Source organism: Medicago truncatula, chromosome 6 (genome assembly GCF_003473485.1).
Source record: "Medicago truncatula cultivar Jemalong A17 chromosome 6, MtrunA17r5.0-ANR, whole genome shotgun sequence".
In the NCBI taxonomy this organism is placed as follows: Eukaryota; Viridiplantae; Streptophyta; class Magnoliopsida; order Fabales; family Fabaceae; genus Medicago; species Medicago truncatula.
The window spans coordinates 39,456,440-39,519,848 of NC_053047.1; the positions used below are offsets into that span (position 1 = coordinate 39,456,440).

A 63,409-nucleotide genomic window follows, 5' to 3' on the forward strand; every position below is an offset into this window, starting at 1 on the left:
TTTGAAGTGATTTTCAACACTTTTTGTACAAAGACCTTAGAGGTTACATTTAATATGGATGGAATTTCATTTCAACCATGCAAAAGGTAATGATAAGAGTTAAACACATTCTTTTAGTTTTTAGCATTTATTTGAGTATCAGAGATCAATTTGATAGTTAAGATAAATAATTCAGAGATTAATTTGATAGTGAGTGACATAATTTAGGGATCATCTTGATTTTTAATGAATAATTTAAGGATCAATTTGACAATGTAACAATTTGTAATGACTTTTCTTTTTTTAAAAAGTACAAAAAAAAAAATCAAAATTTTCAATCATTTTCATTCCTGAATATGTGGCATCTAAGCTGACAATCAACATCAACGTTTAACGTCACATATCATCACAGCTAACGGTGAGACTTAACAGAGGGACTGAATTGATTGAAATTCATTAAATTCAGAGACGTATATGCTATTTCAGAAAATTTGAAAATATGATTGATCGTTGCGTGCAAATAGAAGGACAAGAAAACCTACATACTCGAAAAAGACACACACAAAGACTCTATCACATACTTTTTAAATGCATTTTCCTTTATTAGTTAAAATTTATTTGGGTAGTCCCGTGAGCATAGCTCAGTTGATAGGACAATGCATTATTATATGCAGTGGTCGAGGTTCGAACCCCAGAGATCCCACTTATTCATCTTATAAGGTGAATTCTAACCACTAAACTACTTGAAAAGAAAAAAAAAAGTTATTTGAGTAAGCTTTAAGTAGCTTGAGATAATGGTTATCAGTTGGTCTCTCTTGAGTTAGATTCGATGGTGGCAGTTACTCTAATTAACAAAGGGTGCATGCCTCCTTACCTTTGTGTTTCTACTGTCGCCCTCATAATCACATTAGGATGAGAGAGTGGCAGGTTACAAATTCTATTTACCTACAAGTTCTCATTTTCTTCACCATCCTCTTCATGGTTATGTTAACCTTTTATGCCAGAATATTACCAATATTTACTTTAATTGTCGTGTTTGTATGTAATTCGGTCAAAGGGTCTTTCTCTTAGCAAAATATTTTTTTTTTAGTTAAAATACACTTAAATATCTTTTTGTCCCTTTTTTCAAAGCCCATTTTTATTTTTCATGTTTAGCTTGAACTCGATTGATTTTGGCCATAAGATTTCATATATCTTCGTTTGGATCTTGCTATCTTATGTTTTAAGAGCACATGTTAAAGATTTGAAAATAAAAATTTAGTATTAAAAATAACATTTTTTAAACTTTTAAGAAATTGAGTGCATAACTTTTAAAATCAAATTTCTACTTTTAAATCCTTAACATGTATCCTTAAGATACAAGTTGACATTATCTTTTTATTTTTTATTGAGTTGGAGGCCAACTTAGAATTTTGAGTTTTGAGCTCTAATATCATGTTGCCATTTAGTAAAGAATTAAATTACTAATAGTTAAGCTTAGAGATTAGATAAACTAAAAGATCTAAAGTTTATGTTAAGTTTTATTTTTAGAGGAGTCAAAATTGGTTTTAGAGGCGTATACACGATTTTGATATGTTTGGACATTCTTGAATATAATTGATTTTTTCTCCCGAATTAATTCTAACTAACTCGATGATTGAATTTGTAGATTTTAACTCTAATTTTTACACTCAAATTTACTTTTCAAATCAATATTACATGAATGTATCCAAACGTAAATAACTTGATATTAGTTCAACTTGTTTTTAACTTGTTTAAATCACTTTTTAGATGAATATATCCCAATAAAAATCACTTCACATAAATATGACCGATTTAAAACAAGCACACCTTAAATTCACTTAAAATCGGATTTTCTCACCATAAAACCAAACACTCCCAAATCAATTAACTTATGTTTGATATTACAATTGGTTATACATAATCTTTGTCAAAAAAATTGGTTATACATAATCATGCTGTGGCCGTGATTTTGCTAAACTCGTTGTGATATCTAACAAGCACGTTATTCAACCCCACTTTGCTTATAAGCACTTTATCATTCCCTGTTTTTTATCTTTTGTGAGACTTTCTTAACCAACATGACTAATAATAATAGTATTTTATAATTGCTTATAATTAACCATACATGTTGTTGAATGTAAATTGAAGAGATCTAATAGTTGAAATTGAATTAATTATATTTAGTAGATGATTGTTGAGTTAATTGTTGTGTTAATTCATTAATCATAATCTGAAATGTGTTAATCACGAGTTCAACTTTATCATTTAGTCTTGTTCTATTTACTCCTTTTTAAAAATTTGGAGAAGCAACAATGAATAAGATGATGAGAGGAAGAAGGTTGAACGTTATGAGATGATGAGAAGCAACATGAATGAACATCCACTTTCTTTTTTTTACCAAAATTTAAATTTTGAAGGCTCCAAAATAAAAAATTTAAGAATTATTTTGCAAATTTCTGGCGCCAAATTTTTAGGAGCAAGATGCATGAAACAAGGGTATATATACATATGAAGAACTAAACATATTCGTGTCATGAAACCCCCTCTTAACATAGATTTAAACATCCATTTTAATCCTTGTGATCACGATTAAATAAATCAGTTGCCAGACCTCAATTTGGCTGCTAATGTTAAAGACACTTAACTATCAAGAAATGATTCTAACTTTAAATTACATCATGAAACTCAAAATCATGAAATAGAGGTTGATACTAAAGGACCAAGTCAAATGTCATAGAGTTAGCCCCCTTTTCCTATCTATTTAATGCTTGGAGAATTCAAAGTTTTCAAATGCAACACACTAATTAAAAACTTCACATCTAAAGCCTCCATGAACTTAGTTCCGGAAATAGAAGACTGAATTTATGATTCTTGATTAAGTTTTTGGACTTCGTAATTTTTTAACTCACAAATAGAGTAATCAATTTATGCAAGCTTTGAAGGATTTTTTTTAGGAGAGTTCAATATTTTGATATATATTTAAAATTTTAAAAAGAGTCACACTAATATGTGTCGTAAGAACACATGCTAAGATACTAAAAGTATAACTTTTATATAAAAAATGACCTTAAAACATTTTTTTTAAGGAAACTTAAAACATTATGAGTTAAAAAAATTTGTGCTTTGAAGCCCTAACCCGAGTCCGGGCAAAAAAATCTCTCATTAGATTATAATTAATTTTTTTAGAGGAAAGATCATAATTGAAAAACTTAATAAGAGACTTTATTTATATGCGATAATTAGGTTTTTTTTAAGGTTCGTGCTAAGAATTAGTCAGCCATAATTTTCTAGTGAGAGAAATTCCAAGTTCTCTTTAAACATTCTTTCTCTTTCATTCATCGAGGATAGGTGGTTTTAAGTCATTGTTTGACCTAGAATCATCCTTCTACATCTTTTTCCCTTTTCTTTCAATCTAAATAAGTAGTTTTCACATGTATCAAGTTTTTTTTTCTTCTGTTTTTTTGTGATTTCTTCGTCTAAGTGTGACGTTGTGTTGTTCGTCGTCTTGTGCGGCGTTTGATTTCGCGGCGTTCGTTTATTTCCTATTGAAATATTGGCATTAGTCAGTTACAAAATCAACCAATGATTTGATCGTCAACGTTGAAGATCCGGAAGCATGTGAATATTATTTGTAGGCATTTTGTCATTTTATGCTATTAAATTGGATGTTGTAAGTTTGTTCGCAGATTTACCCTTTACATTTTTAGCGAAGTTTGTATCTGATGTAATATATCAATTTGAATGAATGAATATCGTTTTATTTTTGTCAAAAGAATTTTTTTTTTGTTTTGTTTTAAAGACCACTTAATTGAAAGTAACTCTTAACCTCAAAGAACTCTGTTCAAAATTTTACATAAAAAAGGGAACAATAAGAATTTAAACTCTCCTTAAAAAAAATAAAATTTAAACTCTAATTACACTCGACCTATAACAACGTAACCAAATCCTGAATGAAAAACGTTATTTTAATACTAAAATTTATTTTTGACACAATTTTAATGCTAAAGTACTTTGTCAAACATATGATAAACGTTTCTTAAGGTAAAGCAAAACAAAAAGTTCAACAAAATATTTTGAATACCAACTAACACCACTTCATTCACTACACACAATTTTCTTTTAAGATTTGATTCCGTCCAATCTATAGATACTTTGTTGAATCTTTCAATTCTTCATAAATAACACATCTTTGAAAATAAGTTTAATTTAAAGAAGAATCAAAATCAACTACTTTGGCCAATGTCATAAATCATTGTTGCCTAAATTAGAAAAAGCACTTATTTATTAATTAGTAAAAAAAAAGCACTTATTTAGTTATTTTTACCTACTTTCTTCCATTATCATGCCTCTTCTTTCAAGCAAGAGGCAATTACCTAATCCACGTGTAACTCACAAAACATCTTTATCCAATCTCAACCGTCCATTATATTCTGAATATTCACTAATCAACGGTCTAGATTCTCCTAACAATCACTTAGACGAATATAGAATCACCACATAAATAGCTGGGTCCCACACCTTACGTGTAAATCTAATCCATTTCAAACTAAAAAACCGTAGCTAAATAAAAACACCGTAGCTAAAACTCAAAAACCGTAGCTAAAAACCAATTCATAGAATTTTGGACTAATAAGATTCCTCCACGTGGCTTCCGACATAAACCACCGACTTCGTCCTCGTCAAACATTAATTTTTGTCTGTTATTATTATTAATTCAAACAAAAACAACAGAAAATGTTTTTTTTTTAAACACAAATCTCTTCATAAACCTTCATTTTCACTTTGATTCTGATTCTGGGTATTGAAAATTTTGTTGTTTTTCTGCATATTCTTAGATTTGCTATTGGAAAGTTTTGGTTTTTGAAGAGAAATTTTGAGAAAGAAGGAAGAGAAAAAATAAGCTTATGATGCAACGTTTGGTTGATCATGCCATTGGTGTCTCTAAAGAGTAAGGCTATTTGATTTTTTTTTTCTATATGATGGTAGCTGATGAATGCTTTTGGTTTTTGAGGAAATGGTTATGATGGTGTTTTTGTTGTGTTGGAATTGTTATTGTTTGATCATGTTTTTGTTTTTTGTTGTGAGGTTTATTGTGTGATAAAATTATTATGAAGAGGGTTCTTGATGAAATGATTAATGATAAGAATTAAGAATATGTTTGGTTTTCTGTTGTTGTGCTGGAATGGTTATTGTTAAATCATGTTTTTGTGTTTTTTTTATGAAGTTTTATAGTATATTAATTTGATTACGAATGAGGGTTCTTGAGGAAATTAAATGATTAATTTAATATGTTTGGTCTTTTTGTTGTTTTGGAACATGTTTTCTTTTTTTGAATTTGAACATGTTTTTTTCTTGAGGAAATGATTAATGATAGAACTGTTATGTTTGAATTTGAACTTTTTTTTTTGGATTATAATTCTTGTTGGATTTCATTTGATTGTTGGATAGAGGTAAATTCCCCTTTTGGTTATGTGATGCTTCAATGATATACCACCAATCTTTAACAATGTTTTCCTTTTTCTGGTGTTATTGAATTTGCTAATCTAAAAGATTTGGCGAAAATTCGGATTAATTTTGTTAGTTTGTTGGAAGGATTGAGAAATTTTTTGGGCTTAACTTTGGTTGTTCTCTGTTGGGATCTTAATGGTATATCATATATGAACCTCAAAATAATTCAAGATTTTTGCTGACTAAACTAAGTTTAGGTAATGATTCATTGGAATGAATTGTGATTAATCAAAGTGAATTAGGATTCAAGATGAGATTAATGTGCAAAATATACACGCAGTAGTGATTTGAATTGATTGGGTTCACTTTTGTATCGAATCGAGAAACTACTCGTATAACGTATTTATTTATCGTAAGATAATGATAACCATTGTTTTATTTTATGTGTATTCGAAGTCGCATCATGTATTTATGCATTGATGTTTGAGAGCCGAGGGGTATCCTATTCATATAGTTTTTTAGTGCAGGTCAGTGAAGACTATTACTTGCGAGTCTTTGAACAATATTGTTAGGATAATCAATGGAGTGTCTGCACTTTTGTTGGCATTACTTCCTGGAAATGCTAAAATACTTGAAGGTATTCATGGTTGGGAACTCAGACCAACTTTCCGAGGACCACGGCTTCCACGATGGATGGAGAAGTAAGGCTTTTCATTACGACATCGGTAATTTTTGTGTCAATTTTTCTCTACTTTCTCAACACTTCAATTGAAACTATTGCACAGTAGAATTTGAACAATTAGCGGCATTATAGCTTGTGTAGCGGATTCCAATAACATTCCTCACCTTGATTTTTTCTCTTTTTTCTAGTGGCGCTTCCTCTTTCAACCAATTCATCCATGAACTTTCTGTGGATTCTGATAACTCAAGCGTGGAATACTCATCATCCGGAGAAGAAGATAGTGATAGATATGAATGCCCTCCATCTCCCGCATCTCATAGTTCTAGAGCCTCTGAAGCCGCTTTTGCTAGATACAACAGGCATCAGATGAATTGGATCCAATACATCTTACTTTGGATTTTACTTCCTGTGAAATTATTGCTTAGGATTCCGCTTCGTCTTCTCCAGTTAGCTTATTTTGTCGTGTCAAAAGTCCTATGCATCTCTAGAGAGAAACGCCCTTCTCATTTACATGCATATAAGAGGATGCAAAGTATCAAGGAACAGTTTGTCCATCGTGCTACTGATAGGAGACGTGGCATTGTAGAGGTTCGCAACAACAATTATATATTAATTTTCGTTTTGTTTATTTATGGATATAATTCGTATACATTGTCAGCATAAAGATTTACTGTCAGTGTTGTATTAATATTGAACTCTTTATTTATTCATAGTTCTTAGAAAAATCCATATAAGTGTAACTTTTATATTACTAAGTAAAATTATTTTGTTAAACAGGATCTTCATCTAGGCACAGAGATATGTATAGAAGCTGTCTTCGATGTTGTTCACAAGGCAGCACATCTTGTTCTATCTCCCTCGAAAGCTTTTGGTGCATTATGCGGGTTGTTTTCATCTAATGAAAATGGCATTAAAGAAATTCGCAATCCTGTTGTGGATGCATCCGTTTCTGCAGCCACGCTAGGGGGAGAAGGCCCTGGATCTTCTGAGAGGAAAATCAACTACGAGTCTCTGAACACAGACACACGTACATGTCAGGATGTCATAACAGATCTCGGGTAATGGCTGTCGTGTAGCTGCCTTTATATACATATTCTATTTTGACATCTTGTTTGCCAGCTTCATGATTTCTCATTATACTTGTGACAGGTATCCGTACGAAGCTATTAATGTGATCACTGCTGACGGGTATATTCTTCTTTTGGAAAGAATACCTAGGTAAAATATTCACTTTTTATGGAAGTCAGAAATGGATACTTCACGCACCATGCTAGTTGATGTAGTTTTATTTCTCAACTGTTTTATCATTTTTTTGTTTCACAGGCGAGATGCAAGAAAAGCTCTTTTTCTTCAGCATGGAGTTTTTGATTCATCAATGGGGTGAGTCATGTTATCTCAATTTTTCTTGGTTCTAGCTTGGCATTGTGATATAGTTTACCTACGTAAGTTCAAAACTTTATATGACATGTGTGTGTTTGAAAGCTCATGTTTGGAAGAAAAATGTTTTACTCGAATGTTTTTGTATAGTAGGTTGGGAAATTTTTACGTTGCATAAAGAGTTTTATTTAAGTCAATAGTTGCATAATCTTACTATTAGTAGAATAGAAGACAACAACCAAAGCCTGTTTCCACTTGGTGTGTGGTGGAGTTGGTGTTAGAACAACAACTCCGGTTCAAAATAAAACTAATACAAAAGCGCAAACAAAGAACACAGTAGATTGAATCGGTCATGGTTAATGGGTGCTTAAATTAGGATATTAATTTTCAAAGAGGGATCAAACAAGGGGACCCTTTGACTCCTTTCCTTTTTCTGTTAGTGATGGAAGGGTTGAATGCGGCGATCATAAGTGCAGAAGCACTTAATCTTTACTCAGGGTTCAAGATAGGGGATTCTGGCTTGGCAGTTTCCCTTTCTCAGTATGTCGATGAAACTACGTCCTTAGTGAAGCTACGATGGAGAACATTTGGACTGTTAAGACGATTCTCCGGTGCTTTGAGCTAGCTTTAAGTCTTTGTGTTAACTTTGCCAAGAGCAGTGTGATGGGTGTCAATGTTAGTAGCTCTTTTCTGGTCTTAGTGGAGAGCTTCTTGCACCGTAGAGTGGGATCTCTACTTACCTTGGTCTGCTAGTGGGGGCCCGCAGGAAGTCAACCGGGGAAGCCCTGATTGATCTCTATTGAGATATTGCCTTGATTTAGTTTCCTATTATATAGATATTTTGTTTACATCTTTATGATATTAGTTTTGTTATCCCTATAATTAAGGGATCTTGATTGTGAACTTTTGAATATAAATACACGAGGCTGAGGGTTTAATCTCTCAAGCAATTCCATCATTTCATTCAAGAATCTCGTCTCAGATAGGCTAGGTGTGTAGAGTAATCGGTACGTTGGCCTCATGAAGATGCAGTTAAAGTGTGGAAAAGGATTGTCCGACTACAGAGGCACATCCTTTGGGATGGTTCCAAGCTGCTAGCAAAATCCAATGGGTTAGGTGGTCTGAGGTTTGCAAGCCGAAGAGTAGAGGAGGTCTAGGGGTTAGGGGTGTACCCCTCGTTAATATGGCTCTTTTGGGTAAATGGAAGTGGGGGTTATTAATTTCTAGAGGGAAAGCTCTGTGGCGAGGTATCCTCATTGCTAGGTACGGGATCCGTTCGATCCCGTTTCATCTGGGTGGTCGTTCGGGCGGGTAATAAAATGTCTCTCAGTGGTGGAAAGGTAACTCGTTGCTAGGTTCTGGTTTTTATTCAATCGGCGACTAGTTCCATATGGTGTGGTCAAGGTGTTTCTGAATGGGTGGTCGACCTCTTTTTGGGATGACCACTAGGTGGCAGCGGCACCCTTGATGATCCAATTCCGAAGGCTCTTTCAGGTTTTGGACCGGCAGGGAATTTTGATTGGCGACATGGGCCATGGTTAGGGGGAGAGTGGGTCTAGGACCTTAGGTGGAGGGGACACTTCTTTGTTTGGGAGGAGAGCTTGGTGGCCAATTGGTCTTGGTGCTCAATGAGATCTTGCTCTCCCATGCCTAGGATTGCTGGAGGTGGAAGCATGACAGCAGTGGGTCCTTTTTGGTCAGTTCAGGGTATGCCGTAATCTCTGATTTTTCTCAGGTTGGTCCAAATCTTAAGGTTTGGAAGAGTTAGTTCCCTTCTAAGGTAATTGTCTTCTCTTGCAGTTACTTCGTGATAACGCCAAAATTTGTTCAGACGGAGGGTTATTATTGACCATAGAGGTATCAATTGTGTATTTTGAGGTTTTCTGGTAGAGTCGTCTTGCCATCTGTTTGTGACTTGTGATTTTGTTTTTCATGTGTGGTATAGTCATGCCTCTAGATTCGGCTTTTCAGGCTCTATGGGGAGGGGAAAGGTCTAGGAACCTAAGATAAAACTTTCCCATATTTTTTTACTACAGGACCGTTAGTATTGCTCAAACTTTTGCTATATGAACTGTCTAGTAAATGGAAAAGATTATTTAAAATTATGTTGAATAATCTGTTTGTAGGATTTCAAAATTCTCCTTTTGAAGCTGGAAAAGATTTTTCTTTTCCCAATTTACATAATTTGGTCAAGATAATAACGATATTCAATTTTTCTTTTCGTTCAGTTGGGTATCTAACGGTGTTGTTGGATCTCCAGCTTTTGCAGCCTATGATCAAGGTTTGTTATTTTTGTCAAGTTAATATCTGTGTTCTACCAAACATTTTTGTTGTTGCAATTGTTACATGTAGAGTTTTCTTTTATCTGCAGGGTATGATGTATATCTCGGAAACTTTCGTGGTTTGGTTTCAAGGGAACATGTCAACAAAAACATTTCATCGCGACAGTAAGTTCTCACATCAAATCTTGTAGAAACTGTTAACGAAATTTTTGGAAATTATGGAATGTAAAGAACATAATTTTTTTTATTCATGTAATGCAGATATTGGCAGTACTCAATCAATGAACACGGTACCGAGGATATTCCTGCTATGATAGAGAAAATCCATCAAGTGAAAACTGCTGAATTGAAGCTTAGTAAACCTGATATTGAGGAGGAAACCGATGATGATCAGCTTTACAAGCTTTGTGCAATTTCTCATAGTTTAGGAGGAGCTGCAATGATAATGTATGTTGTTACACGAAGGATAGAAGAGAAGCCACACAGACTTTCAAGATTGATTTTATTATCCCCGGCTGGTTTTCATGACGACTCTAACATAGTTTTTTCCGCGGCAGAGATTCTATTAACTTTTATGGCTCCTGTTATGTCTCATGTTGTGCCTGCATTCTATATACCTACCCGGTTTTTTCGCATGCTTGTCTTTAAGTTAGCTCGGGATCTTCATAACCTACCTGCGGTTGGAGGACTAGTTCAAACTCTAATGAGCTACGTTGTTGGTGGAGACAGCTCGAATTGGGTTGGAGTTTTAGGACTGCCACACTACAACATGAACGACATGCCGGGAGTGTCTTTTCGTGTTGCCCTCCATCTTGCGCAGATTATGCGTGTTGGCAAGTTTAGAATGTTTGATTACGGGAACGCCTCTGCCAATAGAATGGCCTACAATTCACCCGAGCCTTTGGACTTAGGTAAACACTACGGACTCATCGACATTCCTGTTGATCTTGTTGCCGGACATAAAGACAAAGTTATAAGACCTTCAATGGTAAAGAGACACTATAGATTGATGAAAAGTGCCGATGTAAATGTTTCGTATAATCAGTTTGAATATGCACATTTAGACTTCACGTTCTCGCACCGTGAAGAACTCTTGTCGTATGTTATGTCGCGCTTGCTTCTTGTTGATCCGAATTCAAAGCATCAAGTGAATCAAAGAGTTGAAAAATCAGAGCAGAAAGGACAAGATGCAGCTGACAAGTAGTTTGTACAAAAAGTTTATACAGAAGTTGTCGAACTGGAAAGTTAGCCGAGTGGATCAACCAATATTTTTTGGCTTGAACAACAGTTCCTCCCTACTCAGGTACTTTTCGCATTCGTTGCCGGAGCCACTTTGCTTCATCCATTGTTGGATGGAGCACTGTTTGTATGTTTGATTATAGAGCTGTTATGTGTGTACTAGGGGTCATCTTTTTCTACAAACCTTTTTCTTTCTCATTTGTAGGAAAAGTGGACCTTGAAAATATGTTACTTGTTGTAACTTGTAAATAGTGTTCTGATTATCGGAACTGAACAAAGGCCAAGAGTGTAGTTTAATTTTGTATCATGTATTATTATGTATGGTGGTAGTTCACTAGACTCTTATGCATTGATTAGGGGTAATAATACTTCAAATATGTAATTCTATTTTCTCTTAGTTGAGAAAAATGATTCTCTCAAGGTTTGATTATATGACATACTATTATTTGCTTTGTACTGAATTAGATTATCTAGATACCTTGCTGATATAGTCATACATGGTGTCTTTCATTTATGTTCTCAAATACATATTTTTCTCAAAAATATAAGAACTGGTATACATATGTTCTGGTTCATACAAAAAGAATGTTTTTAAACCTAGCAAACAGATATATATTTGCTTTTAGTCCTTGAAACATTAAAGTTGTTGTCACGTGACCGAAAGGTCACATGTTCAAGTCTTGGAAACCTCTTGTGTAAAAAACAGGATAATGCTGTTTACAATACACCAAAATGGTGGGACCCCTTTTTGGATTTTGCGTATGCTAGAGCGTTAGTGCACCAGACTGCCCTTTTTTAGTCCTTGAAAAAAATTTAACGTTGGAATTGGTCTATGTAATAAGTTGTACATTTGATTTTAGTCCTCCGATACTGACAATATAAGGATTAAAATGAATATTTCATACAAATTACAATGTCTAATTCCAAATTTAACAAATTTTACAGAGACTTCAAAAAACAGAACAAAATATTTTATACTTGCAAGGATTAAAAACAAAAAAACTTTTAGAAGACTAATAGTGAAAAGTGCTATATTCACAAGTATCAGATATGCATTTAAATGAAACCAATATTATTTAGATAAATGTCTACGCTTTAGTTTTTAAAATTGATGGAGTTATATAATTGTTTAAAGACCAAATAATTTATAAGAGAAACTAATAAAAAAGACTTAAAGATTAAAATACGATTTATAATATAACATTATGGCGTAATTTGATACATGTAGCCGATCCCACTTAGTGGGATAAAGTTTGGTTACAATGGTAATCAACACAAAAAGCTTTACTTTTCATGAATGCTGCTCAGATATATTTACAATGATAATTAACATGTTCCTAATCAAGTCTTCCTGGAAATATTATAATACACAGAAAACTTCCATCTCCTTGAAGGTATTCATGTGATTAAACCAGCTTCATCACATGAAAAAAGAAGACTTCTATTCTCTGATTATTATGCTTGTTCTATAAATATCGTTCCCTGTCATATATTTATTTAGTTAGATTATAAATATTGAAATAAGTAATGAAAATTTCACACATGTAGCTCAATATTAAAAAAACTATAAGGTTAGAAACTTTAGAATATTATACTCACCCCAGGGAAAACTGTTCCAACAAAGAGTGGTTCCCTTTCAGTTGGAGACAATATTATTGTTTGGAACTGTAGATCTACTTTTGCACACTGCATGAAAACATTTAACATCAGAATAATTCACACATATTCAAATAAAAATGGCAAGAAAAATGCATGTGACTATATCATATAAATCAGTATGTGCATGTATATGGTATGTATATGTATATGTTAACATATCTGTTAGCACATCATTTCTTTAGTAGAATTATTTATATATTTTTAAACTTATAAGAAGACAACTTATTAGTTGAATGTGTAAATTTGATTGTTTATAAAAATTGAACTCCAAGTATATATATGTCTGTGTGACAGTGCTTTTTGTAATATTTAATTCTCACATTATTTCTGGTTTTACAGTGATTGTATAGATCTACATTGCTGTACTTAGCCACATGAAAGAAAAGATAATGTATTGGCTGGGAAAATCTGCAATTGAACATTATTTGAATATGTAAGCAAACATAATAGTGTAATATTAATTTAAATATACATCATTGTGCATAAATAATTAAAAATTACCTCCTGGTATGGAGGAGAGCCTTTTGAGGTAGATAGTTGCTAATCTCCAACCTACCAGGCCAGTCAAGTGTAAGCCTGAAAAATGCAGCAAAAATAAACAATTATCAGTTCAGAAAATAATAATATTCACCTGTGCGCATTATACAAGGATTTTTCGAGGAATCTAGATTACCAAGGTCTGTTTCCCTCGATAATTAGAGAGTTATAACAAAACAAGAAACTGATTCATGCTTGTTTTGCATACTTAGTATGATTGGTAACTATTAATTAAAAAGAGATAAATAAAAAACAATTAGGCATGTTGATTTGAGAAATTTTACACCAAAGTTTTGTTACAAAATTTAGGGTTATACAAAAGAGGATCCACTTACGTTGGTGGCGTACTTGATTTCCTGAAAGCCTGTTACAAGGAAGAAACAAGGAAAATGTTAAGCTATACATTTTGATTTCAAATATTTTCATAAAAGTTGTTAGAATGTTAAAATCTTAAACAAACTAGATGTTTTAGGTCAAGAAAGATTTTATCATACCTTTGCTCTCAGGATGGTTATGCGACTCGACGTAATTTTTCCTGCTAATGTGCCCTGGATGCAACAGAAAAAATATTTCTTCACAATCAAGCTAACAATGAAGTTATGATACTATATTAAATAATGAAAATAATCTATTTTACCTCCCACGTCTGAACATAGTCTTGTATTTCTTTGAGGGTAGGGAAACACATGCTCGCACTCGGATACGAGGGAGACAAGCTTGGCATCGGACGAAGCCAAGTGTTTGCTCCAAATGCAGGAAGATTATACGATGCCGTGTTATTATTCCTCAGGAACTGATTGCAGGCCTGAAAATGTTGTCCCATAGGCTGAACCGAGAAGTTGCCCACTTGTCCTCTAGCAAAACCAGGAGACATGGAAAACTGGTTTTGTGATGAGCCTGGTTGAAGTTGCTGCATCTGAGAGTTGCCCATTACATTAGACAATGTAAAATTCCCATTGAAATTATTAGTTGAGAAACTACGAGAATCCAATGTTGATGTGCTGGTCATATTCCCATTGAAAGCATTAGTTGGGAAACTCTGAGAATCCAATTTTGATGTGCTCGTCATGGCATGAGGATTATACCATGATTGCAAATTGCTTTCATGAAGTAGTCCTGTCGAAGACCCTTCTCCGACATTTGAAGCAGGAGCAACATATTTGTTTACTTCCTGAAATGAACTTGTGGTACATTCAACATTGGCAGTTTGAGCTGTTGATGTATTCCTTGAAGCACCATTCAGAATTTCTTGCAGCTCATTTGCAAAATCTACTCCAGCTTCTTCCGTCGGAATCTGTTGTTGGTTGAATACAGCTTCTTCCGTCGGAATCTCTTGTTGGTTGAATACTTGTTGATCTTGTTTGATGAATTGGTCAAAACCTTCAAAAGGGTTTTGATCAAATTTGAAAAAATCTTGCAGATCAGGGTCATCCTCTAGTGGTGCAAATGTTTTTGATCTTTTATTCGGTGTAAAAAGATCATCGTCGTCAAGCTCGGACATGATATCTTCGTATAGATTCATTTGAACAATGTTCTCTTGAGAATTATGCTGCGAGGTGCTTACAGGCTCCTGAACAACAATATATTTTATGTTAATATCATAAGAAAAATAGATAACAAAAAATAGAGCGATTCGAATCATTCCAACAGATAAATTATAAATATAAAAGAGGTACGTTACCGGTGTTATAGTATTGTCAGTTTCACGTATTGTGTCCCCTATTGCCATGGAGGAGGAGACTTGTTCTTCTGAAAATGTAAAATGATAATAAGAAAATGCTTTAAAAAATTGGTACTATAATTGAATCAAATATTTATCTGGTAAGAATAGCGAAGATTGATTGTTACATATATGATACTAATAAATTATAACTTATTAAAATCAATAAGTTTAACTATAACTTATGCAGTGACAACAAAATCTTGTGACAAAACACACACACACAGACGTGTGTGTATATATATATATATATATATATGGAGAGAAATGATAACCTTGAAGATTGGTAGAGAAAGCTCTGAAAAGTGTTGTATCAGGTGCTGCACTGATTGATCCTACACTTGTTGTTGAAGGATATTCCATTATTCCTTTTTCTTTCAGTGCAACGTGTGCCTCTCTGAAGTTTTTTGACAGTAAAACAGTCAATTGGCCAGTGCTGTAACTTGAGATTGGAGCATTTGACAATGTTAATGCATTGTTTCCCTACAACACAAGGAAAACAAAATCATCAACATACTCCCCAAAACATAAATAAAGGGCTACATACGAGGGGCTCTAGGATGGCCCAAGGGCCAAGCCACTCAAGCAAGGGCTTAAGGCCTCAAAATTTCTTTTGATTTCAAAACGCTTCGTTGTAAAACTTGTTTTAGGCCTCTTAAATGTTGGGTCGGCCCTGGAGTGTCTGACCGAGAAGTCCGAGTAAATCGCCGTAGAGTGCCAGTTGCCAGGACGATGGCTCTTAGGGGCAGTGCTAAGACTATACTAAATGAAATCTTAATCTTAAGTTTAAAGTGTACCAAGTACCTTATGAGAGACCAAAAATTAAGATATCAATTCAACGATGTTATATATGAGAGGGTAACACTTACCATATTAAATATGGCTCCAAAAATTGGAACTGGATTAGGAGTTATCACTGATAGGGAAACAGATAGCTGTGTGTAACAAAATTAGCACAGTCAATATCAATAAATGAAGGTAAATAAATCACCATTTAATTTTCTTAAATTATAAGATTAGACAATTTAATCTCTTAACCTTATGGAGTACTAAATTGTCTAATTCGTTCAATTTTAACAAATAAATTTCTTCGATTGGAGAGCTGTTAAATCTAGATGCAAACAAATACAATTGAATCTTGCACCTATATCTAACGTCCCTGCAACCAATGAACATGCATCCGCAACAGAAGATCCTTATCCAAAAATTTATGTAAAAATCTTCTCTAGAGGTTGCAGAGCCGTTGAATATAAGTGTAAATAGACACTATTTGATCTTGCACTTAGATCTAACAGCTCTGCATCCGCTACATCGTGCAGCCACAATACACAATTAAAATCTGTGGTGTTTTAGTATAATACCGGGATACATGTTTTGGCGACCTCGAGAAAATCGGCCTGACAAGCCTTTAATCTTTGACCAATAACTTGAGCTCTTTGAATCATTGGCAGACACACTAACATACTCTTAGGAGCAGGATCACCTGGAGCAACTAGAATACAATGTCTTTCTGAAATATAGTATTCTCTTTCTGTCATTGTATCACATGGCTTTGGATACATCTGATAAATCAAAAACAATGTTATAATTGTTAATTAATAACATATATAATATAGTTAAATTAATAATCCAATGATGAAAATTAAAACATATATGTGTGTGTGTGTGTGTTGACATACCACTAGAGCTTCTGCTAAGCCTTCTGCCATGGTAGATTGATTTGCATCATTTCCATTGAAAGATAAATGTGACAAATTTTCCATAAATTTATTCACATCTTTAGTCCAGTTTATAAATTGCATGTCATAGCCTGCTTCCACTGAATACAAAATAAATTATTTGAAATTCATAAAATGAGAAAAATTATAAAAATAAATAAATTAAGATACACTTATTATGATGATCTTAGTAAGCTAACCAGTTCAGAACCAGTAAGGTAAAACATAGACACTCTGTTTCAGAAACACACACACTTTGATTTTCTAATTTTTCAATGATACATAAATTACATTATGGAATTCTATTTATAGAAGCAAAATAAAGAAGTTTCTCAATCAAGAATCCAAGTGTTATTCATGCCGGAAGCCAAATGTTATTCATGCACCGGACCATGCGTAGTCCGTGCAAGAAGCCACTTGTAATTCAGGCAAGAAGCCAGTTGTTATTTATGCACCACGGCATGCACAATTCAAGCAAGAAGCCACTTGTATTTCATGCAAGAAGTTAATTGATATTCATGCATAAATCCATGAGCATTTCATGCAGGAAGTCAAGTGTGATTCATGCACCAAGAAAAATGGTTTTCATGCAAGAAGCCATGTGTATTCAATGCCAGAATCCAAGTGTAATTCATGCACCAAACCAAGTGTTTTTCATGCAGGAAGCCAAGTGTAATTAATGCACAAATCCAAGTGTTTTTCATGCAAGAAGCCACGTGCAGTCCATGCAAGAAGCCAAATGTAGTTCATGCAGAATGACAAGTGTTTTTCATGCAAGAAGTCATGTACATTTCATGCAAGAAGCCAAATTTTATTCATGCACCAATTCAAGTGTTTCTCATGCAAGAAACCATGCGCATTTCATGCAAGATAGTACGCATTAATTGATGGATCCTTGAATGGTTGGGCTTGGATCACAATAGATGGACCTTAATTTTCGGGCCTGAATCATTAACTAATAATAACCAACTTACAATTAATCTTAGATGTTTTCTTATCATGCCCAACTATTTTCTCAAACACCCTACTGCATTTCATATTTTATCTTCTAAAAGCGTAAAACACATGTAAATACTCTCCATTTATGGAATTTAGAAACCAAAAATAGGGCGTGTGGGAAGGTTGGAAAATGAAATTCTCTTAATCTTAACTAACTTGTAAGTACCTTTGTAAGGTTCGAGTTAGGCCCAAACTAATTTCTAAAATAGCGTCTGAGACTATTCGATATCTGTTGAGCCACCCGTTATCATACCACTCAAGTCATGATACATATGTTTAGTTGTGGGCGTGAGGGGTTATGGTATGTTAGGAGTATTGCATTGGTGAGAGATGTCTGAAAATGTGGTTATAAGTTGGGGATAGTCATCATCTTACAAATCGATTTTATAAAGGTTGAGTTAGGTCCAACCCAAATTTAAAACAAGACATATTTATTAGGATTTATAGCTTCAAAACCGCATGTAAACATAACATGCTTTAAATATAAATGACATGTATCTTGTACCAAAAGATAAAAAGATAGAAGTAATACCTAGTTCAGAGTTTGCATTATAAAGTACTAGACCAAGATAACTTTCCTGTAGAGAAAAAGTGATACATTGTAAGATAAAACATATTAACCATAGGACTTCAAAATTGGTATACATTTGCATAACTTAAGAATAAAACATATTGAGGTAAAACTAGCATATGATTGTGTATCTTAATTTGATTTTTAGTGAAGTATTGGATTAGTGATATGAATGTATAGGATGAACAATAAACCATAAAATGTTAGTTGTAAATCAATCAATTTGATTAATAAGCATGTTTACAATAGAAAGAACTTAATATATAACTTGTAATATCTCAACAAAAAAAAAAATTTGATTCAACTTCTAAAATTACCTGCTCTTGGCTTTCACCAACAAAGCACCTGCATAACCATCAAGGGAAAAGGTGATACACATTTATATGGTTAGTAAGTTAATTGACAAATTATGGCATATCTAAATAATAGATTATAAGCAAATAAACCATTTACATGAAACCATATATCCTCACATTTTCCCATACCATTTGCAATTACTTTTTCAGCTATTCCTTTTGGGTTTAAAAAGAGTAAATAAGGGTAGTTTTAGAAAATAAAATATAACCTTTAAAATTCAAATCAATTTGAATTTTTAATTCATATGAACATGTTATAATGACATACATATTTTGAGATGAAATCGAGACAATTTTGGTCAGACATAACTTTTTTGAGAGATTCCCCAACATAATTAGTGATTAAAATAAATTTTATAATAATTATTTTCTTTAAGAAAAATTTGATAATAGGTTGAGGAGGATATAATATTCTCGTTTTGACTAACTAAGTTGGTAGACATCTGTATCTAATATGTCATACTATACATTTGCAGTTAAATTATATTTTTATTGGTACAAGACATGTGTTTTTATTTCCTTAAAATTGGAAAATCTTTTCTGTTATTTAAGACGGTGATACATGTTTTTCAACAATCAATATTGGGTCTCAAACATGATGTGGAGTCCACTACTTTCTAAGTGTGTATTCGGTGCAATTAATTAAACAATAAAAACTATTTTTTGACATAGATCATCTTTGTTTTCTGTTAATTACAACTAGTTTATCATACTATCACTATGTACTTTAAATTTCAACATTTTCTCCTTGAAATCTAAAGCCCTAGGCTTAGGTTGCTTGGCTCATGGATGGATTGCTCTTTTTAAGAGGTGCAAACTCTTAACTTTGAAAAATGAATAAATAAACAACAACCTAGTTATGAGATTTGGTTTTCTTGTCAATAGAGATAAATGAATCTCTTGAATTTAGTGATGGTTAGAAATGTATCCTTCAAATCTATAGAAGAGACAGAAGTGCGATTAAAATGTGGAGAAAATTAAGTTGAAGATGACGTGAGCCAAAAAAAAAAAAAAGATAGAAAAAAAGACAGATGTTTTTATCTCCTTAAAATTAGAGAACATTTTTTTGTTATTTGAGACTGTGATGCATGTTTTTCAACGATCAACATAGGATTCAATGAATAATGTGGAGTCCACTACTTCTAAATATGTGTATTCGGTGCAATTAATTAAAAAATAAAAACCTTTTTTTTTTTTTGCATATATCACTTTTGTTTTTTCTTAATTACAAAGAGTTTTTCATAATATCACTATGTATTATGAATTTCAATAACATCGAATATTTTGTTAATTTTCAAGGAATTGCAAATAAGCAGAGATATTCATTTATTCTTGATAAAACAATAACAAAATTATGGTTAGAAGAAATCAGAATCAACAATCATATATCTGATGAGTTATTTTATCAAAAAAAAATTGATATAGAACATCATTGATGTTTTAAAGTCAACTTTGTGTCATCCTAGGTAGTTAAAGAACAAATGTTCACAATTATTTCACACTCATTTTAAGGTAAATTTTACTCATAGTTATAAGAAGGAATTGTTTCTTCACACAATCTTCAATTAACTCAAAGGGAAAAGTAAAAAACAAATAAAATCAAAATACATGATGAAAAAGATAGTCAATCAATAATTTAACTAGTTATCTATAAAAAAAATTAACTATTTTGACATAATTATTTTTTTTTTTTACCAAGACACAAAAGTGTTAACATTATGTTGTCTAGTAAAAGTTTAAATTCAAATTTTAGATTTATCAGTTGATGAAATTTATATTAATCAATTTTCTTTTTATGTTTTTTTTTTTGGTATAGTTTTGACCACTTTCTTTTTTTTGACTGAAAATTTTGACCACATTCAACTCTATATACACCAACCACCAAACATTAAAACATTTTCTCTTTTTGTGATATATCTATAAAAATATTTTCTTTTTTTGAAAGGAATTTAAATATTTTCTTAATAATTATATTGCATATTCAATTATACCATTTAAATAACAATACCAATTACATATACGTCATATATGTCACATACGTCATATGTTTCAACCTTGACATTTTGTAACCTTATCTTATTAGTTTTCATGCATGATTGAAAATATGAATCATCGTGTCTAAAGTATACCATAATTCTCCATTTGTTTTTACTTAAAAATGATATTTTTTTAGCCTAATATTAGTATTATTTTTTGGTTGCAAAAAAAAAATTATGTGGCAATGTGAAATATATTTTTTTTTTTAACAAATCAAAATGGAATATATTATACAAGGGGAAAAAGAAATCAAACCTGACAATTTTTTCAAGATAGTTTGAAAGAATGTCGGTCCAATATTTCTCCAAAGCTTTGTTGCCATCAACTACTATGTTTAACCACCTCTTGTTCTCCATTGATTTGTAATTAAGTAATTGAAACAATCGATCTACACACAAAAATTACAAAGAAAAATAATAATTAAAAAGACAAATGTTAGATAGAAAAATATAAAATAGGAGTGAAATCAAGAAGAAGAAGAAGAAAATATTAATTTATGGAACTCACCTCCTCTTAGATTTTCACAATGTAACTTAAACCTTTTAGACCTGCAGGAATGAATACATGACACAAAATGTATAAGAAGGAAACTTTTAATTTTTTTACTCAATTTTTTTAAATCATGTCTTTCCAAATTTTATTTTGTTGACCAACTTTAATTATATTCTATAGATTCAAAACAAATCATTTGTAAAGTTAAAAAGGTAAATAAATTAAGTGCAAATTCAACACCCATCTTTAGACACAACCAACAAAAATTTACATTCAATAAAATAGACATAAAATTCCAACTTGTAAAATAAGAAGAAGAAAATTAGACAAAAAAGAAAAAAAAAGATATATATGAAAGTTTCAGATTTTTCACTGTATCATCTTTTTCCTTGCAGTTTTGCCTCTATTAAAGTATTGTGATCACATGCAAGTTTTTCTCATTAAAATTTATGTTTTTTTGTAACATATCATTAAAAATCATGTTAACAATGATCAACAAGAGCCCCATGAAGCCTTTTATCAGTTGCCTTTCAACAAATATTATATTTAAAAATTGGAAGGTTATATTCGGTTGAAGAGAGAAAGACATGAAATTGGTGTATTTTGTAAAATTATTTTAATTTTCACGTCTTTCTCTCTTCAACTGAAACCTCCAGTGATGGAAGAGATCTAAACTCCCACTCCCATACAGTGAGGAATTTTGGAATGACTTTTTTAACATGACTTTAGTGTGGATCTTAGCTTTCTTTGATGACAAAGACATAAGAATATACCACGATATCTCTCTACTTCTAACAGGAACAAGTACCTTTATGGTATGCGAAAACTCCAACAGTGTAATAGTTTAACGGGAGAAAACCAAAGATGAGTTTTATTTTCGAATCAAAAGGGCAAAAGGAAAGGAAGAAAAAGAGAAGGTTTTTTTAGTGAGGTGCAAGAAAATATCAAATTTCAATGACGGTAATGGATGTTGTGGGTGGCAACCGATGAAATAGTTTTAGTTTTCTTAGAAAGAGTGGATCTGAGTCAGGGTATTGAGTGTGTAGAAGGAATATATAGGAAAAGAAAATATGATTATTATTATTATTATTATTTTACAAATTGGCTCTTTAATGTTTATTTTATTAGTTTTAATCATTAAATTGGTTGTGTTTAAGTATAGCGTGTTTGATAATGCGCCTCCATGAATCTCTCAAACAAAGCCTTATGATAAGATACTTTACTTTTGAAGATGAAATCTTGGCCTTTGGATCAAAAGTGCCAAACAATTTTTACTTTTTGTCTCCTTCTGTAAGTGCACTGCACACTCATTTTGGGACGAGAAATGATTATTAAGCAACAAAATTTTGATGTCACATAGATATTTGATTTGGTATGTAGTTTTTGAAATATACACATGGTGTCTTTATTTTGATATTTAAATGATCAAAACGGGTTTCATAATCATGTAGTTTATATACATTGTCATCTTCAAAAAGAGGAAAAATATCAAGGTGGCATTTCACATGGGAAAGGTGAATCCTTTTCCACCATGAAAAACTTTTTTTTTAACCATCAGATTAAAAGGGAACACTGATCTTACTATAGGTTGTACATTGTATATTCTTTCTTCATCAACCTCTTAGTGTCATTCACGGCTTAGCTTTCACTTTCATTGTCTTCAACCTCCGTCTATGGAATTTTATTTGAATGATGAAGAACAATAACCAATAAATCATGAAAATAACAAATTAAGGGTACATTATTCATACTTGCTCAACATCTCGTTGAACAAGTTCATGGCATTTAAAATTGGTTTTTGCAGCATGCTCTAAAAATGAAGAAAATAACAAAGATTCGCCAGACCCAGATCAGAAAACAAAGGAAAATGAAGGAAAAGGAATAAGAAATAAAGTTGCAACAAGGACATAAAGAGTAAATCTAATTGTAACAAGGAACACTCTGCATCATCTCCTATAATGCTTGCAACTAAAATCAAATACCCACAAAATTAAAATCATTAAAAACAATTAAATTTGAGTCAAAATGAAAACTGAGGAAAAAAGTGAAAGGAAAAGCACCCATATCCCATCTTCCCAAAATCAAGACGTTCAACGTAGAATGGTTGAAGGAGAGTTGAAATTGATTTGTTTGAAGGAGAATTGGTGGTGGTGTTTTCTTGTTGGGCGAGAGACACATGGAGGAAAGAGAATGTGAAAAAAAATATAGTGATGAAAGAGCATGATAATGCTGTGGTATTCCTTTGATTAAATGATTAAAACCAAACTGATCCATGGTGGGAAAGTTTTAGACTTTCCCATGTGAAATGCCACCAAATATCAATGCCAAAAATTATACTATTTCACTACAAACCTGATATATTAGAGTATATTAGAGTATGAATAATCAACTATAGTTAGTTGATAGGTAAACTAGAGTTAGAAGCTTGGTTAAGAGTTAGTTAGAGTTAGTTACACAACTAAACTCTCTCTCTCTCTCTCTCTCTATATATATATATATATAGGAACACTCGTGTATCATTTCAATCATCTTTTATCAAATCTATTGATTCTCCTATGAGTCTCTGTAGTTATCTCTCACATGAATACTACTATGCTCTCTCTAGCTGATCACTATGATCTTTATCCATGGGATTCCATGATTCATAACATGATAGTTATTCTAGGATATGCACTAAAATTAAAAACTTTCAACCACCAAAGTATAGTACTATCATACTGACTATACTCAAGTCATATCAAATCTATCTTAGTACGATCAAGCCTTTAAGGAACAAGCCACTTCCAGGCTAAGTTACAAGATAAACAAATGTTTGAGAAAAATATCAGATTTAACTCTTAATAGAAAGGATAAAAAAATCGAAGCTCAAAATACAACGTTAGCAATTTCAACAGAAAGAATGAAAAATTTAAGCTTGTTTACTCGCTCTCAGATAAATTCCCAACTCTTAAATATATGCTATGAAATTGATGTATGAAAATTAGTGTGCCAAGTGCTTGTTTCTTAAGGGATGTTTGATGTTTTTCATAAGGCTTGAGTTTTTTTTTAAAAGGCAATATATACATAGAAAAACAGCTAGTACAAAGGTCTTGCGAACACAAACTAATAGAAAAGACTTGGAGCTTAAGGAGTTGGATTAAATTATGATTTATGATATAACATTATGGCGTAATTTGATACATGTAGTCGATCCCACTTAGTGGGAAAAAGTTTGGTTACAGTGGTAATCAACACAAAAAGCTTAACTTTTCATGAATGCTGCTCAGATATATTTACAATGATAATTTACATGTTCCTAATCAAGTCTTCCTGGAAACATTATAATACACAGAACACTTCCATCTACTTGAAGGTATTCATGTGATTACACCAGCTTCATCACATGAAAAAAGAAGACTTCTATTCTCTGATTATTATGCTTGTTCTATAAATATTGTTCCCTGTCATATATTTTATTTAGTTAGATTATAAATATTGAAATAAGTAATGAAAATTCTCATACATGTAGCTCAATATTCAAAAAACTATAAGGTTAGAAACTTTGGAATATTATACTCACCCCAGGGAATACTGTTCCAACAAAGAGTGGTTCTCTTTCAGTTGGAGACAGTATTATTGTTTGGAACTGTAGATCTACTTTTGCACACTGCATGAAAACATTTAACATCAAAATAATTCACACATATTCAAATAAAAATGGCAAGAAAAATGCATGTGACTATATCATATAAATCAGTATGTGCATGTATATGTATATGTTAACATATTTGTTAGCACATCATTTCATTAGTAGAATTATTTATATATTTTTAAACTTATGAGAAGACAACTTATTAGATGAATGTGTAAATTTGATTGTTTATAAAAATTGAACTCCAAGTATATATATATGTCTGTGTGACAGTGCTTTTTGTAATATTTAATTCTCACATTATTTCTGGTTTTACAGTGATTGTATAGATCTACATTGCCATACTTAGCCACATGAAAGAAAAGATAATGTATTGGTTGGGAAAATCTGCAATTGAACATTATTAGAATATGTAAGCAAACATAATAGTGTAATATTAATTTAAATATACATCATTGTGCATAAATAATTAAAAATTACCTCCTGGTATGGAGGAGAGCCTTTTGAGGTAGATAGTTGCTAATCTCCAACCTACCAGGCCAGCCAAGTGTAAGCCTGAAAAATGTAGCAAAAATAAACAATTATCAGTTCATAAAATAATAATATTCACTTGTGTGCATTATACAAGGATTTTTCGAGGAATCTAGATTACCAAGGTCTGTTTCCCTCGATAACCAGAGAGTTATAACAAAACAAGAAACTGATTCATGCTTGTTTTGCATACTTAGTATGATTGGTAACTATTAATTAAAAATAGATAAATAAAAAACAATTAGGCATGTTGATTTGAGAAATGTAACACCAAAGTTTTGTTACAAAATTTAGGGTTATACAAAAGAGGATCCACTTACGTTGGTGGCGTACTTGATTTCTTGAAAGCCTGTTACAAGGAAAGAAACAAGGAAAATGTTAAGCTATACATTTTGATTTCAAATATTTTCATAAAAGTTGTTAGAATGTTAAAAATCTTAAACAAACTAGATGTTCTAGGTCAAGAAAGATTTTATCATACCTTTGCTCTCAAGATGGTCGTGCGGCTAGACGTAATTTTTCCTGCTAGAGTTCCCTGGATGCAACAGAGAAAATATTTCTTCACAATCAAGCTAACAATGAAGTTAAGATACTAAAATATTTACTCAAGTACTGATGAAATGAAAAAAATTAGAAAAATATAAACAACCCTGCAAAATAAAAGCTAGTATTATGTAAATAGCCGACATAATCGCCCTTAAAGAAAATAGTATGACAACAATTTAGAGTAACATGGCTTAGTGTTAGCTTTTAACAAATCACTCATTTTATACTATTTGGACCGTCAAATCAAGATCATCAAAGCCGTGTTTTAAATTTTGAAGATCAAGACCCTGATAAAAAGTCAAAACGTGAGTCGATTCATCATAATTCATATATCAGTGACTTCGTAAAAGTAGAGAAACTAAATCTATGGAAAAAGATATAGATGTTTTTTCTCTCTTAAATAATGAACATAATCTATTTTACCTCCCATGTTTGAACGTAGTCTTGTATTTCTTCGAGGGTAGGGAAATGCATTCTCGCACTCGGATACGAGGGAGACAAGCTTTGCATCGGACGAAGCCAAGTGTTTGCTCCAAATGCAGGAAGATTATACGCTGCCGTGTTATTATTCCTCAGGAAATGGTTGTAGGCCTGAAAATGTTGTCCCACAGGCTGCCCCGAGAAGTTTCCCGTTTGTCCAACAGGCTGCCCCGAGAAGTTGCCTATTTGTCCTCTAGCAAAACCAGGAAACCCGGAAAACTGGTTTTGTGATGAGACTGGTTGAGGTTGCTGCATCTGAGAGTTTGCCATTACATTAGAAAATGTAAAATTCCCATTGAAAGCATTAGTGGGGAAACTCTGAGAATCTAATGTTGATGTGCTCGTCATATTCCTATTGAAATTATTAGTTTGGGAACTCTGAGAATCCAATGTTGATATGCTCGTCATATTCCCATTGAAAGCATTAGTTGGGAAACTCTGAGAATCCAATGTTGATGTGCTCGTCATGGCGTGAGGATTATACCATAACTGTAAATTGCTTTCATGAAGTAGCCCTGTCGAAGACCCTTCTCCGGCATTTGGAGCAGGAGCTCGTAGTTCTTCGGGTTGAACGTTCACTTCCTGAAATGAACTTGTGGTACATTCAACATTGGCAGTTTGAGCTGTTGATGTATTCCTTGAAGCACCATTCAGAATTTCTTGCAGCTCTTTTGCAAAATCTACTCCAGCTTCTTCCGTCGGAATCTGTTGTTGGTTCATTACTTGTTGATCTTGTTGTTCAAGGAATTGGTCAAAACCATCAAAAAAAGTGTTTTGATCAAATTTGAAAAAATCTTGCAGATCAGCGTCATCCTCTAGTGGTGCAAATGTTTTTGATCTTTTATTCGGTTTAAAAAGATCATCGTCGCTGTCAAGCTCAGACATGATATCTTCGTATAGATTCATTTGAACAATGTTCTCCTGATCTGTAGCTTTTGATACAACCAACTCCTGTGAATTATGTTGCGAGGTGCTTACAGGCTCCTGAACAATAATATATTGTATGTTAATATCATAAGAAAATTAAATAACAAAAAATAGAGCGACTCGAATTATTCCAACAGATAAATTATAAATATAAAAGAGGTACGTTACCGGTGTTATAGCATTGCCAGTTTCGTGTATTCTGTCTCCTATTGCCATAGAGGAGGAGACTTGTTCTTCTGAAAATGTTAAACAAATAAAACAAAGTAAGAAAATGCTTTAAAAAATTGTGAAAGAACACACACGCGCGCACACAAATATATGGATAGAAATAATAACCTTGAAAATTGGTAGAGAAAGCTCTTAAAAGTGTTGTATCAGGTGCTGCACTGATTGATCCTACACTTGTTGTTGAAGGATATTCCATTATTCCTTTTTCTTTCAGTGCAATGTGTGCCTCTCTGAAGTTTTTTGACAATAAAACAGTCAATTGGCCAGTGCTGTAACTTGAGATTGGAGCATTTGACAATGTTAACGCATTGTTTCCCTACAACACAAGGAATACAAAATCATCAACATACTCACCAAAACATAAATAAAGGGCTACATACGATGGGCTCTAGGATGGCCCAAGGGCCAAGCCACTCAAGCAAGGGCTTAAGGCCTCAAAATTTCTTTTGATTTCTGAAGGCCTCGTTGTAAAATTTGTTTTAGGCCTCTTAGCAAGTTGGGTCGGCCCTGGCGTGTCTGACCGAGAAGTCCGAGTAAATCTCCGTAGAGTGCCAGTCGCCAGGACGGTGGCTCTTAGGGGCGGTGCTAAGACTATACTAAATGAAATCTTAATCTTAAGTTTAAACTGTACCAAGTACATTATGTGAGACAAAAAATTAAGATATCAATTCAATGATTTTATATATGAGAGGGTAACACTTACCATATTAAATATGGCTCCAAAAATTGGAACTGGATTAGGAGTTATCACTGATAGGGAAACAGATAGCTGTGTGTAGCAAAATTAGTATAGTCAATATCAATAAATGAAGGTAAATAAATCACCATTTAATTTTCTTAAATTATAAGATTAGACAATTTAATCTCTTAGCCTTATGGAGTACTAAATTGTTTAATTCTTTCAATTTTAACAAATAAATTTCTTCGAATGGAGAGCCGTTAAATCTAGATGGAAACGAGTACAATTGAATCTTGCACCTAGATCTAACATCCCTCCAACCAATGAACATGCATCCGCAACAGAAGATCCTTATCCAAAAATTTATGTAAAATTCTTCTCTAGCGGTTGCTGTGCCGTTGAATATAAGTGTAAATAGACACTATTTGATCTTGCACTTAGATCTAACAGCTCTGCATCCGCTACATCATGCAACCACAATACACAATTAAAATCTGTCGTGTTTTAGTATATTACCGGGATACATGTTTTGGCGACCTCGAGAAAATCGGCCTGACAAGCCTTTAATCTTTGACCAATAACATGAGCTCTTTGAATCATTGGCAGACACACTAACATACTCTTAGGAGCAGGATCACCTGGAGCAACTAGAATACAATGTCTTTCTGAAATATAGTATTCTCTTTCTGTCATTGTATCACATGGCTTTGGATACATCTGATAAATCAAAAACAATGTTATAATTGTTAATTAATAACATATATAATATAGTTAAATTTATAATCCAATGATGAAAATTAAAACATATATGTGTGTGTGTGTTGACATACCACTAGAGCTTCTGCTAAGCCTTCTGCCATGGTAGATTGATTTGCATCATTTCCATTGAAAGATAAATGTGACAAATTTTCCATAAATTTAGTCACATCTTTAGTCCAGTTTATAAATTGCATGTCATAGCCTGCTTCCACTGAATACAAAATAAATTATTTGAAATTCATAAGATGAGAAAAATTATAAAAAAAAATAAAATAAAATTAAGATATACTTATTATGATGATCTTAGTAAGCTTACCAGTTCAGAACCAGTAAGCTAAAACATAGACACTTTGTTTCAGAAACACACACACTTTGATTTTCTAATTTTTCAATGATACATAAATTACATTATTGAATTCTATTTATAGAAGCAAAATTAAGAAGTTTCTCAATCAAGAATCCAAGTGTTATTCACGCCGGAAGCCAAATGTTATTCATGGACCGAACTATGCGTAGTTCGTGCAAGAAGACACTTGTAATTCATGCAAGAAACCAGTTGTTATTTATTCATGCAAGAAGACACAAATGTAATTCATGGACATGTACAATTCAAGCAAGAAGCCACCTGTATTTCATGCAAGAAGTCAATTAATATTCATGTATCAATCCATGAGCATTTTATGCAGGAAGTCAGGTGTGATTCATGCACCAAGAAAAATGGTTTTCATGCAAGAAGCGATGTGTATTCCATGCAAGAATCCAAGTGTAATTAATGCACCAAACCAAGTGTTTTTCATGCAGGAAGCCAAGTGTAATTAAATCCAAGGGTTTTTCATGCAATAAACCATGCGCAGTCCATGCAAGAAGCCAAATGTAGTTCATGTACCATGACAAGTGTTTTTCATGCAAGAAGTCATGTACATTTTATGCAAGAAGCCAAGTGTTATTCATGCACCAATTCAAGTGTTTCTCATGCAAGAAACCATGCACATTTCATGCAAGAAAGTACGCGTTAATTGATGGATCCTTGAATGGTTGGGCTTGGATCACAATAGATGGACCTTAATTTTTGGGCCTTAATCATTAACTAATAATAACCAACTTACGATTAATCTTAGATGTTTTATTATCACGCCCTACTATTTTCTCAAACACCCTACTACATTTCATATTTTATCTTCTGAAAGCGTAAAACACGTTTAAAAACTCTCCATTTATGCAATTTAGAAACCAAAAATAGGGTGTGTGGGAAGGTTGGAAAATTAAATTCTCTTAATCTTAACTAACTTGTAAAATAGCGTTTGAGAGTATTCGATATTTGTTGAGCCACCCATTATCATACCACTCAAGTCATGATACATATCTTTAGTTGTGGGCGTGAGGGGTTATGGTATGTTAAGAGATGTCTGAAAATGTGGTTATTAGTGGGGAATAATCATCATCTTACAAATTAATTTTATAAGGGTTGAGTTAGGTCCAACCCAAATTCAAAACTAGACATATTTATTAGGATTTATAGCTTCATCAAAACCGCATGTAAACATAACATGCATTAAATATAAAGGACATATATCTTGTACCAAAAGATAAAAAGATAAAAGTAATACCTAGTTCAGAATTTGCATTATAAAGTACTAGTCCAAGATAACTTTCCTGTAGAGAAAAAGTAATACATTGTAAGATAAGACATATTAATCATAGGACTTGAAAATTGGTATACATTTGCATAACTTTAGAATAAAACATATAGAGGTAAAACTAGCATATGATTGTGTATCTTAATTTGATTTTTAGTGAAGTATTGGATGAGTGATATGAATGTATAAGATGAACAATAAACCTTAAAATGTAAGTTCTAAATCAATCAATTTGATTAATCAAGCATGTTTACAATAGAAAGAACTCAATAACTTGTAATATCTCATAAAAAATAATATTGATTCAACTTCTAAAATTACCTGCTCTTGGCTTTCACCAACAAAGCACCTGCATAACCATCAAGGGAAAAGGTGATACACATTTATATGATTAGTAAGTTAATTGGCAAATTATGGTATATTTAAATCATAGATTATAAGCAAATAAACCATTTACATGAAACCATATATCCTCACATTTTCCCTTATCATTTGCAATTACTTTTTCAGCTATTCCTTTAGGATATAAATAGAGTAAATAAGGGTACTTTTAGAAAATAAAACATAACCTTTAGAAAATTCAAATCAATTTGAATTTTTAATTCATATGAACATGTTATAATGACATACATATTTTGAGATGAAGTCTTGACAATTTTGGTCAGACATAACTCTTTTTGAGAGATTCCCCAACATAATTAGTGGTTAAAATAAATTTTATAATAATTCTTTTTTTTAAAGGAAAATTTTATAATAATTTTTTAAAAAATAAAATTAAAAAGAACACATGATTTATATAAAATAAAATAACAGTAAATCAAATTTTATTGAGTCCAATGTACAAATATGGGTTGAGGAGGATATGATATTCTCGTTTTGACTAACTAAGTTGGTAGACATCAGTATCTATTATGTCATATTATACATTTGCAGTTAAACTATATTTTTATTTGTACAAGACAAGTGTTTTTATTTCCTTAAAATTGGAAAATGTTTTCTGTTATTTAAGACGGTGATACATGTTTTCCAACAATCAATATTGGATCCCTAACATGATGTGGAGTCCACTACTTTTTAAGTGTGTATTCGGTGCAATTAATTAAACAATAAAAACTATTTTTTGACATAGATCATCTTTGATTTCTCTTAATTACAACTAGTTTATCATACTATCACTATGTACTTTGAATTTCAACATTTTCTCCTTGAAGCCTAAAGCCCTAGGCTTGGGTTGTTTGGCTCATGGATGGATTGCTCTTTTTAAGAGGTGCAAACTCTTAACTTTGAAATATGAATAAAAGAACAACAACCTAGTTATGAGATTTGGTTTTCTTGTCAATAGAGATAAATGAATCCCTTGAATTTAGTGATGGTTAGAAATATATCCTTCAAGTCTATAGAAGAGATTGAAGTGCGATTAAAATGTGGAGAAAATTAAGTTGAAGATGACGTGAGCCAAATAAAAAAAAAAGATAGAAAAAAAAAGACAAGTGTTTTTATCTCCTTAAAATTAGAGAACATTTTTTCGTTATTTGAAACGGTGATGCATGTTTTACAACGATCAACATAGGATTCAATGAATGATATGGAGTCCACTACTTCTAATATGTGTATTCGGTGCAATTAGGTAAAAAATAAAAACCTTTTTTTTTTGTTTGCATATATCACTTTTGTTTTTTATTAATTACAAAGAGTTTGTCATAATATCACTATGTATTATGAATTTCAATAACATCAAATATTTTGTTAATTTGCAAGGCATTTCAAATAAGCAGAAATATTCATTTATTCTTGATAAAACAATAACAAAATTATGGTTAGAAGAAATCAGAATCAACAATCATATGTTTGATGAATTATTTTATCAAATTTTTTTTTTTTTTTGATAAAGAACATCATTTGTGTTTTAAAGTCAACTTTGTATCATCCTAGGTAGTTAAAGAACAAATACTCACAATTATTCAATATTAGTTTAAGTTAAAGAACAATTATTTCACACTCATTTTCTTATGGAGAAACTTCACACTCATGTTGAGGTAAATTGTTCTCATAATTATAAGAAGGACTTGTTTCTTCACACAATCTACAATTAACTCAAAGTGAAAAGTAAAAAACAAATAAAATCAAAATACATATGATGAAAAAGATAGTCAATCAATAATTTAACTAGTTATCTATAAAAAAAATTAACTTTTTTGACATGATTTTTTTTTACAAAGACACAAAAGTGTTAACATTATATGTTGTCTAGTAAAAGTTTAATTTCAAATTTTAGATTTATCGGTTGATGAAATTTATTTTAATCAATTTTCTCTTTATGGTTTTTTTTTTGGTATAGTTTTGACCACTTTCTTTTTTTGAGTGAAAATTTTGACCACATTCAACTCCAACCACCAAACATTAAAACATTTTCTCTTTTTGTGATATATCTATAAAAATATTTTCTTTTTTTGAAAGGAATTAAAATATTTTCTTAATAATTATATTGCATGATTATACCATTTAATTAACCATACCAATTATATGTACGTCATATGTGTCACATACGTCATATGTTTCGACCTTGACCTTTTGTGACCTTATCTTATTAGTCTTCATGCATGACTGAAAATATGAATTATCGTGTGAAAAGTATACCATAATTTTAGTCTAAAATAAATTATGTGGCAAAGTGAGATATTATATACAAGGGAAAAAAAATCAAAACCTGACAATTTTTTCAAGATAGTTTGAAAGAATATCATGCCAATATTGCTCCAAAGCTTTGTTGCCATCAACAACTATGTTCAACCACCTCTTGTTCTCCATTGATTTGTGATTAAGTAATTGAAACAATCGATCTACAGAGAAAAAATAGAAAAATAATAATAATTAAAAAGACAAATGTTCACTACAAGAATTCTCCAAATTACTAACCAACTCAAAATTGCATTACTGAGGGATTTAGATCCTCAGTGATTACTGACGGAGTACACCCTCAGTAATTAAAAAAAAAACCCTCAATAACATTATTGACGGAATAAATCCTCAATATTTCAAAGATTTCCGTTACTGACAGATAAATTCGCCAGTAATATTAATAACTAATCTCCTTTTGATTACTGACGGATATTTTCCGTCAATAATGATAATGGAGTACGGTTACACGTGACATTGTATTAGTGACGGATGTAAATCTGTCACTAATGTTTTGAAAGAATTAACAATCCGTCAGTACCCTTTAATATCCGCTAGTAATCCATGGCATTCAATGTCTGCCCGTAATTTAAGATTTCTACCTCTAAAATCCGCCAGTAATTCAATTTATATAATTAAAAAGAAACAAAATAAGAAAATTAAAACAAGAAGAAACACGCATTTGGCTTTCTACCAGAAAAATACACATCTGGGTTTCCCTTCATCGCATTTGGCTTCATCTCTTCATATTGTTTGCTTTCCAGTCGTTCAAACATCAAAATCTCAACCGTTTTCCCTTCATCTCAATCGGTCCTCTCTTGTTTGTTGTTCAACCGTGCTTTATCTCAATCGTTTTCCTTTCAAGGGTTTGCTTATGTGTTCATCTCATTAATAGGCAGCTGTCTATTACTCGACGAAGAAGATGAAGGGCTCGTTTTGAAGGAGTAAAAGGTGAAGAATGAAGGTTTAGAGCTTGGTGAACCCACACACTTCATCAAAACCTTGACGGATCAATACTAATTGAGGTGATTTTCTCAAATTAGGTTCTAATTATAGCAAAAGGGAACTTGAATTTGCAATTAGGATAAGGAAATTGACATGCAATAGAACAAAAATTGAAACCCTAACTGATTTTCCCTTTTTGTTGGTGTGTATGTGAATTTATTTAGTTAGGCTTGAAATTTGTATGTGGGATTAATGAAAATTCTCATGTTAAATTAGCTTAATTCATTAATTAACTTATTTGTGTAGCAGCAAGTAACTGGGTTATGATGTTGTCATGTGTTGTTGCTCTACTTCTTATTGACATGTGGAGGGTTCTTATAACTAATGTTAATTAGTTACATTTGTATTGATTTTGGCACTGATATATTTCTGAATCTATTCTATAATAAAGGTTTATGTGATATGATTTATGATGGTTCAAATGTAGTTGAGTTTTAAAATGGTTTCCTTTGATCGTAAAAATGAATTTTAGGAACATTGAGCAACTAGACATGAAATGTTCTTATACTAAATTTTTGTTCTTTTTGAATGAAAACTGATATTTAGAAAGAATGGAAACTGGTCTGATACTGATACTGATTACCAAAGTTAATTTTGCTTTTGTTTTTTCAAATACTATTTTAAAAATGGTCTTTTTGTTGATTTTCTAGGTATAAACCACTAATGCCAATGTTAGTTTATTTTTTGCAACTTTCATTTGTTGGAATTTTCTGCTCACGCCTTAGAATGATAAGAAGCAAGCCTACAGGTCTTCCTTCCGATCTTATTTCCTTTCAATGTCCTGATGAATTAAAATATGCTAGTGATTTTTTTTATGCTAAATGTATGATGGCTTTTTAAGGTCATGAAAGTAAAGTTTATTTGGGAGGTTTGATTACAGAATAGGTTGAGTATTAATTTTCTCTATGTGGCACAGTTGATCTATATATTGATATAAGAGTAGTAGTGCTGAATTTTTAAGTTTAACTAATACTCATGGAGAGAAAGTGTGATTTGTTCTCTCATGGCTAGAAGATAGAAAGTTAGAAAAAGAAACAAACTGTAAACATGGTTATTAGTATCTTACAATACACATATTTCTAGTTCTAGTTATGTCCTCTCTTTTACCACTTTTTGCCGAGGTTATTATAAAAATGAAGCAGAGGTTATCAAGTTTCAGTGGTCCATAGGTCATCCTTCTGAGCTTATTTGCTTTCAATATTTGCTAAAAATTTATTCTAATAACTGCGGTTATTGTTTCAGATTGGGGAAAACAAGTTAAAAAGAAAAGCTTTCTACATTGTTTCTAGTGAAAGCAAGTTATAAAAGAAAAGCTTAATACATTGCAATTTGGAACCAAATGTAGGTTTTGTTTTGTGAATTAGATTCCTATCTTTTAATCTTTGTTCTTTCTAATGGAACACAAACTATAGGACTATGTGAATTAGATTCCTATCTTTTACCTGTTATGCAGATTTGTTTAGAGATATGCTTTGAGTCAAGTACCACTCCTTGTTGTCACAGGTATTAAATTGTAAAACAAAATACCCTATCAGTTTTCATTTTTCTGATTTGGGCAATTCAAGTTATACTAAATTTTATTTGAAATTGGAATTTGTTAGTTTATGAACTGTCTGTGATGTATGAAACACACTTGCTGAGTTGCTTTGATTTTCAAATTGTTAGTTTTTGAAAATTATGATTTCTTTGTCCACTTATGTTAGCCACACCAATATTGAATGTCCAGATCCCCCTTTCCTGAAGCATTTCTTTCTATTATATAATAACTAGTGATTGGCAACGAGATACATATGATCATGAAATAACACCGCATTATGACGATTTGGGGATATGAACTTAAAACCGATTCATTTTTTTTAGTTTTATTACTAATTTGGTACTAATATTTCAATCTTTAAATACGAATTCAATATTTAGTTTGACTTCTTTTATTTTCCATATAATCATTTTCTTGTTCCTGTTATCACAGCAGACGTCGACGATCAGATATACATTGCCGCAACCAACAAACGCCCTTGCCTCCAGCTCCCATATGTGTGTCTTGATCATGATGAGTATCATAGATATCATATCCTTGTAGGTGATCTCCAGACATCTTCATCGGCAAGACCTATTTTCAATCGTGTTGATTTCAACATACCAGAGGAGGAATGTTTTATGAGAAACTTTAATACTTTTATGGATCATGTTTCGTAAGAAAATCCCCAAAATATAGGGAGAGGAAGAAACATGATTGGGATATCATCATAAGGGAGATGAGGATCAAATTTTCCTAAATATTTTGATAATTAGTTTATTCTTGTTAGTTTTTTATTGTATGAATATTATTGAAATATTTATGATTTTGTACAAAAACTATTTATGATAATTAGTTATAGTTTAATTAATTTGTGTCTTATTATGTTTAATTTTTTTTCCTTTAGTTTATTTGAGTTTAATTAAATTTATATCTTTAATTAAAATAAAAAAGTGATGTAACAAAAAAAAAAGGGTGGAAAGTGCATTACTGGCGGAATATTCTGTTACTAATGCAGATCTGCAAAAACATCAGTACTGCTGCAATGAATCTGATGGTGCGTTACTGAGGGATTATTCCGTCAGTAATTACTGACGGATTGGTTCGGTCAGTAATTACTGAAGGAGTAATCCCTCAGTAATGCTTTGTCAGTATTACCTCTCCGTTACTGAGGGAAAATTCCGTCAGTAACATTACTGACGCCAGTATTACTGAGGGACACCAATCCGCCAGTAATGCGTAGTACTGAGGGATTTTTTGCATTATTGAGGGTTTAATTCTGCCAGTAAAATGCAAAATTCTTGTAGTGGTTAGATAGAAAAATATTAAATAGGAGTGAAATGAAGAACAAGAAGAAAATATTTTTTATGGAACTCACCTCCTCTTAGATATTGACAATGTAACTCAAAGCCTTTTAGACCTGCAGGAATAAATACATGACACAAAATCTATAAGGAATGGATTTCACACACATACATATTTACAAAGGGAAAACAAATATAAAAATTAATGTATTTACCAACTTTGGAATTTTCATTAAGAGTAATAAGAAGGAAACTTTTACTTTTTTTTACTCAATTTTTTAAAAAAAAAAAATCCAAATTTTATTTTGTTGACCAACTTTAATTATATTTTATAGATTCTAAATAAATCATTTGTAAACTTAAAAAGGTAAATAAATTAAGTGAAAATATAGGTACCCAAGGTATTAAAAATTTCTAGTGCAAAAATGTCTCATAATAGTCAAGAAAAGACCCTAGTACTTGGACAGTGGATGCTCAAGACATACGACTGGAGATAAACAAAGTTTTCTCACCTTCATCAAAAAGGAAGGAGGATTAGTGACTTTTGGTAATAATGAAAAATCTCAGATTAAAGGTATATGTGTCAGATTTCAAACTGCACCAAAAGAATCTCACTACATTGCAGTTAAAAGAATTTTGAGATACCGTGTAGGCACAACAAGTGTCGGTTTATGGTATAAAAAGGGATCACACTTCAATCTTATGGCCTACTGCACCTGCATTGCGAGTGGCTCTTTGCTCTTTGTTAATTCAAGAAGATGCTTTTTGGAGACAGAGAGCAAAAACCCACTGGCTTCGGGACGGTGATCTCAATACCAAGTTCTTCCATGTTGCGGCGTCATCAAGAAGAAAAGTGAACATAATTACATCTTTGATAGATAGCAACAATATTCTAGTCAAAGATGAAGAAAAACTTGTTGTGGCGAAAGATAATTTTTCTAATTTATTATAGCCGCAAATAAGTGACACAACACCTGTTATAGAAGTTGTTAATGAGTCTATTACGTTGGAAGATAACAACTTACTAATAGCACCTTTTGACATAGAGGAATTTAAAGCTGCAGTTTTTTCAATGAAACCTGATAAGTGTCCAGGACTGGATGGCTATAACCCATGATTTTTTCAGAAGTTTTGGCCGACATGTGGTGAAGAGTTATTCAACCAATGTTGTTCGTGGCTGATGTCTAGTACTTTACCTTCATCTTTAAACTCAACAAATATTGCACTCATTCCGAAGGGAGACTCTCAAACATCAATGAAAGATTGGAGGCCAATATACTTGTGCAACGTAATTTACAAAATTTTAGCTAAGGTACTTGCAAATAGACTGAAAGTGGTGTTGAATAAATGTATATCAGATACACAGTCTGCGTTTGTACCGGGACGTTCTATCTTGGATAATGCAATGACACCAATAGAAATTATCCATCATATGAAGTCTAAGGTTAAAGGAAAATTGAGAGAAGTGGCTCTTAAACTTTATATCAGTAAAGCTTACGAAAGAATTGAGTGGAACTACCTTCGAGAAATCATGGAAAAATGGGATTTTCTCCACAATGGATTATGTTATGTGTCGAAACTGTCGACTATTCTGTTCTTGTCAATGGTAATGTTACGGGACCCATCATTTTAGGTAGAGGTTTGAGGCAAGGTGACCCTCTGTCACCATATTTGTTCATTATTTGTGCAGAAGGGTTATCCGCATTGATTCGGAAAGCAGAAGCTAGAGGTGAAATCAATGGAGCAAAAATCTGCAACAATGCTCCAATCATTTTGCATCTTCTCTTCGCATATGATTGCTTTTTATTTTTCCGTGCTACTTCAAATCAAGCACTGAAAATGAGAAGTATTTTATCCATTTATGAGAAAGCGTCAGGTCAAGCGGTCAATCTCCAAAAGTCGGAATTTTTTTGTAGCAGGAATGTTTCAAGGGCTGATCATAATAATATAGCGAATATTCTTGGTGTTCATGCTGTTTTGGGTACAGGTAAATATTTAGGCCTCCCCTCCATGATAGGCCGAAGTAAGAAAGCAACCTTTAATTTCATCAAGGATAGAATTTGGAAAAAGATTAATTATTGGAGCAGTAAAGTCTTTCAAAAGCAGGAAGAGAAGTGTTAATTAAGTTTGTCCTTCAGTCTATACCAACCTATTTCATGAGTTTATTCACTCTTCCCTCGTCTCTGTGTGATGAAATTGAAAAAATGATTAACTCCTTTTGGTGGGGTCATTCGGGCTCAAGTAGGAGCGGTATACATTGGATGTCTTGGGATAAATTATCAATGCATAAAAACGATGGAGGTATGAGCTTCAAAAGTCTTGGTACTTTTAACCTGGCTATGTTAGGCAAACAAGGGTGGAGAATTATGACGAATCCAGACACCCTTATTGCTAGAATTTACAAAGCAAAATATTTTCTTCAGTGTAATTTTCTTGAATCAAGTCTAAGCCATAAACCGAGTTTTGTTTGGAAGAGTTTATGCAATGCTAATTTATTCTTAAGGCAGGAAGTAAGTGGAAAATAGGCGATGGCACGACTATTCCGGTGTGGAATAATTATTGGATGAAGGATAATGTCACACTCTACCCACTTGATGATGTTGCTTCCATGCATGCTAATTTGCGTGTGTCAGATTGCTTATTGCCGGATAATAACTCTTGGAATCTTCCATTTTTACATTCAATCCTTAATCACCAGATTGTGGAGCATATTGTTAATACTCCTTTGTACCCTTCTGTGCGTGAGGACAGGCTGATATGGAGGAAGGAAAATGATGGGGAATATTCAGTTCGAAGTGCATATCGTTTATGTATGAATGGATTGTCGGGTACCTCCCATTTTAAAGTACAAGGTGAATGGGGTTTTATTTGGAAGCTTAAAGTACCCCCCAAAATAAAAAATCTGGTTTGGCAGATATGTAGAAAGAGTCTACCAACTCGCGTAAGGCTTTGAGATAAAGGGGTGAAATGTGCTGATGTCTGCTCTATCTGTAATGCAAATGAGGAAAATAGTTTGCATCTGCTGTTTAGATGTCAGAGTAGTATGAATGTTTGGAATAGGTGGAGTGTTTTCCCCACTGTTAGCAATATTTTCACACCAAATCAAGATGCAAGTACTATTATTTTCATGTGTTTGCAGTTGTTGACAAGTGATGAGGCAGCCTTGTTCTGTTATGTTATTTGGAGCATATGGAAGCAAAGAAATAACAAAATTTGGAATGGGGTGACTGATCCGCAAGCGTTTGTTTTTGACCGTACAAAGAGCATGTTAGAAGATTGGAAGATAGCAAGGGCCATTCGGGAAAATTCACCTAATCACAATCAGCCAGATCGTAATGCTAAATGGGTGAAGCCGCGTGCAAGTCACTTTAAGTGTAATATTGATGGGTCTTTTTCTAAAAATTCTAATATGGTTGGAATAGGGATGTGTATAAGAGACGAACATGGTACTTTTGTTTTGGCCAAAACAGAATGCTTCAGCCCCATGTGTGAAGTTCATGTTGGAGAAGCTTTAGGATTTTTATCTGCATTAGAATGGGTCCATTTGCTTAACTTAGGTCATGTTGATTTCTAGTTGGATGCTAAGAGAGTTGTGAATAGCTTCAATTCCCAGAATAGTGATGCTACTGAGTTTGGGAATATCATTAATAATTAAAAAACTCTCTTTGGTAATTTCTATGAAAACTCTCAGGTGTTGAGTTTATGCGGAGACAAGCAAACGAGGTCGCTCATAATTTAGCTAAGGCGACCTTGTTGTCAGCTAGTCCCCAATTCCTGGGAACATATATAGGTTGATTATAATTTGAAGGAGAATGAATGGCCTAAAGGGTTGTACGATATAAGAAAATCATGGATTCCTGTTTTTAGCAGAAGCACTTTTTTTGCCGGCATGAACACTACACAAAGGGGTGAGAGTATTAATGCCTTTTTTTTATTCTTTTGTTAATTCTTCAACAACACTACAAGATTTTGTAGTTAATTTGACAAGGCAATGGATAGTCGCTATGAAAAACAAAGAAGAGAGGATTGTGAATCTAAGGCATCGATTGCGACTCGTAATTGTTAAGTCAAAAATTGAGGAGCATGCAGCATCAATATATACAAGAAACATTTTTGGGAAGTTTTATGATGAGTTTATAAAGATTATTCAATTTAGGAAGGAAAAACTTGAAAAAGAAGGGTCTCCGTATAGATATAAGGTATCTAATGATTATGACTCGAAAGACACATTCATAGTTTGTGTGGATCTGGAGACAAAGGTTGCTAATTGTGACTGCCAGCTCAGAACATCGCTCTATCAAAATACGAAAGTAGATCGATGACGATGGCACCACAATTATCAATGACGATGGCGGCGCGATGACGGTGGTTGAGAGACGAAGATGGTGATGCAAAACGCTCTATCAAAATGATGTAAATGACTGTAGCATGAATGCAAGGCCTTTATAATGCGATAAATGCAATGGCCTTCTTCATGTGGATTAAAATATGATTTATGATATAACATTATGGCGTAAATTGATACATGTAGCCGATTCCACTTAGTGGGATAAAGTTTGGTTACAATGGTAATCTACTCAAAAAGCTTTACTTTTCATGAATGCTGCCCAGAGATATTTACAATGATAATCATTCTATACACAGAAAACTTCCATCTCCTTGAAGGTATTCATGTGATTACACCAGCTTCATCACATGAAAAAAGAAGACTGATATTCTCTGATTATTATGCTTGTTCTATAAATAATGTTCCCTGTCATATATTGATTTAGTTAGATTATAAATATTGAAATAAGTAATGAAAATTCTCATACATGTAGCTGAATATTAAAAAAACTATAAGGTTAGAAACTTTGGAATATTATACTCACCCCAGGGAATACTGTTCCAACAAAGAGTGGTTCTCTTTCAGTTGGAGACAGTATTATTGATTGGAACTGTAGATCTACTTTTGCACACTGCATGAAAACATCGAACATCAGAATAATTCACACATATTCAAATAAAAATGGCAAGAAAAATGCATGTGACTATATCATATAAATCAGTATGTGCATGTATATGTATATGTATATGTATATATGTGTGTGTGTGACTCACCAAATAACTGGTTTTTAAGTGCTTGTATAGATCTACATTGTTGTACTTAGCCACATGAAAGAAAAGATAATGTATTGGCTGGGTAAATCTGCAATTGAACATTATTAGAATATGTAAGAAAATATAATAGAGTAATATTAATTTAAATATGCATCATTGTGCATAAGTAATTAAAAATTACCTCCTGGTATGGTTTAGAGTCCTTTGATGGAAATAGTGGCTAATCTCTAACCTACCAGGCCAGCCAAGTGTAAGCCTGAAAAATGCAGCAAAAATAAACAATTCTCAGTTCAGAAAATAATATTTATTCACTTGAGCGCATTATCCAAGGATCATTGTGGGAATCTAGATTACGAAGGTCCCTTTCCCTCGATAACCAGAGAGTTATACAAAAAGGGAGATAAATAAAAAACAATTAGGCATGTTGATTTGAGCCCTTACGTTAGTGGCGTATTTGATTTCCTGAAAGCCTGTTACAAGGAAAGAAACAAGGAAAATGTTAAGCTATACAATTTGATATCAAATATTTCTATAAAAATTGTTACAATGTTAAAATCTTAAACAAACTAGATGTTCTAGGTCAAGAAAGATGTTATCATACCTTTGCTCTCAGGATGGTCATGCGGCTAGACGTAATTTTTCCTGCTAGAGTTCCCTGGATGCAACAGAGAAAAGATTTCTTCACAATCAAGCTAACGATAACTTTAATATAGGAACATATTTAGTTAAGTACTGATAAAAATGAAGAAATCTGAAAAACATAAACAACCTTGCAAAATCAAGCTAGTATGATGTATATAGTCGCAGACAAAATCGCTCTAAAAGAAAATAGTATGCCAATAATTTAGAAGTAACGTGACATGAAATTAGTGTTAACTTTTAACCTATCACACATTTTATACTATTTGGACCATCAAATCAAGATTGACAAAATGTGAGTCGATTCATCATAATTCATATATCAGTGACTTCGTAAAAGTAGAGAAACTAAATCTTTGAAAAGAGATATAGATGTTTTTTTTAAATAATGAACATAATCTATTTTACCTCCCACGTCTGAACGTAGTCTTGTATTTCTTCGAGGGTAGGGAAATACATGCTCGCACTCGGATACGAGGGAGACAAACTTGGCATCGGACGAAGCCAAGTGTTTGCTCCAAATGCAGGAAGATTATACGCTGCCGTGTTATTATTCCTCAGAAACTGGTTGTAGGCCTGAAAATGTTGTCCCATAGGCTGCCCCGAGAAGTTGCCTATTTGTCCTCTAGCAAAACCAGGAGACATGGAAAACTGGTTTTGTGATGAGCCTGGTTGAAGTTGCTGCATCTGAGAGTTTCCCATTGCATTAGAAAATGTAAAATTCCCATTGAAAGCATTAGTTGGGAAACTCTGAGAATCGAATGTTGATTTGCTCGTCATATTCCCATTGAAAGCATTAGTTGGGAAACTCTGAGAATCCAATTTTGATGTGCTCGTCATGGCATGAGGATTATACCATGATTGCAAATTGCTTTCATGAAGTAGTCCTGTCGAAGACCCTTCTCCGGCATTTGAAGCAGGAGCAACATATTTGTTTACTTCCTGAAATGAACTTGTGGTACATTCAACATTGGCAGTTTGAGCTGTTGATGTATTCCTTGATGCACCATTCAGAATTTCTTGCAGCTCATTTGCAAAATCTACTCCAGCTTCTTCCGTCGGAATCTGTTGTTGGTTGAATACAGCTTCTTCCGTCGGAATCTGTTGTTGGTTCGATACTTGTTGATCTTGTTGTTCAAGGAATTGGTCAAAACCATCAAAAAAAGTGTTTTCATCAAATTTGAAAAAATCTTTCAGATCAGCGTCATCCTCTAGTGGTGCAAATGTTTTTGATCTTTTATTCGGTGTAAAAAGATCATCGTCTCTGTCAAGCTCGGACATGATATCTTCGTATAGATTCATTTGAACAACGTTCTCCTGATCTGTAGCTTTTGATAAAACCAACTCCTGAGAATTATGTTGTGAGGTGCTTACAGGCTCCTGAACAACAATATATTATCATAAGAAAAATAGATATCGAAAAATAGAGCGATTTGAATCATTCCAACAGATAAAATTATAAATATAAAAGAGCTATGTTACCGGTGTTATAGTATTGCCAGTTTCGCGTATTGTGTCTTCTATTGGCTTGGAGGATGAGACTTGTTCTTCTGAAAATGTTAAACAAATAAAATGAAAATAAGAAAATGCTTTTAAAAATTGTGACAGTGCACGCGCGCACACACATACACATATATATGGAGAGAAATATAACCTTGAAGATTGGTAGAGAAAGCTCTGAAAAGTGTTGTATCAGGTGTTGCACTAAATGATCCTACACTTGTTGTTGAAGGATATTCCATTATTCCTTTTTCTTTGAGTGCAATGTGTGCCTCTTTGAAGTTTTTCGACAGTAAAACAGTTAATTGGCCAGTGCTGTAACTTGAGATTGGAGCACTTGACAATGTTAACACATTGTTTCCCTACAAGACAAGGAAAACAAAATCATCAATATACTCCCCAAAACATAAATAAATACATAGACTAATGTCATCAACTTGTAAAGGGCTACATACGAGGGGCCCAGGGACTCGAGCAAGGGTTTTAAGCCTAAAAAATTCTTTTAATTTCTAAAGGCCTCATTATAAAATTTTCTTTAGGCCTCTTAACATGTTGGGTCGGTCCTGGAGGGGTTGACCGAGAAGGCCGAGTAAATTGTCGTAGAGTACCAGTCGTCAGGACAGTGGCTCTCAGAGGCGGTGCTAAGACTATACTAAATGAAATCTTAATCTTAAGTTTAAAGTATACCAAGTACCTCATGAGAGACCAAAAATTAAGATATCAATTCGATGATGTTATATATGAGAGAGTAACACTTACCATATTAAATATGGCTCCAAAAATTGGAACTGGATTAGGAGTTATCACTGACATGGAAACTGCTAGCTGTGTGTAGCAAAATTAGCATAGTCAGTATCAATAATATGAAAGTAAATAAATCACCATTTAATTTTCTTAAATTATAAGATTAAACAATTTAATCTCTGAAATTAAATAAATTTCGAGATGATCCATAAGTTCAAAAAATTCTCTTAGCCTTATGGATTGATCAATTTTGCCCTTAAAATTATTTCAATTTCAGAGGACAGATATAATCAAGAAATTTAAATTTCAGTAGTCATTTTAGAATTGTTTATTTCAGGTACTAAATTGTCTAATTTGTTCAATTTCAACGAATAAATTTCTTCGGTTGCAGAGCCGTTAAATCTAAATGCAAACGAGTACAATTGAATCTTGCACCTCGATCCAACCGCTCTGCAACCAAAAAACATGCAGCCACAACAGAAGATCCATATCCAAAATTTATGTAAAAATCTTCTCTAGCGGCTGCAGAGCCGTTGAATCTAAGTGTAAATGGACACTATTTGGTCTCGCACTTAGGTCTAACAGTTTTGCATCTGCTACATCATGCAGCCGCAATACACAATTAAAATCTGTTGCGTTTTAGTATATTACCGGGACACATGTTTTGGCGACCTCGAGAAAATCGGCCTGACAAGCCTTTAATCTTTGACCAATAACTTGAGCTCTTTGAATCATTGGCAAACACACTAGCATACTTTTAGGAGCAGGATCACCTGGAGCAACTAGAATACAATGTCTTTCTGAATTATAGTATTCTCTTTCTGTCATTGTATCACATGGCTTTGGATACATCTGATTAATCAAAACCAATGTTAAAAATGTTAATCAATAACATATATAATATAGTTAAATTAATAATCCAATGATGAAAATTAAAAAAATATATATGTGTTGACATACCACTAGAGCTTCTGCTAGGCCTTCTGCCATGGTAGATTGATTTGCATCATTTCCATTGAAAGATAAATGTGATAAATTTCCCATAAATTTATTCACATCTTTAGTCCAGTTTATAAATTGCATGTCATAGCCTGCTTCCACTGAATACAAAATAAATTATTTAAAATTCATGAGAAAAATTATAAATAAAAAAACAAAAAAAGTTAAGATACACTTATTATGATGATCTTAGTAAGCTGACCAGTTCAGAACCAGTAAGTTAAAACAGAGACACTGTGTTTCAGAAACACACTTTGATTTTCTAATTTTTCAATGATACATAAATTACATTATTGAATTCTATTTATAGAAGCAAAATTAAGAAGTTTCTCAATCAAGAATCCAAGTGTTATTCATATCGAAAGCCAAATGTTATTCATGCACCGGACCATGCGTAGTCCGTGCAAGAAGCCACTTGTATTTCATGCAAGAAGCCGGTTGTTATTTATGTTATTTATGCGCCACGCCATGCGCATTTCATGCAAGAAGCCACTTGTACTTCATGCAAGAAGCCAGTTGTTATTCATGCATCAATCCATGAGCATTTTATGCAGGAAGCCAAGTGTAATTCATGCACCAAGAAAATGTTTTTCATGCAAGAAGACGTGTATATTCCATGCAAGAAGCTAAGTGTCATTCGTGCACCAATTCAAGTGTTTTTCATGCAAGAAGCCATGTGCATTCCATGGAAAAAGCCAAGTGTAATTCATGCACCAAGCTAGATTTTTTCATGCAAGAATTAAACCATGTGTATTCCATGCAAAAAGTCAAGTGTAATTCATGACAAATCCAAGTGTTTTTCATGCAAGAAGTTATGTGCATTCCATGCAAGAAGCCATGTGCATTCCATGCAAGAAGCCAAGTGTAATTCATGCACCAAGCTAGGTGTATTACATGCAAAAAAAACCATGTGCATTTCATACAAGAAGCTAAATGTTATTCATGCACCAATCCAAGTGTTTCTCGTGCAAGAAGCCATGTGTTTATTGATGGATCCCTGAATGTTTGGGCTTGGATCACAATAGATGAACCTTAATTTTTGGGCCTTAATCATTAACTAATCATAACCAACTTACAATTAATCTTAGATGGTTTCTTATTGATCCCTACTCAAACACCCTACTTCATTTCGTATTTTACCTTCCGAAAGCGTAAAACACATTAAAAAATCCCCATTTTTGGAATTTAGAAACCGAAAAGAGGGCGCACGAAAAGTTTGGAGGGTGGAGAAAGAAATTCTCTTAATCTTAACTAACTTGTAACTACCTTTGTAAGGGTCGAGTAAGGCCCAAACTAATTTCTAAAATAGTGTCAAAGACTATTCAATATTTGTTGAGGCACCCATTATCAGACCACTTAGGTCATGATACAAATTTTTAGTCCTGGAAGCGATGAGTCATGGTATCTTAAGAGTATTGCATTGAGTGAGAGATGTCTAAAAATGTGGTTATAAATTATGGATAATCATCATTTTACAAATTAATTTTATAAGGGTTGAATTATGTCCAACCCAAATTCTAAAATACACTTATTTATTAGGATTTGTACCTTCAAAGTTGCATGTAAACATAACATGCATTCAATATAAATGACATATATCTTATACCAAAAAGAAAAAAGATAGAAGTAATACCTAGTTCAGAGTTTGCATTATAAAGTACTAATCCAAGATAACTTTCCTGTAGAGAAAATGTGATACATTGTAAGATAAGATATATAAACCATAGGACTTGAAAATTGGTATATATTTGCATATATAACTTAAGAATAAAACATATTGAGCTGGTAAAACTAACATATGATTGTGTATCTTAATTTGATTTTTAGTGAAGTATTGGATTAGTGATATGAATGTATAGGATGAACATTAAACCTTAAAATGTAAGTTGTAATTCAATCAATTTGATTAATCAAGCATATTTACAATAGAAAGAACTTAATAAATTATAATATCTTATAAAGAAATAATATTGATTCAACTTCTAAAACTACCTGCTCTTGGCTTTCACCAACAAAGCACCTGCATAACCATCAAGGGAAAAAGTGATACATATTTATATTATTACAAATTATGGCATATTTAAATCATAGATTATAAGCAAATAAACCATTTACATTGAACCATATATAAACTTGACTGAAGAGTGATAAATAAACTAAAATTGGTTCATTGCATGGAATGATAGACTATTAGGGATATTATAACTATGATCCTCACATTTTCCCATACCATTTTCAATTACTTTCAGTTATTTCTTTTGGGTTTAAAAAGAGTAACTATGGGTACTGTTAGAGAATAAAATATAACCTTTAGAAAATTCAAATCAATTTGAAATTTCAATTCATATGAACATGTTATAATGACATATTTTGAGATGAGGGAATTATTATTGATACTTTTTTTAGAGGAAGTATTATTGATAATTCTTCACAATTTTGGGCATACAGAAATACTCTTTTTAAGAGATGCCCCAACATATTTAGTGGTTTAAAATAATTTTTATAATAATGCTTTTTAAAATAAAATTAAAAAGAACACATGACTTATAAAAAATAAAATAAATGTAAATCAAATTTTATTGAATCTAATGTTCAAACGTGGGTTGAGGATATGATATTCTCGTTTTGACTAATTAACTGAGTTGGAAAACATATGTACCTAATATGTTATATTATACATTTACAATTAAATTATTTTTTAGGTTTTTTTCCCCAAAATTTGAGGCCTAAAGCAATGGGATTCGACTGCTTAGTCCATGAACCGATATTGTTCTTTTTTAAAAGATGCAAACTCTTTTGTTGGGAAGATGAATAAATGAAGAACACCCTAATTATGAGATTTTGTGTCAATTGAGGGAAATGAATCCCTTAATTTTAGTGATGGTTAGAAGTTGTGCCTTTTAAGTGTGTAAAGAAGAGAAAAGTGTGATTAAAAAACGGAGATGATAAAGTTGAAGGAGAAATGTGAGTAAAAATGGAGATAGAAAAAAACAGGTTGGTACAAGACATGTGTTTTTATTTTCTTAAAATTGAAAAATCTTTTCCGTTATTTGAGATGGTGATACATGTTTTTTAACAATCAATACCGGGTTCTAAACATGATGTGAAGTCCACTACTTTTTAAGTGTATATTCGGTTCAATTAATTAAACAATAAAAATTATTTTTTGACATAGATCATCTTTGTTTTCTCTTCATTACAACAAGTTTATCATACTATCACTATGTACTTTGAATTTCAACATTTTCTCCTTGAAGCCTAAAGCCCTAGGCTTAGGTTGCTTGGCTCATGGATGGATTGCTCTTTTTAAGAGGTACAAACTCTTAACTTTGAAAAATGAATAAATGAACAACAATCTAGTTATGAGATTTGGTTTTCTTGTCAATAGAGATAAATGAATTCCTTGAATTTAGTGATGGTTATAAATGTATCCTTCAAGTCTATAGAAGAGACATAAGTGCGATTAAAATGTGAAGAAAATTAAGTTGAAGATGACGTGAGCCAAAAAAAAAAGATAGAAAAAAAAAAAAGGCATGTGTTTTTATCTCCTTAAAATTAGAGAACATTTTTTCGTTATTTGAGACGGTGATGCATGTTTTTCAACGATCAACATAGGATTCAATGAATGATGTGGAGTCCACTACTTTTAATATGTGTATTCGGTGCAATTAATTAAAAAATAAAAACCATTTTTTTTTTGCATATATCACTTTTGTTTTTTCTTAATTACAAAGATTTTTTCATAATATCACTATGTATTATGAATTTCAATAACATCAAATATTTTGTTAATTTGCAAGGCATTGCAAATAAGCAGAAATATTCATTTATTCTTGAAAAAAACAATAACAAAATTAAGGTTAGAAGAAATCCGAATCAACAATCATATATTTGATGAATTATTTTATCAAAAAAAATTGATATAGAACATCATTGATGTTTTAAAGTCAACTTTGTGTCATCCTAGGTAGTTAAAGAACAGATATTCACAATTATTTATTGGTTATTAGTTTAAGTTAAAGAACAATTTTTCACACTCATTTTTTTATGTAGAAATTTCACACTCATGTTAAGGTAAATTTTACTCATAATTATAAGAAGGAATTGTTTCTTCACACAATCTACAATTAACTCAAAGTGAAAAGTAAAAAACAAATAAAATCAAAATACATGATGAAAAAGATAGTCAAACAATAATTTAACTATTTATCGATAAAAAAAATTAACTTTTTTGACATGATTTTTTTTACCAAGACACAAAAGTGTTAGCACTATGTTCTAGTAGAAGTTTAATTTCAATTTTCTTTTTACTTTTGACCAAGACATGAAGTGTTAGTCTAGTAAAAGTTTAATTTCAAATTATAGATTTATCGGTTGATGAAATTTATATTAATCAATTTTCTTTTTATGTTTTTTTTTTTGGTATAGTTTTGACCACTTTCTTTTTTTTCACTGAAAATTTTGACCACATTCAACTCTATATACACCAACCACCAAACATTAAAACATTTTCTCTTTTTGTGATATATCTATAAAAATATTTTCTTTTTTTGAAAGGAATTAAAATATTTTCTTAATAATTATATTGCATATTCGATTATACCATTTAATTACCATATCAATTACATATATGTCACATACGTCATGTTTCAACCTTGACATTTTGTGACCTTATCTTATTAGTTTTCATGCATGACTGAAAATATGAAACATCGTGTGAAAAGTATACCATAATTCTCCATTTGTTTTTACTTTAAAATGATTTTTTTAGCCTAATTCTCCATATTAGTATTATTTCTTGGTTGCAAAAAAAATATTATGTGGCAAAGGAGAGATTTTTCTTTTAACAAATTAAAATGGAATATATTATACAGGGGGAGAAAGAAATCAAACCTGACAATTTTTTCAAGATAGTTTGAAAGAATGTCGGTCCAATATTGCTCCAAAGCTTTGTTGCCATCAACTACTATGTTTAACCACCTCTTGTTCTCCATTGATTTGTGATTAAGTAATTGAAACAATCGATCTACAGACAAAAATAATAATTAAAAAGACAAATGTTAGGTAGAAAAATATAAAATAGTTGTGAAATCAAGAAGAAGAAGAAAATGTTAATTTATGGAACTCACCTCCTCTTAGATTTTCACAATGCAACTTAAACTTTTTAGACCTGCAGGACTGAATACATGACACAAAATGTATAAGAAATGGAATTCACACACATATATATTTACATAGAGAAAACAAATATAAAAATGTATTTTCCATTTTTTTTTTTGGTAGATAGACGAAATGGCAAAGCCATTATAAACTCACACACACAAGTGGAAGTACCGGGGTTCGAACCCCGATCATGACATCCAGCCTAACAATTTCGGCATTTTGCCAGTTGAGCTAGGACTTCTGAATCTTTCCAAATTTTATTTTGTTGACCAACTTTAATTATATTATATAGATTCAAAATAAATCATTTGTAAAGTTAAAAGGGTAAATAAATTAAGTGAAAATTCAACACACATCTTTAGACACAACCAACAAAAATTTAGAACCAGTAAAATAGACATAAAATTCCAACTTGTAAAATAAGAAGAAGAAAAATTAGACAAAATTTTAAAAAAATAAATAAATAAATATGAAAGGTCTTCTTTTTTCAGATTTTTCACATTATCATCTTTTTCCTTGCAGTTTTGCCTCTATTAGAGTATTGTGATCACATGCAAGTTTTCTCATTAAAATTTAAGTTTTTTTTTTTAACATATCATTAAAAATCATGTTAACAAAGATTAACAAGAGTCCCATGAAGCCTTTTATCAGTTGTCTTTCAACAAATATTATATTTGAAAATTGGAAGGTTATATTCGGTTGAAGAGAGAAAAAAACATGAAATTGGTGTATTTTGTAAAATTATTTTAATTTTCACGTCTTTCTCTGTTCAATTGAAACCTCCAGCGATGGAAGAGATCTAAACTCCCACTCCCATACAGTGAGGAATTTCGGAATGGTTTTTTTAACATGACTTTAGTGCGGATCATAGCTTTCTCTGATGATAAAGACATAAGAATATACCACGATATCTCTCTACTTCTAACAGGAACAAGTACCTTTAGGGTATATGAAAACTCCAACAGTGTAATAGTTTAACGGGAGAAAACCAAAGATGAGTTTTATTTTCGAATCAAAAGGGCAAAAGGAGAGGAAGAAAAAGATAAGGGTTTTTTTAGTGAGGTGCAGGAAAAGACCTAGGTGATGGATGTTGTGGAGTTGTAACTGATGAAATAGTTTTAGTTTTCTGAGAAAGAGTAGATCTGAGTGAGGGTATTGAGTGTGTAGAAGGAATATATAAAGAAAAGAAAATATAATAATTATTATTATTTTACAAATTGGCTCTTTAATGTTTATTTTATTAGTTTTAATCATTAAATTGGTTGGGTTAAGAATAACATGTTTGATTAATGATCATCCACGAATCTCTCAAACAAAGCCTTATAATAAGATACTTTACTTTTGAAGATGAAATCTTGGCCTTTGGATCAAAAGTGTCAGACAATTTTTAATTTTTATCTCTTCTTTAGGTGTACTGCACACTCATTTTGGAACGAGAAATGATTATTAAACATCAAATTTTTATGTTAAACAGAAAAGTATTTGATTTGGTATGTTTTTGAAATATTTGAGAATTGTACATAAAAGATTAAAAGAAAATATGAGATCGAATATAAACTCATACAATGTTACATATGGTGTCTATATTTCAATATTCAAATAACAAAAATGGTTTTCATAAAGAAGAAAAATATCCAACGCCAAAAATTATATTAGTTTATTTGTGCTTTGATTGTAGTTGCATTTAGGCTAGGGTTTTTGCAATACATAACTTCCATGAATGTTGTTTGTCTCTTCATTGTTTTTGCATTATTGTCATCATGTACTCACTCCGTTCTAAATTATATTTCATTTTTGTAACTTCATATATATTTAGAAATACAATTAATTTTGAATAAAAAAGAGTAATTATAAGTTATTTTCAGAAATATCATTCATTAATGGTATGGAAAACATAAATTAAAAGAATTGGAAAAAGACAAAGTAATAAATAGTAAAGACGGCTAGGAGGGAGATTAGGGGTTAAAGTTTGAGAAGAGGGTCATAACTCAAGGGATTGATTAGAACTATTTTGTTAATTATCGTGGAACTAGAGAATCATTCATAAGAATAGGTGCAGCATACAAATTAGGGGAACATTGATGATTCGAAAGACCTGATCTCATCTCTCTTTTATTCTTAAAACCAATCTTTATTTTCTGTCGTTACTTTTACGCAATCAAACCCATCAACTTCCTAGTGGCAAAACAAAATAACCTTTTTTACATCCTAAGTAATAACGTAATAGAATTGTGGAGATTAAAAACAGTCCTTGTGGGTACGATATTTTTACTACTTCGATAGTTTTTGGTACACTTGTCAATTGTCTATCAAGTTTTGGCGCCGTTGCCGGGGACTGTTAAATCATTTCAACTTGATAATTTCGTTATTATTTAGGATTTATGTCATTTATATTTTTGTTTATATATTCAAAAGAAAAAAAAATTGAAAAAAAAATTATGATTTAATCTCTTCATGTTTATCTCATTGTAATTTGCTGCTAAAAAGTTTATCCATGTTTTGCAGCTATGATAGACAGGTTAGTAGACTGGTTACGCCTCTATGACACTGAAGAGATCGTGACGTTGCAGTATGAAAAATATATTCTATCTTTGAAGATCAAATATTTGGACAATAAAATCTCGAGCTTAAATAAGGAAAATTATTGTTGTGAGGCAAATCAACCAGGTAGTGGTTGTGAAGGGAAGAAAGAGGTGGTCAACATAGATTATAACTCTCAACTTCAAAATATTTTAGATGATTTCTTGATGTCAAATCAAGTTTCATTTGAGAAGTTTGATGTTTAGTGTGGTAATCTTGTTGAGAAAGCAGATGAGAGTGAAAAGAAATCGGTTGAGATTAAGATGAAGCGACATGCCCTCTTGGTGCAAGCTGAACATTTGAAAAAAAAAGTAGTAACATAGAAGAAAAGTCACGGGTGAGGAGCGTCGATTTGTACCTTAAAATGGAGACTCAATCAATGGAGATGAAAATTCATTTTCAAGAAAAGACTCATTATTCTGTATGGTGGGAGATCACAATGTCAATAAGCCTATTGGTGGGTGCATGGGAACATCTACATCTTTATGCTAAGTTCATGGAATTTCTACCAAACAAGAGGAAGAAGAAAGATGATATATTTTTTGTGTCATTTTTTCCACCCTAATAGTGGTTGAAGCGTCAAACTCAATGACGTAAAAGAAAGCGCTTGATGGAAGGCAACCCATCCTTTTTTCTAATTTTTTTTATTTTGTAGGTATTTTTATCCAGTGATAAAAAAGGAAAAATAAAATGAAAAAAAAAAAGTGAAAAGATGGAAAAAAAAAATGAAGTCCACATCAGTTCCTTTTCTTTCAATAACTAGTCTTTGTCCGATGTCGGTCGTGTCAGTTTGATTTTATTTTTTCAGTAACTTTAATTGTTTGCTTGTTTATATTAATGAATTTTCTTGTTTCTTGACTTTTTCCAGTTTAGTAACAATTGCTTGTTCAAGTGATATTCCAAAAAGTTCATAAGGAGGAGTGACTTGTATTTCAAAGGCGAAGTGTACGGCATGTGTGATAGGTAATCACAACTCCCAGAAATCTAACATTGTAAGGTTCATAGCCAAATTTTATTTTTTTTTCAATTACTTATATAGAGTGTTCCGTGCAACTAAATTTCTAGAACTTACATTATTTCTTGACTGTTGATTGATCTTTGTCATATACACACTAAGGAAAAAGTGATTGGTCATGTGAGCCCTTTCAAGCCTACCCTGATTTTGATTGAATTTATCCTTTATGAAAGCCTATTTGAGCCGGTAGGTTTAGATATTTTTGTTCGGTGACAAACTACATATTGAGCCTAGGGACTTTTAGGATTTGACACAAAAATGTTATATTTGAGTTAGGCTTTGTAGAATGTTGCTAAACAATAAGTTTGGGGTTGCTATTGAAATTTACAATCAACTAAGTTTGGGGTGGGGTACTAGAGAAAAAAAAAAAACATTATCATGAAAAATACACTAAAAAGTGGTGTATAAAAAATATAGAATGAAAAAGGAACGAACAATGAAAAATATGAGTAACTTTAAACTCGATTGTCCCAACAAGTTACCAATATTCTCTAGTATCTTTACAAATTGTTGTTTCAAGGGGTGAATGAGGGATTGAATCCATGCTTTAATTTCCGTAGGAGTGTCTAACTCAAATTTTGTATAGCCTACTTATCTAAATAATATCCCACCTTTACCTAAGCCCCATTATAACCTTTAAAGACCTCAAAGTGTGTAATGACGTTGATTTTGATTGACGTTTAGAAACTTTTCAAGCGTATGATAATATGTAGACCTGCATGAAGACTGTGTGAACCCTTATCAAATTGTTGAGTGGATGTGTATGGTGGATGCCAGCAAATCAAATTAGCTCATTTTTAGCTAGTAGGGAGATGAACTTTTAGGTACTATCCCTTGATCAGGTAATTGTTATTTTACTGTCGATTGTCAATATTGCTAGATTTGGATAACCATTGAAGTCACATTCATCATATATGTTTCAACCTTAACATTTAGTAACCCTAGCTTATTAGCCTTCATGCATGAGTGAGAGTATGAATCATCACGATTCACGTGAAATGTATACCATAATGCTCTTTTTGAAGAAGTACAAACCGTATGTTTCGAAGATGAATAAATGAAGAACAATTTAGTTATGAGATTTCGATTTATTTTCAATGGAGAGAAAATAATTCTTTGAATTTAGTGTTGGATAGAAATTATACCTTTAAGTGTAAAGGAGAGAGAAGTGTGATGAAAATGAGGAGAAAATAAAGTTGAAGAAGAAATGTGACCAAAAAGAAAGAGAGAAAAAAAGATAGGTGTTTTTATCTTTTAACTTAACATAACTGTTTTCCGTTATTTGAGACGGTGATGCATGTTTTTTTATCAATTAACCAACATTGAGTTTAAAAAATGATGTGCGGTCCACTATGTGTATTGAGTGCAATTAAAAAAAAAAAAACTTTTCATGCTAGAGTAGAGTTAGCAAACACTCTCTTTTGAACATTCTCTCTAATATTCACTCTCTTATTGTTTTAAATCATTGTGGATCTACACTTTGAAAATAAAACCCACACAAAATGGTGTGACATGCATTGATTTCATCCAATAAAAAAAAAGAATATTAGAAAGAGTGTTCAAAAAGTGAGTGTTGGTAACTTTCATGCTATCACTATCTATTTTGAATTTCAACACATCAAATGACAATTTATTAATTTGCAAGGCATTATATATAAATTTGCTCAAAAAAAAGGCATTATATATAAATATTCATTTCTTCTCGGGGAAAAAATTATGGTTAGAAGAAATAATTATAAAAAATCATATATGATGGAAGAGATTATGTGATGTACTCCTATCCTATTTAACCAAAATATACAATATATATGATGCAAACTATTAAAAGCAACCATTATTGGAAGAAAAAAAAATCAATATAGTACATCATCATCATCCACATTATAAACTTTGTGTGACCTTTACGTAGTTAAAGAACAATTATTCACTAATGATTCGTTATTATTTTAAGGTTTTCCTACAAAAAATGAAATTTCACACTCATGTTAAGGTAAATTTTACTCATAATTATCAGAAGGGATTTTTTTCATCCCAAAATCTACAATTAACTCAAAGTGAAAAGTAAAAAAAATAAAAAATACTTGATGAAAAAGATAGTCAATCAATAATTTTACTTTTTATCTATAAAAAATAACAAATTAACATTTTTTGGTAGTGAAAAGTGGTTTTGTTTTTTTTGTGATGGTCAAAGTTCGAACTTCGGATCTTGCGTATACTATGAATTGTGTCCTTAATAGCTGAGCTAATCCCATGAGAACAAAAGTGGTTTTGTTTACCAAGACATGGAAAGTGTTAGCACTATGTTATCTAGTAAAAGTTTAATTTCAAAATTTAGTTTTTTTAGTGGATGAAGTTGATATAAATCTAATCAATTTGTAAGTGTTTACACAAAAGCAAATTCCAGTTAAGTTTTTTAAAGAGTAAATTACACTCTCCTCCTCACAAATTTGCTTGAATTACACTTCCCTCCCCTCTTATGTTAAAATATACACTCCCCTCCCCTCTTATTCAAAATATGTTAGAAAACTTTTCACTCCCCTCCCCTAAGAGAAGCTTGAATTACTTTCCCCTCCCCTCTTATGTTAAAATCTACACTTTACTCCTTCAATATTTTTTTTATTTCTAAAAATCTAGCAAAAAAAATAATAATCTAACGCACTTAGAAAAAAAATAGTATTTCAGGTCTATTTTAATACAATAAAAAATCGAATACATATTTTTCACTATATTTTATTCACAATTCCTTTAACATGTAGTTTTAAACCATATTATAAAATATGAAACAAACCAAAATAAAATTAAAATATGTGAAAACTACTAAAGACAATAAAGCATGGTTATTTAAAAGTTAATTTTATACTCTAAATTATAAAATCAATAGAAAAATATTTGAATTTAATTACCATTGATGTTTAAATTATAAAGAAATGAATTAATTTTTCTTAAATGGTGGTTCAAAATTAATATATATCATAAAAATATTTATTTATGTTAAAATAGATTAAAGTGTAGTGCATATTTAATTATTAAGGGAGGGGGTTGTAATTCAAGCATCTTATAAGGGAAGGGAGTATACATTTTACTTTTCAAGGGAGAGGAGTGTATATTTTAACATAAGAGGAGAGAGAAGTGTAATTCAAGCATCTTTGAGGGAAGGAGAGTGTAATTTACTCTTTTTTTTTTTTTGAGAAAATAATTTACTCTTTTTTAAACTATCATTTTGTGGTATAGTTTGTACCACTTTTTTTTTTTTTTTTTTTGACACAAAATTTTGACCAAATTTTTCTTAACTGAAAATTTTGACCTCATTTAACTCTATACACACAACCAACAAACATTGAAACATTTTCTCTTTCTGATATAGCCATTAAAATATTTTCTTAATAATTATACTGTATATTCAATTATACCATCTAATTATACTTCAACCTTAACATTTAGTAACCCTAGCTTACTAGCCTCCGTGCATGAGTGAGAGTGTATGAATCATCACGTGAAATAATGTATACAATAATTCTCCATTTGTTTTTACTAAAAAAATAATTTACTACCTTGTTTTGTCCAGTTCTCCATATTAGTGTATACAAGGATTGTGAATAATCAAACTTGACAAATTTTTCAAGATAGTTTGAAAACATATCGGTCCAGTAATTTATTGCTCCAATTCTTTGTTTTTATTGCTTCTTGAAAAAATAATATCAAAATTACAGTTAGAAGAAGTTAGAATGAACAATCACACATGATGCAAAAAAGTTTTTTTGACGAAATATTTTACCAAAATTTATAATAATATGACACAAATTATTAAAAGTAATCATTTTGCAAAACAAAAAAAAATTGATATAGAACATCATCCATGTTAAATAGTCAACTTTGTTTCGTGTATTAGGTAATTCGAGAGCAATTATTCACAACAACTCGTGATTGTTTTAATTTTTCCATTTTAAAATATTATTTAAGTTTTTCCTACAACCAAATAAAGTTTTACACTCATGTTAAGGTAAATTTATTTATAATTATAAGAAGGAAAAAATACTTTTCGTAATCTACAACTAACTCAAAGTGAAAAGTAAAAATGAACCCAAAATACGTGATAAAAAAAAAGATAGTCAAACTATAATTTATCTTTTTTGATATGAAAAATGTTGTTTTTTTTACAAAGACATGAGAAGTGTTAGCACCATGTTATCTAGTAAGAGTTTATTTCTAATTTTGTTATTTTAGTGGATGAAGTTCATATAAGTCTATTATATCCTATATAAACCAATATTTATACTTGAATAGAAGACAAACAAACAACAAGTTCCACCGCTAGACCTTTTTAGATAGCAAAATCAATCATCGTAAACACAACATTCATGGACCTAGGAGACATGACATTGTTATGCATGACCTTTTGAACTCTTTGTAGAAGGTCAACAGCCATGGTCAAAAGCAAATGGTCTAAAAGCATGTTGCAACACTTTCTCATGTTTGGCCACTTTGTTTGACGCAACTTTTAAGGCTGCATGTCCTAACGTAAAATGCCCGACACCTAATCCCATAAGTGATGAAACCCCGGTCAAGTCTACACATGCATGTTTTCCTCCTACTCATCTGTACACCATAACATCCGCAGGCCTGAGTGTTGATCTTCTATCTAGTAGGTCAGTCAGGAAGTTCACATGCGCCTCTTTCTTCACTGATACTCCCGCCCGTCAAAATATATCAAAAAGTACATCCCTAACAAAGTCATGTATGTACTTAAAGTTGGGAAGCTCCTCACAATGAGCGACATGCTCCCCAAAAGTATCCAGGCACACCTTACGACAAACAGGGCACACATCATCAATAGGAAATAGTTGAATCATAAGACAATATCTAGGGATAGTATGGTACTCCTAAGCATGAGTTTCTTGCAAACAGCCTAAAATTATCTTCTGTCTCGTGGTTGTGTCAAACTTAACTTCCATATCTTGAACACTTTTACTAAAAAGATCACTCGTCAAAACATGTTGTGCTTTAGGAAGGACGTTGTCTTTGCTAGTAAAACTGCTAACGTCAAATCTGGAATCGTACCACGAAGATCATCCAAAGCATTATCAAAAACCGAGCGATACCACATATCCCAATGTCTCTTACAATATGATCTTGTAGCACCCAAGACTGTGCCCTAGAAGCCACAAAGCCTATGAGTAAGCCTCTACTACAAAGTACAAACCCAACCTCCAAACCTAATAGGTAAAGAAGCCAACCTCCATTAAAGGTCCCCAAAAAAGGATATTCACCAACCACAATGTCCTCAACCGCTCCACCCAACTCTTTATCAAACAACATAGTCGCCTCCTCCATGTGAATCGGTTGGCATGTCTTTAAGTCTATTTAATTTGTAAATGTTTATACAAAAGCAAATGACAATTAAATATTTAAGTATCTAAAAAAATATAGTTAAATATATAAAATTTTAATTAGTATTTTTTTAAGGGATTTAAGATTTTAATTTTTATTATTACTAGTTTTGAGCAATTTCTTATTTTTACACAGTTTTTGACCAAAAGTTTTGACCACTTTAACTCTAGATACACAAACATTAAAGCATTTTCCCTTTTTGATAGTCAATAAAATAATTTCTTTCTTTTGACTGATTTTCTGGCACAAAATTTGACGCCTAAAGACCTAGGCTTAGGTTGCTTCGCCCAAATATTGATCTTGTTCTTTTTGAAGAGGTACAAACTCAAGTATAAAATTTGGTTTTATTTTTAACCGAGAGAAATTAATATCTTGAATGTAGTGTTGGTTAGAAATTGTACCTATAAGTTTGTAAAAGAAAGAGAAGTGTGACTAAAATGCGGAGAAAATAAACTTGAAGAAGAAGTGTGACCAAACAGAAAGATAGAAAAAAAGACAGGTGTTTTTATCCTTTTAAATTGACATAACTGTTTTTCGTTATTTGAGACGGTGATGCATGTTTTTTTATCAATCAACTAACGTAAAGTTTAAAAAATGACGTGCAGTCCACTATGTGAATTGAATGCAATTACAAAAAACTTTTCATGATATAACTATATATTTTGAATTTCAACAACATCAAATGACAATTTTGATAATTAGGCATTACAGAAATAATCATTTCTTCTCAGATTTTTATATTTTGTGTCATATGTTTCAATGTTGAGAGGTTTTTCTTCTATTAGATTTTATGTCATGTATTTCAAGACATGAAAAGTGTTAACACTATGCTATCTAGCAAAAGTTTAATTTCAAATTTTTGTTATTTTAGTGGATGAAATTGATATAAATCTAATCAATTGGTAAAAACTCAAGTATGAAATTTGATTTTATTTTTAACCGAGAGAAATTAATTTCTTGAATTTAGTGTTGGTTAGAAATTGTAGCTTTAAGTGTGTAAAAGAAAGAGAAGTGTGACTAAAATGCGGATAAAATAAAGTTGAAGAAGAAGTGTGACAAAATAAAAAGATAGAAAAAAGGACAGGTGTTTTTATCCTTTTAAATTGACATAACTATTTTTCGTTATTTGAGACGGTGATGCATGTTTTTTTATCAATCAACTAACGTAGAGTTTAAAAAATGACGTGCAGTCCGCTATGTGAATTGAATGCAATTACAAAGAACTTTTCATGATATCACTATCTATTTTGAATTTCAATAACATCAAATGACTATTTTGATAATTTTCAAGACATTACAGAAATAAACTTTTTTTTTTCTTCATATTTTTATATTTTGTGTCATATGTTTCAATGTTGAGAGGTTTTTCTTCTATTAGATTTTATGTCGTGTATTTCAAGACATGAAAAGTGTTAACACTATGTTATCTAGTATAAGTTTTAATTTCAAAATTTAGTTATTTTAGTGGATGAAATTGATATAAATCTAATCAATTGGTACAAACTCAAGTATGAAACTTGGTTTTATTTTTAACTAAGAGAAATTAATTTCTTGAATTTAGTGTTGGTTAGAAATTGTAGCTTTAAGTGTGTAAAAGAAAGAGAAGTCTGACTAAAATGTGGAGAAAATAAAGTTGAATAAGAAGTGTGACGAAAAAGAAAGATAGAAAAAAAGTTAGGGTTTTTATCCTTTTAAATTGGCATAATTGTTTTTCGTTATTTGAGACGGTGATGCATGTTTTTTTTATCAATCAACTAACGTAGAGTTTAAAAAATGACGTGCAGTCCACTATGTGAATTGAATGCAATTACAAAGAACTTTTCATGATATCACTATCTATTTTGAATGTCGACAACATCAAATGACTATTTTGATAATTTTCAAGGCAATACAGAAATAATCATTTCTTCTCAGATTTTTATATTTTGTGTCATATGCGTCAATGCTGAGAGGTTTTTCTTCTATTAGATTTTATGTCATGTATTTCAAGACATGAAAAGTGTTAACACTATGCTATCTAGCAAAAGTTTAATTTCAAATTTTTGTTATTTTAGTGGATGAAATTGATATAAATCTAATCAATTGGTAAAAACTCAAGTATGAAATTTGGTTTTATTTTTAACCGAGAGAAATTAATTTCTTGAATTTAGTGTTGGTTAGAAATTGTAGCTTTAAGTGTGTAAAAGAAAGAGAAGTGTGACTAAAATGCGGATAAAATAAAGTTGAAGAAGAAGTGTGACAAAATAAAAAGATAGAAAAAAGGACAGGTGTTTTTATCCTTTTAAATTGACATAACTATTTTTCGTTATTTGAGACGGTGATGCATGTTTTTTTATCAATCAACTAACGTAGAGTTTAAAAAATGACATGCAGTCCACTATGTGAATTGAATGCAATTACAAAGAACTTTTCATGATATCACTATCTATTTTGAATTTCAATAACATCAAATGACTATTTTGATAATTTTCAAGGCATTACAGAAATAAACATTTTTTGTCAGATTTTTATATTTTGTGTCATATGTTTCAATGCTGAGAGGTTTTTCTTCTATTAGATTTTATGTCGTGTATTTCAAGACATGAAAAGTATTAACACTATGTTATCTAGTATAAGTTTTAATTTCAAAATTTAGTTATTTTAGTGGATGAAATTGATATAAATCTAATCAATTGGTACAAACTCAAGTATGAAACTTGGTTTTATTTTTAACTAAGAGAAATTAATTTCTTGAATTTAGTGTTGGTTAGAAATTGTACCTTTAAGTGTGTAAAAGAAAGAGAAGTGTGAGTAAAATGTGGAGAAAATAAAGTTGAATAAGAAGTGTGACGAAAAAGAAAGATAGAAAAAAAGTTAGGATTTTTATCCTTTTAAATTGACATAATTGTTTTTCGTTATTTGAGACGGTGGTGCATGTTTTTTTTATCAATCAACTAACGTAGAGTTTAAAAAATGACGTGCAGTCCACTATGTGAATTGAATGCAATTACAAAGAACTTTTCATGATATCACTATCTATTTTGAATGTCGACAACATCAAATGACTATTTTGATAATTTTCAAGGCAATACAGAAATAATCATTTCTTCTCAGATTTTTATATTTTGTGTCATATGCGTCAATGCTGAGAGGTTTTTCTTCTATTAGATTTTATGTCATGTATTTCAAGATATGAAAAGTGTTAACACTATGTTATCTAGCAAAAGTTTAATTTCAAAATTTAGTTATTTTAGTGGATGAAATTGATATAAATCTAATCAATT

The 63,409-nt window shown here is 31.7% G+C and overlaps 3 protein-coding genes and 1 long non-coding RNA gene across 13 annotated transcripts; 2 read left to right on the plus strand and 2 right to left on the minus strand.

The window, feature by feature from the left end:
- The first annotated feature begins 4,675 nt into the window (after positions 1–4,675).
- On the plus strand, positions 4,676–11,471 carry LOC25496883 (gastric triacylglycerol lipase). Of its 2 annotated transcripts, XM_013597591.2 has the most exons (9): positions 4,676–4,930; positions 5,958–6,131; positions 6,301–6,700; positions 6,890–7,170; positions 7,262–7,330; positions 7,436–7,492; positions 9,718–9,770; positions 9,861–9,936; positions 10,033–11,471. In XM_013597591.2, the coding sequence occupies exons 1-9, from the start codon at positions 4,887–4,889 to the stop codon at positions 10,973–10,975; spliced, it is 2,097 nt and encodes a 698-aa protein (XP_013453045.1). In that variant the 5' UTR covers positions 4,676–4,886; the 3' UTR covers positions 10,976–11,471. The 2 variants fall into 2 exon arrangements, with proteins under 2 accessions (XP_013453045.1, XP_024641593.1); XM_024785825.2 differs by lacking the exon at positions 4,676–4,930 and having other exon boundaries at positions 6,013–6,155.
- Positions 11,472–12,223: 752 nt separating this feature from the next.
- Positions 12,224–29,430, minus strand: LOC120580923 (mediator of RNA polymerase II transcription subunit 25-like). Of its 4 annotated transcripts, XM_039835229.1 has the most exons (17): positions 21,908–22,018; positions 21,115–21,155; positions 20,863–20,995; positions 18,532–18,559; positions 18,176–18,221; positions 16,606–16,745; positions 16,288–16,488; positions 15,796–15,861; positions 15,202–15,409; positions 14,888–14,955; positions 13,844–14,776; positions 13,701–13,754; positions 13,542–13,570; positions 13,171–13,245; positions 12,990–13,077; positions 12,610–12,696; positions 12,224–12,492 (listed from the first exon to the last, which is right to left on the minus strand). In XM_039835229.1, exons 3-17 carry the CDS (start codon positions 20,961–20,963, stop codon positions 12,466–12,468), a joined length of 2,151 nt encoding a protein of 716 aa, XP_039691163.1. In that variant the 5' UTR covers positions 20,964–20,995; positions 21,115–21,155; positions 21,908–22,018; the 3' UTR covers positions 12,224–12,465. The 4 variants fall into 4 exon arrangements, with proteins under 4 accessions (XP_039691163.1, XP_039691165.1, XP_039691166.1 ...); XM_039835231.1 differs by lacking the exons at positions 18,176–18,221; positions 18,532–18,559; positions 20,863–20,995; positions 21,115–21,155; positions 21,908–22,018 and adding an exon at positions 29,197–29,430; XM_039835232.1 differs by lacking the exons at positions 18,176–18,221; positions 18,532–18,559; positions 20,863–20,995; positions 21,115–21,155; positions 21,908–22,018 and adding an exon at positions 16,845–17,289 and having other exon boundaries at positions 16,606–16,736.
- Positions 24,203–52,304, minus strand: LOC25496886 (mediator of RNA polymerase II transcription subunit 25). 5 transcript variants are annotated; one of them, XM_039835227.1, is made up of 17 exons: positions 52,102–52,304; positions 51,130–51,178; positions 50,894–51,026; positions 47,993–48,020; positions 47,634–47,679; positions 45,962–46,101; positions 45,653–45,853; positions 45,017–45,082; positions 44,412–44,619; positions 27,383–27,450; positions 26,231–27,271; positions 25,743–25,796; positions 25,582–25,610; positions 25,211–25,285; positions 25,030–25,117; positions 24,659–24,745; positions 24,203–24,539 (listed from the first exon to the last, which is right to left on the minus strand). In XM_039835227.1, the coding sequence occupies exons 3-17, from the start codon at positions 50,992–50,994 to the stop codon at positions 24,513–24,515; spliced, it is 2,259 nt and encodes a 752-aa protein (XP_039691161.1). In that variant the 5' UTR covers positions 50,995–51,026; positions 51,130–51,178; positions 52,102–52,304; the 3' UTR covers positions 24,203–24,512. The 5 variants fall into 5 exon arrangements, 3 of the variants coding, with proteins under 3 accessions (XP_039691161.1, XP_039691160.1, XP_039691162.1); XM_039835228.1 differs by lacking the exons at positions 24,203–24,539; positions 24,659–24,745; positions 25,030–25,117; ... (3 more) ...; positions 26,231–27,271; positions 27,383–27,450 and adding exons at positions 41,500–41,771; positions 41,890–41,976; positions 42,119–42,206; ... (3 more) ...; positions 43,166–44,137; positions 44,240–44,307; XR_005646711.1 differs by lacking the exon at positions 25,030–25,117.
- On the plus strand, positions 33,736–36,585 carry LOC112422517 (uncharacterized). 2 transcript variants are annotated; one of them, XR_003012848.2, is made up of 5 exons: positions 33,736–34,218; positions 34,849–34,946; positions 35,441–35,539; positions 35,652–35,701; positions 36,168–36,585. It is a non-coding gene; the product is annotated as an uncharacterized lncRNA (long non-coding RNA). The 2 variants fall into 2 exon arrangements; XR_003012847.2 differs by lacking the exon at positions 34,849–34,946 and having other exon boundaries at positions 33,740–34,218.
- Positions 52,305–63,409: the final 11,105 nt, after the last annotated feature.

Excerpts from the sequence above, each read along its gene's own strand:
- LOC25496886 (XM_039835226.1), bottom strand. The coding sequence starts at position 50,994 with ATGGAGAACAAGAGGTGGTTAAACATAGTAGTTGATGGCAACAAAGCT. Across the intron at positions 48,021-50,893 it reads TATCTTGAAAAAATTGTCAG|GTGCTTTGTTGGTGAAAGCC; the intron begins GTTTGATTTCTT and ends ATGGTTATGCAG. Across the intron at positions 25,797-26,230 it reads ACTACGTTCAAACATGGGAG|GGAACTCTAGCAGGAAAAAT; the intron begins GTAAAATAGATT and ends TGTTGCATCCAG.
- LOC25496883 (XM_013597591.2), top strand. The coding sequence starts at position 4,887 with ATGATGCAACGTTTGGTTGATCATGCCATTGGTGTCTCTAAAGA. Across the intron at positions 7,171-7,261 it reads GATGTCATAACAGATCTCGG|GTATCCGTACGAAGCTATTA; the intron begins GTAATGGCTGTC and ends TACTTGTGACAG. Across the intron at positions 9,937-10,032 it reads AAAAACATTTCATCGCGACA|ATATTGGCAGTACTCAATCA; the intron begins GTAAGTTCTCAC and ends CATGTAATGCAG.
- LOC120580923 (XM_039835229.1), bottom strand. The coding sequence starts at position 20,963 with ATGGAGAACAAGAGGTGGTTAAACATAGTAGTTGATGGCAACAAAGCT. Across the intron at positions 13,755-13,843 it reads ACTATGTTCAGACGTGGGAG|GGCACATTAGCAGGAAAAAT; the intron begins GTAAAATAGATT and ends TGTTGCATCCAG. Across the intron at positions 13,246-13,541 it reads AAATCAAGTACGCCACCAAC|GCTTACACTTGACTGGCCTG; the intron begins GTAAGTGGATCC and ends TGCATTTTTCAG.